The 70,814-nt window shown below is 35.2% G+C and overlaps 7 protein-coding genes across 33 annotated transcripts in view; 6 read left to right on the top strand and 1 right to left on the bottom strand.

Annotated features, from left to right (window-relative positions):
* Nucleotides 1–7,858, bottom strand: part of LOC133694227 (pentatricopeptide repeat-containing protein At5g66520-like) — a 7,909-nt gene extending 51 nt beyond the window's left edge. The window contains exons 1-7 of one of the 25 annotated variants that reach the window (XM_062115700.1): nt 5,712–7,858; nt 4,948–5,042; nt 2,697–4,870; nt 2,554–2,610; nt 1,758–2,220; nt 1,359–1,644; nt 1–368 (exon numbers count right to left, since the gene is read on the bottom strand). The exon at nt 1–368 is cut by the window's left edge and continues 51 nt beyond it. In XM_062115700.1, the coding sequence (XP_061971684.1) occupies nt 5,848–7,845 (1,998 nt within the window). In that variant the 5' untranslated portion in view covers nt 7,846–7,858 and the 3' untranslated portion in view covers nt 1–368; nt 1,359–1,644; nt 1,758–2,220; ... (2 more) ...; nt 4,948–5,042; nt 5,712–5,847. Of the gene's footprint in view, nt 661–1,358; nt 1,645–1,757; nt 4,871–4,947; nt 5,043–5,212; nt 5,495–5,711 lie in introns of those variants that run through there. The other 24 variants (XM_062115704.1, XM_062115703.1, XM_062115695.1 and 21 more) reach the window with 24 other exon arrangements.
* Nucleotides 7,859–9,158: 1,300 nt separating this feature from the next.
* Nucleotides 9,159–9,692, top strand: LOC133694919 (B3 domain-containing protein At5g26805). The gene has a single exon (XM_062116609.1). It carries the CDS (start codon nt 9,159–9,161, stop codon nt 9,690–9,692), a length of 534 nt encoding a protein of 177 aa, XP_061972593.1.
* Nucleotides 9,693–12,556: 2,864 nt separating this feature from the next.
* LOC133694918 (probable pectinesterase 55) lies at nt 12,557–14,368 on the top strand. The gene is made up of 5 exons (XM_062116608.1): nt 12,557–12,786; nt 12,998–13,157; nt 13,413–13,604; nt 13,866–14,098; nt 14,206–14,368. Exons 1-5 carry the CDS (start codon nt 12,557–12,559, stop codon nt 14,366–14,368), a joined length of 978 nt encoding a protein of 325 aa, XP_061972592.1.
* Nucleotides 14,369–22,422: 8,054 nt separating this feature from the next.
* On the top strand, nt 22,423–28,198 carry LOC133693098 (solute carrier family 40 member 3, chloroplastic). The gene is made up of 14 exons (XM_062114220.1): nt 22,423–22,945; nt 23,532–23,745; nt 23,867–23,930; nt 24,447–24,571; nt 24,654–24,743; nt 24,826–25,002; nt 25,108–25,182; nt 25,377–25,478; nt 25,555–25,672; nt 25,753–25,899; nt 26,337–26,443; nt 26,532–26,645; nt 26,910–27,249; nt 27,872–28,198. The coding sequence occupies exons 1-13, from the start codon at nt 22,797–22,799 to the stop codon at nt 27,201–27,203; spliced, it is 1,776 nt and encodes a 591-aa protein (XP_061970204.1). The 5' UTR covers nt 22,423–22,796; the 3' UTR covers nt 27,204–27,249; nt 27,872–28,198.
* A 4,271-nt stretch (nt 28,199–32,469) lies between these two features.
* LOC133694137 (uncharacterized) lies at nt 32,470–36,178 on the top strand. Of its 3 annotated transcripts, XM_062115590.1 has the most exons (10): nt 32,470–32,832; nt 33,352–33,879; nt 33,958–34,023; nt 34,209–34,375; nt 34,492–34,648; nt 34,744–34,831; nt 34,911–35,314; nt 35,433–35,537; nt 35,609–35,861; nt 35,999–36,178. In XM_062115590.1, the coding sequence occupies exons 1-10, from the start codon at nt 32,701–32,703 to the stop codon at nt 36,028–36,030; spliced, it is 1,932 nt and encodes a 643-aa protein (XP_061971574.1). In that variant the 5' UTR covers nt 32,470–32,700; the 3' UTR covers nt 36,031–36,178. The 3 variants fall into 3 exon arrangements, with proteins under 3 accessions (XP_061971574.1, XP_061971572.1, XP_061971573.1); XM_062115588.1 differs by having other exon boundaries at nt 32,471–32,832; nt 35,609–36,178; XM_062115589.1 differs by having other exon boundaries at nt 32,472–32,832; nt 34,747–34,831; nt 35,609–36,178.
* A 9,664-nt stretch (nt 36,179–45,842) lies between these two features.
* On the top strand, nt 45,843–50,739 carry LOC133694099 (cuscuta receptor 1-like). Its single transcript, XM_062115534.1, has 5 exons — nt 45,843–46,239; nt 46,388–46,546; nt 46,917–47,051; nt 47,128–47,274; nt 48,070–50,739. Exons 1-5 carry the CDS (start codon nt 45,867–45,869, stop codon nt 50,304–50,306), a joined length of 3,051 nt encoding a protein of 1,016 aa, XP_061971518.1. The 5' UTR covers nt 45,843–45,866; the 3' UTR covers nt 50,307–50,739.
* Nucleotides 50,740–66,437: 15,698 nt separating this feature from the next.
* On the top strand, nt 66,438–68,408 carry LOC133695327 (hyoscyamine 6-dioxygenase-like). The gene is made up of 4 exons (XM_062117262.1): nt 66,438–66,731; nt 66,986–67,242; nt 67,358–67,679; nt 67,959–68,408. The coding sequence occupies exons 1-4, from the start codon at nt 66,525–66,527 to the stop codon at nt 68,208–68,210; spliced, it is 1,038 nt and encodes a 345-aa protein (XP_061973246.1). The 5' UTR covers nt 66,438–66,524; the 3' UTR covers nt 68,211–68,408.
* Nucleotides 68,409–70,814: the final 2,406 nt, after the last annotated feature.

Raw genomic sequence — 70,814 nt, 5'->3', positions numbered from 1 at the left:
ACATCAATGTTCTCTCTTCCAAAATGTCAAACATTTACATGTGACAATCCATTGACATCTTCGAATCCAATGAAAATGTCATTTTCTTTGATTTACTGAGATAAACTGCTTCATCCAATCAACTTCCATGTTTCATGGAAAATATATCACAAAATTGTACCCAAAAAATCTTACAATGCATGTGCATGAGAATGCTGTCAGCTGGTAACTGGTAGCTGCAAGTTGTTCGGTGAAGATTTGGGCTTCACAAGATATGCAAGTGTGATTTCTGATGGGGTAGACCAGTAGAGTCTGAAACTTCTTCTTGGAAGGGTATCTCAGACAAGTGATTGATATAAGCAGACCTCATCTTACTTCCAATAGTGAGCCTGAAAAATGAATCAAACTGATTATTTCTTGGTGAAAAACTAACAGGAAATTGTAAGCTTAGCATGGAGTTTTTCTAAATGGAATTTCCTTAAAAATGTATCGTTGGAACACAAAATATATATCCGCTAACCTTTGTGTTTTGCTATCAAACTGAACTACACAGCAAAAAAATAAAGGCACACCCTGCAATTTATTCTTCCTATTGAAGAAGAGGCAGTGGATCTTCTGAAATCAAGGCTTGCAGTTCCTTCTGAACCTAGATAACTAACCTTCAAGAGGGATCGATCAGCACTGCATTTTTGGGTTCAGTTTCAACAACGAATTTATTGCGTGCTTCCAGCAGTTGAGTTCACAAAGGAGAAGATTATTGACATAGATGGAAACAACACAAGAACAACAACAGGTACAAGCAACATAGAATTCTACTAAATAGAGTTATTACACAAAAACTCTAATTCAATTTTTTTTTATTAAATAGGTTTATAACTCCTTAAATAAACCTACAAATATTAACCTAGACAAACTAAATAACCTGAAAATTAAAAAAAAAAAAAAAATCCTAAAAAAACTAAGAAATCTATAATAAAGAGGAAAAATAACAAAACTAGCTGGACAACACCTTCTAGGCCTAATTTGAGGATCATTTGTAACAAAAAACTGATCCCCTATAGAATTGGGCTAGTAGATTCTCCTGGTAAAATTTAAGCACGATTCAATTGTTAGATTGAAAGTTAGGGATCTTTTTTGTTAGGTTGATCACCCTACATGACCTAAGCTTTTTCCTTTTTCTTGGACTTAAACCTATCCCATCATTCCATAAACATCCCTGCATGGCTATCCACCAAGCCCAATTATGATGGATCCACAACTTACATCCACAACTTACTGATCGGAACCACATGCATCAATTATGATATGCAACAAAAGTGAAAAAATAAAGGATGAAACATGGTAAGGAACAATATTAACGAGGTTGGATCTTAGGAGACCTTTGAGAAATGGTACTCTTCAGGTAATGATATTTTGAGACACAGGTTGCCCTCACTGGATGAACCACCATCAACTTCAATTGTCTCTGTGTCAGCTGATGATTGATTCCTGTGACGCTTCAAGGATTCGGATTTACTCCTTTCAGCTCCAAAGTTTGAAGTAACCAAATAAAGTTTTCAAACCAAGTTAATTGAAAGGAAACTTCAAGATTTTTGATGCAGCCAGGAAAATGCAGGAGCTTGTTTCAAATTCTCAAAAGCATCAGTTGACACAATAGCATCAAACCTGATAAAAAAGATTTAACAAAATAATCAGAACAGAAAGCTTCCAATTCTTTATTCATAACAAGGGAATCGTCTCTCAATTAAAAGTAGACTTTTGGATTAACTGTCTATTACCCACTTATTTGTTAGGATCGATTTGATCTTTGCCCAGAGGCTGAATACAATATTTAAACTTGGTTTGGACACTTGCCTGCATCCACAGAGAAGCCAATATTATTAGGTATAGAGAAAGCTACAACTACACAACAACGGAGGAGAAAGAAACTCAACGCCACTCCCATCTCTCTCACTCAGCTTGCCACTACAAGCTGCTGCCAAGGCAGCTCTCTCTAGCTCCCTGTTTATCCTCTCAATTGGCTCTACTTTGCTCATACATATGGTGCCAATTTATAGTTGAAAATGGGGGAACACGCATCCCATTTTCATCCATGATTTCTCCCAAAAAATCACCACAAATCCTCCTTTGATTTGCAGCCATGATTTTAGCCCTTTGTTAACTCCTTTCTTCAAGCCTTGTCTCCATCCCATCAAAGCTAGGATTGTGTGAGTTTGTCTCCACACTCAACATTATACAATTCTGAAATGTAATTATTGTTCAACATTACATATTCCATGGTAAAGCACTGAGCATTTCAGTGACTATCAGCTAAATGTAAAAATGGAATTTGGAATTGTAAAACTATTCGAAGAGCTAGAGAAACGGGCAAATGGGACAAACAATAGGTAAGCCTACATTGATACTGGTAAGCCAGCAGCAGCTAAATTAGCATCCACTTTGATACGTGATCAGCATTAGATGCAACAGCAACTTTCAGGCCTTTGTTTTGACACTGTCATACAGGAGGCACTATGCTAATGTAGCCTCAACACAATCTCATTATTCAAATTCTGGATTGTTGCAGTTTCATACCTGAGTGATGAGTTCAAGGGCACCTGGAAATCCAATTCCGGGATTCGGTTTTGCATACTGCAATGTGTGAAAGGACTTTGGGCATCACAAAACAAACTCACACTGCATTACAAACTCGGATATATAATCCACACTAATCAAACCTTATCTAGATATATCTCACAGAACCTTTTCTTTTCCGCCTCGATCAGGACCGAATCCCTTTACACCCTTTACATTTGCAACACCTCGTAGGTAGTTTCCTTCACTAATACATTGAATAAACTCAGCAGTAAAACTACAGCTCCTTCCCATCAAATTTCCATCTCAAACAATCAAATTTCTGTCACTCAAACACCAAATTCCAGAAAATAAAAACAGAACCATTGACAACATTATAAAACAAGTCCTCTAAATATCAAATGACATCATTTGGATTCTTTTCAAGAAACAAAAAAGAATTGCTAACATTGAAATTCTCGCTAATTGAAACCAAATATCCAATCACTTATTATCTAACAAGAAATAATCACTGTATCAAAGCACAAAATCTCAAACTGAAGAACCAAATATATATTACCCGTGCCCATGAATGACACAAAATCCTCCACTGTAACTTCAACTCACATCTCAGCAAAAATATCAACACCTGCCATTCTTAAAGGCTCTTCACTATTGAACAACACTCCATCCATATCAAAAGGCACAGCAGATACCTTACCCCACTCAGTTCATTTTACTTCAGTTTCATTCTTATGCTCCACCTTCACACGTGCCTTCACTACCATTTTTCTATTAAAGACTAAATTTTTTGACCTCCATTGAAAAAGTTGGTAGAGTTTGAGATGGGTTCTGACCCTTTTGGATTAGAAGTGAAAAGGAAGAGAGCCCATCTGGGGTTTGATGCAGAAGAAGGGGATAGTAGTTTCATGGTCATGACTTGGCCTTCTCATTTTTATTTTTTAAAAAATATTTTTGGTAGTTAAACTGATCCTGATTTTGAGTGGCATGTACTCAGTGGTCTGTTTTAGTTTAATAGTTATACTGGATTTTGTTAGGACAAAATTGGTCCATAATATTGTATATAATGACAAATTGGTCATTTTTGGAGTTAATTATCGTGAAGGGAAATTTGGGGGCCAGAATGAGTTTTGGTTTAATGCTTTTGATTTTATTTTTTTTTGTTTATTTACGGGGCATTGAATAATGAGGTGCTTTTTGTATTATCGAAGTTTTTGTAATTACAATTAAAAAAATAGATTAATTTTAAAAAATAGATTTAAAAAATATATATGCTTAGTTAAAATTATTGTAAGATGAATATTTATATGCAAAATAAATAAATAAAAAACATGTCCCTATGAATAAAAAACAAGTTGAGTTAATTTTTACAAAACTAAAATTTAAAACACCATTTTATAAGAGACAGAGTGTAAACACATGCTATTTAACTAATCAAATAACTTTTTAAATATAATTAAAAAAATAAAAATTATCACCATACCAAACAAAAACTACACAATACTAGATAATCTCATTTTGTGACCACTCTGTTTTTATGGTATGGATTAAGGACTGATTAAGAGGTTCATGCTAGGGTTAGCCCAGTACTTATTTGGTGACTTGGGTTGTAGCCTAGGATGAGCACAGATAGCCCAAAACAGGTCCGTTTCAGTTTGAGAACCTGATTTCTCTACATTTACAGAAGCAAAGGTCAATTTTCAGCTCCATGTTACCCTTTAGATTACTTATCCTAGCAATCAGATCAACTTTATGACCCCATAATTACAATTTACCTAGAGCATGTGCAGGCTGCATGCTTTCATTTTTCAAATTCTTAATGATCTTAATGTTTTGCCATAAACCAATAATCATGCTACTGCTAGCTAGTAAATACACAGTTCAGTAAACTGTGTTTTTTGGTGCTGCACTTAATAGTAGAGCCCTACAATGCAAACTCCAATAAGGCCAGAATATTGTGAATTTGCAATCACTCCACTACTTCATTATACTTATAGTGCTCACATTTTAATCCTAGTTTCCCACTAATCATGATTATGCAAAAGCTGTTTTTCTTCTATATATTTGCTTCCTTGAAGCAATGTTAATCAACCAATGATCAAACTAGAAAGGAATACAAGGACCCGTCAGAAAGACCTTTTTTTAGTTAATTTCAGTTTAAAGTAAATTATTTTTTAATCTTAATACTTTGCATACTTAGATAATCACAGGTTGATGATGAAGTCGACTGTTGTCATATTTGTGCCAGGGCTGACATTCTTGCATCTTCAAGTTGATGCTAAGAGGCTTCTTTTGAAGGAGACCAATGCAGGAAAAACTGATAATCAGCATTTGTCAGTAGGGTGATGCTGGAACTGATATTAAGCCAAATAATCAACAAGGAAAAGCAAGCACCTATGGTTATCCTGTGACAGGCTCAGTGCCAGCGGTGGAGACCAAGAATGATAATGCAACTAGCAGTCCTTCTACTAGTAACAACAATGGCAGTCCTGATGATGAGACCAACAGCAGTTATGGAAACTATGGAGATCCCTCTGGATCATCTACTGAAACTCACCATGCCTTTACCAATGATTGTCTGCCTAAGAAAGGCTGTTGATCAATTATGAACCAAAGCAATGCAATTATAGCATATAGTGTGGATTAGGCACTCTGAAGATTAAGAAGCGCAGTCCACACAGCTAAGTACTTTTATGGTATTGAACTGCGAAGTGCTCATGTTACTCTTTCATTGTATTTACATGTCATGGTTGTCTTGCCTTTAGGCTGATGCTTTTGTGCTTAATACTATATTTGAATAAAAGCCATGACAAGTGTGCTTGGTGTGATATAGTTCAAGCTTTCAAGGATTGATAAAGAACAGCTTGAAAAAATGAAAATGCACCTAAGCACTTGGTCAAACCTGGAGGTTCAATAGGCCTCCTGCAAGCAAATTCCTGCACTATAACCAGTATACTAGATTTTAAATTATGCAGCAGTAACATTCATTCTCCTATACTTACTGACAAATTGAGAAGAAAATATTCTGGTTGTAGCAAGTTACTTTTCTATCAAAATGTGAGTGTTCAATGCAATCATCATATCCAAGAATGCTACTCAATATGTTAAAATTTGGTGGGCTTGATTAAAAAACTTGAGAATAGTAATCTTTTCTGAACCTGGATCGGGATTATGGAACTGCTACCTCCATTTACAACTATGACAGCTAACTTCCCTCTTTGGATCGCAACTTCTGTTCTGGACATGCTTCCTATCCTCATTGATGCTCTAAGAATGCTTCTGACATTTCATAACTCACCAAAAATCCTTGCATGAACATGTCCCAGTCTTGAAATGATGGTAGCGAGCGCGGTCCCTCACGATTATCTCCCGATCATAGACTTGAGAGATTAGCTTGAAGGCAGAATGACAGTCCTCACACATCCTTAAATTCTTCACTACATGGATAGTTGTTCCTGGTTTCGTGTTAATCAATCCGAAAGCAATTGCAAGTTTTTCACTGTGGTACTGCAGTTCAGCTTCCTTCTCTTCCTCTTCAATATCAAATAAAACTTGAGAGGTATTCGGTGAATAACCTTCCATCTTTAGCCTCTTAATCATATTTTTCAACATTAAATAGATATTCTTCATTTGCGGATGCGATCCATCTCCCATTTTGAATTCATGGACAACACCATCAAAGTCAATCATGCTAATTCCGGTGCTGGTCTTGACTCCTCTTTCCTTCATTCGTTTCCTCACATTTGCTACATCATCCCATCTCCCAGCCCTTGCATAGATGTTTGATAACAGAGCATATCTACCACTATTTTGAGGTTCCAATTCTAGCAAAATCTTCCCTACTCTCTCACCTAATTCTACATCTCCATGTTTCCTACAAGCCCCTAAAAGTGCTCCCCAAACAGCAGCACTGGGTTCCATTGGCATTGAATACATAACCTCCTCTGCCTCTCCTAAGAGCCCTGCTCTTCCTAGGAGATCAACTACACACCCATAATGCTCCATCCCAGGCTCTATACCATACACTTCCTCCATGGAATTAAAAATCCTTAAACCCTCATCTACCATTCCTGAATGAGCACAAGCACTTAGGACACCCAAAAGAGTTATCCCATTTGGCCTAAACTTCTGTTTTTGCATCTTAAAGAAAAGGTCAATTGCATCCTCTGCTCTACCATGCATACCTAGCCCACAAATCATAGCATTCCAAGTGAAAACCTCTTTCTTTTCCATCTTCTCAAAAACATCCCATGCCATATCAAGCCTCCCGCATTTCGCATACATATCCACCAAAGCAGTACCCAAAACAGCATCAAAGGAGTTTGAATTATTATTCACATAAGCATGAATCCATCTTCCTTGATCAAGAGCCCCCACATTTGCACAAGCAGCTAGCACACTAGACAAAACAAATTTCCTAGGCCTAATTTCCTCTCTTTGCATCACATTAAAAACCTCCAAAGCTTCCTTGTAATACCCTCCTTTGATATAACCATCAATCATAGCACTCCAAGAAATCTCATTCTTTTCTTTCATCTCATTAAACAACTCTCTTGCTTCTTCAATCATGCCACATTTTGCCATACCACTGACCATCACATTCCAAGAGCCCACATTCTTATCCTCCATGCTCCAAAACAACTCCTTAGCTGCTTCCACCTCTCCACACTTCAAGTACCCATCAATCATTGCGTTAAAGCAAATAACATCTGAGTTCCCATCCTCATCTAGCATTCTCCTTGCCCCCTCTACTTCACGAAAACTTCCATACATCTGGATCCCAGCACTTCTTATATGCACATCTCCACTAAGTCCTTGTTTGATCACATGAGCATGCACCTGCACCCCTTCTTCAGCTGCTTCTGCAGCCGTGCAAGCCTTAAACAATGTCGGATAAGTAAACTTATTAGGCCTTGCATGTGCAACCATCATCTTGTAATAACAACATATGGCCTTACATGGCTCATTGTTCTGCAAACAACCTTTGATGATAATGTTAAACACAAAAACATTAGGGTTCGGGACATACTCAAAGACCTTTAAGGCAAAATTCAAGTTGCTAAAATGAGGATTTGCATAACATTTCACTAAGGTACCAGATACATAGTGGTCTTGAAAATGGCCTGTCCTTAATGCCACAGCATGGACTTGCTTGAGATGATGAAGTGAAGTGCTGCTTTTGGTGTTCAAGAGATCTAAGATTGTTTTCTGGGAAAGTTGGGATGTGAATTTGTTTTCTGTTGAGAAGTCTTTGGGAGCAAGATGATAGGGAAGATTTGTGGTTGTGGACATAGTTTCTTTGCCATCTACGAGTGGCCTGGGGCAAAATATATAATATTATAAGACAGCGAGGCACAATAATTCAGTCATTTCAGCCCAGGCCTGAAAATTCACCAACAAAAGCCCAGGGCCTGAAAAATAAATAGTTGCTAAGGACAGTGGTAGTCCAGTGGGCTTAGTGGTCCTATCTGAAAAGGCTAATGGCCCTATATTTTCACAAAATAAGGTCCAATATACATTGTAAAATAATTGTCCTAAATAAAAAAAAATTAAATATATTAAAAAGATAGTTTGATAACGTTTAGGATATGATCCCGAGTTTACTCTACACATCATCAAACGGAGCAAGTCATTTATTAATTTGTTGTAAGGAATTAATCTTTAATTTAACTGAATAATTACTCTATAATTAAAGATAGATAAAATAATAATAATAATAATAATTTTATTTTCGAGTCTAGATAAAAATATTTTTATCATCTTGAATATGATGTTTTTGCTTTGTATTGTTTATTTATGAAATAACCAGAGATATTTACTCTAAAAATAATATAAATTTTTTTCTTAGTTTAATTTGGATGATAAATGTGTTTATTTCACACGTTATTATTCAAGATTTGAATCTAATAAATATTTATAAATAAATATTTATGGTAAGTTTATTAATTCTACTATGAATAGTTTATTTAAAACAATATTAAATACGAACTCGCAAACAATTTAGTTAATTCTACTTCTCTTTCTCCAAAACATTGATTTAGTTTCATTAATAAAATTCAAATTAATTAAGATGTGCATAAATATTTTTATATTTCATATTTCATATTTCAGAACCATTTGTTTTTTCTTAAAAAAAATATTATTTAAGACACAATAAATAGACTTCTTTTATGCAACAAATTACATAGTCCAACTACAAAATATATAGAACTCTTAATAAAATAAAATACACGTAATATTTGGTAAGTAGTTTACCATAATTAATGCTAGGAGCAAGAAATTGTGGATTCCGGATCCTAAAAATTAAGAGCTTGCCAATTACGTAATTATCTTAATCTTCACACATTAAAGAGAAAGACTTTAGAGTTCCCGTCCTAGTATACCACTATTACCTACAATACGTCTTTGATTATGATTTGAACATCAATATTAATGTCCCACAAGATCACTAATTCATCAATATTAATCATAACAACACAAGTACCCAAATACTATAAATAAATAAGAAAATCCATTGCAAGCCTCAAAAACTAGGGCTTCCCTTTATTTTTAAAGAGATAAAAATACTTGTCCCCTCGCAGAGACATACTCGATTATTTTTTGCAATGGAAAGAACAAGGTATTACCACTTCCTCCTCACAAAATCCGAAGAGGAGGAGCGACAAAAGGTACATGGCGATGGTCCTTGGCCCCTGAATTTTGATGTGGTAGAAATAAGGAAAAATAGCTGTGGTGATCATCATCCCCTTGAAACCTTGCCGCTTTTTCCATGGAAGCTCAAAGTCGAATTACCACTCAATCAAATAGGAGGCTATGGTCCTATTGAGCTAAGTGCTGGACAGGTTTTTGACCATGTTCTTAAGTATTGGGATGCAGGAACTGTGTCCCAATTGATTAGTCATGAACAAGAACAAATCCCTATCGTTGTGCAAGATTTGGATTCCGGCGTGAAGCATGATATATATCTGGTCAGGTCGAAGGAAGGCGGCGTTGGTGGTGAAGAAAAATACAAGATTCATCTTCACTGGAAGAAGAAGAATGTCAAGAAGCAAGGTGACAAGGATACTTTGTCAATTGGCATGTATTGGAATACTAGTTCTTCTTGTTTATGTTTATCTGTTTTGGATGGTCCATGTTGATGTCCATTATTAGGTTAATTAATTAGCTAATTAATTTCTGTAAGTAGGTCGAAAACCTACTCATGAATTTAAGATATGTACTTATTCCTAACTATAGGCTATGCCTCTCTTTCTTTTTTTTTTCTCTTTTTGTGTCGTGTCCATGTCTACAATTATAGTTGTTCTATGATATATTAGGGTTGTGTTTGATATGATTTTGGTAAATTTTTTTTTTTTAGCTTTTAAGTACTCATAGGGATAATTAATTCAAAATGTTACACATCTATATTGATTTATTTTTTTGTAATTAATTAACTGTTGGAGGGAGTGGTATACTGGTTTAATTCTGATCTCTACAAATCTGTCTTTTGTTTCAATGTTTTTAGGGTTCTTCGTTTTAGCAGTGTTGCTTGCGGTTTTTCCTTCTATATACTGCTCTATTATGCAGTTTGGCTCTTGTTTTTTCACGTTTTCTGATGGTTTATTAGAAGAATTAGTAAAAAAGTAATTACAATGTTGTTAGCTTAAAATATCGGGAGATGTGATATTGGCATATGATGTTATCAATTTCTCGGTGTATCTCGGCGTATCAGCAGGCAACCTCTGGATTCCACGCACGAATAATATCGATTTTTAAATTACACTCGAAGATCTAAATAATTCATATTTAGTTCTGCGTGATTTCAATAAATAATAAAAATTGGGTATTCTTCACATCTAAGGGCTTTTTATATTAAAAAAAACTATATAAGAGATTTAATTGAAAGATATAAGTAGAAATACAGTCCAATTCATATAATATAAATATTTTATCTTGAGGCAGATTGGTTTTTTTCCTTCTTAGTTTACGATTAGCAAGAAATATTAGTTAAGATCTTAATCTTCAACTTATAATACACTCTTTCATTTGATTTAAATAAAAAACAAATATATTGTAAGAAATTTTCACTCAATTTTTTTATTCTTTTTTTTTTAGAATGTATTAAGATCATCTTAATGCAATTTTCCATGTAATACACAAATAAAAAATAAATACGTGTCCTTTTTTGGAAAAAAAATCTTTATTAATATTGAAATATTTGTATACATATAACAATAAATGATTTGTTTTGTTATTACAAGTTGGGAAAAATAAAAATTGGCCGGTCCGTATTAAAAAATATGGATATAATAGATAGATAATAAGTTGTGCATCGTTTTAAGTGCCGTTGGGAGGATAAACTCATCCATATGATAGCGTGATTACCACTACAAAATAGAGTGTTAGTAACAATTGTTCGATATTTAATACTAATATTTTAAATAAAATGTCATTACAAGCACATATGTTAGCGAATAAGTCAACGTTAACATAGTTTTAAAAAGGAGTGAAGCTGGGAAGTCTATTGGTTAACATGACAGAAAGATCAGAAAAAAAAGGTCAAGCTAGGATGTTAGAAAATTATGGTTGTTTTTTAAAATAATTTTTATTTATAAATATATTAAAATATTTTTTTTATTTTTTAAAAATTATTTTTAATATTAAGATATTAAAATATCTAAAAATATTAAAAAATATTAATTAAAAATAAAAAAATAAAAAAAATTTAAATTTTTTAAAAATATTTTTAAAATATAAAAACAAACAAAATCGCAAAACCCAGAAGAGTGCATAGGCAGATCAGTATGGCTCATGGCTGTCCTTTTACTGGTTTGAAAGGGAAAGTGTTACAGGGTGAAATGCAAGACAAAACAATACACATTCAATCCAGTTAAAACCATTCCTTTTGAGGATTTTGCCTTGTTCTCACAAAATTATAAAGGCACTTCAACCCTTTTTTCGCAAGTCTGGTACCATGTTGTTGGACCTTTTTTGTTTCTTCTTCTGTTCTTTTTTTGTACTTTTTTATATAAAAACTGTATCTTGTCATGTGGCCATCCTCTAATTGACTAGCATGAGTTTTTTTAATAAATCTTTTGACATTTATTATAAAAAAAATAGAAGGATTAAAATCTTTCTTACCGGATGTTTACATCAAGATTTCTAGATTAATTAAGGATTTATGCAGCATTTCACACTGCATTATTATTTCAGATTTCTGGACCAGAAGCTTGATCATATCATGATTGGACACTAAAAATTTGTGTGTATCCATATTTGCCTCGTATTAAAAATTCCGAATTAAAGCCTGATTGGCTTTTTGAGAAAAGAGAGAACGTAATTGGTGTTTCATGAAAATTTTGAAGATGTGTATCAAGTTTTGTGGATACAAATGGATTAGTTCGATAAATTATATGATTTAAGTTTAATTGATATCTAATTTGTAATTTAAATATCTTGTACATCTGGTGCTCCCTGACTAGAAGAAAGCTTAACAGGTGGATTTAAAGATTTAGGTTCTGTTTGGAAACGTGAGTCAACTCGTGTTTTTAAAAAATTTAAAAAAATTATTTTTTAATGTTTTTGGATCGTTTTGATGTGCTGATTTCAAAAATAATTTTTAAAAAATAAAAAACTATCATTTTAATGTATTTTTAAATGAAAATATTTTAAACCGCAACTACAATTTTAAATAGATACTTAATCAACCTTTACTAGCTACAACTCAGAGACCCTCCTAGACATGAAAATTTGATTTAATTTGATTTAGAATTAGCGAGCAGTGTCTAAACCTACTTAATTAATTGACAATTTCCGAATTTTGGTAAAAAATAAGCAGAATATAATTATCGTCCACAGGTGATTTTCCTTTCTATAAAATGGCAACCTCATTTATTATTTTCAAATGGAAATCAAAGCGAGAATATAGCTATAATTATATGCTCATAATAGTCCCCTTATTCATCAATTTCAACTATATATATTCCACGAAGAATATAGCGCTCCTCATTCAATTTCACAAAAGATGGAGCATCCACTTTTTATCGTCCTTGTCACCTTGTTTATCATCACTTCTCGTGGGATCTCTCAAGTTAGAGACTGCAAGCCTGGGAATAATGGGTCAAAAGTTGCAATTACCATAGTTGTTGATCAATCCGGCATGGGAAATTTTAGAACGATTCAAGAAGCCATTGATTCCATCCCAGCAAACAATGATCAATGGATCAAAGTTCAAATTAATCCTGGCACCTACACGTAAAAAGCTCTTTCTCTGCAATCTTTTCTTAACTTCATTAGCATGTGCTAGCTCTTCTTCTTGAACCTTGCTTTCTTCATCCATGTTAACACACACACACACACACACTAGCAATATAATCAAGTGTATGTAGTTGGTTTTATTTTATTCCTTTTAATTTCTTCATGAGAAGAAAAATAATCTCATGGATTATGGTGTAATCATTTGCAGAGAACAAGTAGCCATTCCAATTGACAAGCCATGTATTTTTCTTGAAGGACAAGATAGCAGCCTCACAACGATTACTTATGATGCACATGAAAGAACTGATCTTAGCGCTACTTTTGCCTCTCGACCAACCAATATTGTTGCAAAGGGTATAACCTTCAAGGTAATAGTTTCAGCTTTTCCAATTCATCATACACTAGCAATATCGTTTTCACTAATTAATAATAAAATTTGTTTTTATGATTGATCTTTTATATATGGAAAAAATGAAGAAGATCGAATATGTGTTTATATGAGTTTTTATTTTTATTTTTATTTTTATTTTTATAAAGAGTATGTATGCATAGCATTACTCAGAAATTATACAAGCACAAATTGGATAACTGATGAAATCATTGCTTGTTTACCGACGAGGCAGAATTCATGTAACCTCAGTGCAGTTCCGGCGGTTTCAGCAGTAATTTATGGAGATAAGACTGCTTTCTATAATTGTGCTTTTCTAGGGTTTCAAGATACAATATGGGATGCCCTAGGCCGCCATTACTTCTCTAATTGCTACATTGAAGGAGCAGTAGATTTTATATTTGGTGTTGGCAAATCTTTTTATGAGGTAAGTTTTGCCAAGGAATAATCTTTATTTATGTATGGAATTTCATTTTTCCTTTTCGAGAAGGAATCTCAACAACAAAATCATCTCATTTATAGTTCAACCAATCCTTAAGTGCTCCTCTGCCGCATAACACAAGAAAATGTATCGAACTAAAATCATAAGTCACATAAATACTTCAAAAGGATATGTATATACTTGATTAGATATTGAAGAAAATAAATCGAACCATAAAATAATGTGTCTGATGGATGATTCATGCAGGGTTGCTCAATAAATGTCACTGGTGATGGTTTTATAACAGCTCAAGGTCGAGAATTTCCTTTTGAGACTAATGGTTTCGTATTTAGTAATTGCACAGTCACTGGAATTCAAGGTTTTCAAGCCTACCTTGGGAGAGCTTATAGACCATATGCAACAGTGATTTTTCAAAGCACGTTTTTATCTGAAGTGGTTCAGCCCCTTGGCTGGGATGCTTGGCAATATCCAGGACAGGAGTAAGTTTATTGATTTTGCACTTATTTAATGGTTAATCAATTAAGATTTCTAAAGAAGAATCCACATATGTATTTTCTGATTTGGCGTTACTGCTAATTTTTTCTAGGAGTAATTTCACCTTTGCGGAGATTGATTGTAAAGGAGCAGGATCAGATACTTCAAAGCGTGTTCCATGGGAAAAGAAACTTGATGGAAGTAGTCAGCTCGAGAAATTTTCAAAATCATCCTTCATCGACCGAGATGGATGGCTTGCCAAACTGCCATTATGATCATGAATACGTACGGGCCTATTGTTCTTGGCATTTGTCTTTCTAATTGAGCCCACCTTAATCTTCACACATCCATGTATCTAGCTTGCAAGAGAGAGCAAGCAACTTATTTATTTGATTAAATTATAATTTAATTAGTCCATGTATGTTTTATTTTACAAGTTAGTCCTTTTGTTTTTTAATTGAATGTTAATTCTTTTTGAAAATTTTAAACTTCGCCTTTTCAAATGTACTTCTATTTTTTTATTTATACTAGTTAAAATTAGAGATTTCTTTATAAATAAAAGATATTAAAAAAAAAACTTTTGATTTTTTTAGTTGTTGTGTGTGGTCCCGCACCATGTGATCGTGGGACCACCATATTAATTAGTAAGAGACAGCAAGGCAAGGCTGTCTCTTTGAATTAATAGAGGAGCTGCCACTGTAGAGGCAGTAGCAAAAACGGGAGAAAAACAAGAGAAAAGAGAAGAAGAGGCAGCAGAGCAGCCTGTGTTCGTTCTTCGATTTCCAGCTCGTTCACCGTTGGATCGGGCTGAGATTTTGATAGCAGCTTCTAGACACATTCCTCTTCATTCTGGACGGTTGGATCAAAGATTGGTGGTGTGGAAGCTGGCCGTTTTGACAGAAAACGAGGCTGTCAGTTTTGTGAGTTTTTCTCAAATAATTATCCTTTAATCTTGTTGTAATCCGAGAATAAGTAGTTCTTGATGATATATATGTTGTATCCCTTAGTTGAATCTGAGGAAGAACAGTTGTGAACCCATTATTTGTGATAGTGGAAGTTTTTAGGTGGACTCCGGTCCCGTGGTTTTTCCCGCATCGGGTTTTCCATGTAAAAATCTTGGTGTTAATTTGTGTGATTATTTGCATTATATTTGATCATTGTTTAAATCTGTTTTTTACTGCACAAAGAGAGAAAAAGGATTGGGACTTGTGAATTGTGAATGTATTCCGCTTAATTGATCCGGTTAGTTGTCCCGAGTTTTCCCAACAAAGTGGTATCAGAGCATTTGGTTGTGTAGATTGAGTTCTTGTGCAGTTAAAATGGAAAAGGAAGATTCGGGCATGATAAAGCTCACTTCCTCAAATTATTTTCTGTGGAAAACAATGATGGAGGATCACTTATATTGCAATGATTTGGCTTTGCCGATTGAATGTAAAGGAATAAAGCCTGATGACATGGATGATGCAAAATGGAATGGACTAAATAGAAAGGTTACCGCTAATGTTAGAAAATGGGTATCTTCTAAGTCCATTAATCATATTTCTCAAGAACATGACTGTTATACAGTGTGGAAGATGTTGGAAGAAACATTTGCCAAGGAGAGTGCACAAAACAAGGTTTTTGTAATTAGAGACCTTGTGAATTTGAAGTATAGAGATGGTGAAGATGCTTCAGTGCATATAAATATATTCCAAGGGTTCTTGAATCAGCTGTCATTGATGAACCTTGAGTTAGCCGATGAAATGCAAGCATTAATCCTATTGAGTTCATTGCCGGATAGTTGGGAGACTTTGGTAGTGTCACTTAGCAATTCTACTCCGAATGGAAAGCTCACTTTGAAAACAGTGAAGGATTGTATCCTCAATGAAGAGAAGAGGAGGAAAGGGACAAGCACTTCCGAGTCTCATGCACTTGTTACAGAAAGTCGAGGGAGAAGTCAAAGCAGGTTCTCTCACAGCAAGCAAGATGGAGAATCCAGCAATAGAAAAGGCAAATGGAAGCCAAGAGGAAGATCTCAGTCAAGGAAGGGTTTTAAGTGTTATTATTGTGACAAGCCTGGGCATATGCAAAAAGATTGCAGAAAGTATAAAAGAGATAAAAAGGGTAGAGATGAAGACAAGAATGAAGAGAATGGTACAGCTGCAGTTGTATCTGATGGTGATGTTGCCATTGTGTGTGATGATGGTTGTGTTAATCTTGCATGTCAAGATACCACCTGGGTTGCAGATTCAGCAGCTTCTTACCATGTTACACCCCGACGTGATTTTTACACATCCTACACTGCTGGTGACTTTGGTCAAGTTAGGATGGGAAATCAAGGGATGGCTAGTGTTGTGGGCATTGGAGATATTTGGTTGGAAACCAATACTGGGTGCAAGTTGCTACTCAAAGATGTTAGGCATGTGCCTGATATGCGCCTACATTTGATCTCTACTGGTACTCTTGATGAAGAAGGCTATCACAGTTACTTTGGAGATGGTAAATGGAAGCTCTCCAGAAATTCCCTAATTGTTGCTAAAGGGAAGAAGATGGGTCTCTACATGTCACAAGCCAAGGTGATCAAAGGGGAGGTAAATGCAATTGAAGATTGCTCTACTGATTTATGGCATAAGCGGCTTGGACATTTGAGTGAGAAAGGCCTTGGAATCCTTGCCAAGAAGAATTACCTTCCTTTAAAAGGTATGAACTTGAACACATGTACTCATTGTTTAGTTGGTAAACAACATAGAGTTGCATTTCAAAGATCACCTCCACATAGAAGATCGCATGTTCTTGATTTAGTTCATACTGATGTTTGCTCAATGATTGATAAGTCTCTTGGAGGTGCATTGTACTTTGTTAGTTTTATTGATGATCACTCCAGGAAGATTTGGGCTATTTGTTTGAAATCCAAAGATCAGGTGCTTGATGTCTTTAAGGATTTCCATGCCAGAGTTGAAAGAGAAACTGGTAGAAAGCTGAAATGTGTTCGAGCAGACAATGGTGGTGAATACAGGGGTCCTTTTGAGAAGTACTGCAGGGAACATGGCATCAAGTTAGAGAAGACAGTTCCTAAGACTCCACAGCAGAATGGAGTGGCTGAGAGAATGAACAGAACAATTGTTGAAAGAATAAGATGTATGCTCTCTCATGCAAAGCTGCCTAAGTCCTTTTGGGGTGAGGCAATGAAGACTGCAGTTGCCATGATCAACCTTTCTCCATCAGTTCCTCTTGAGTTTGATGTTCCAGATAGAGTTTGGAAAGGAAAGGATGTTTCCTATGCACACTTAAGAGTGTTTGGATGCAGAGCATTTGTACATGTTCCAAGGGATGAAAGGTCTAAGCTTGACAGCAAGACAAAGCAGTGTATTTTCTTGGGCTCTGAAGATGATGAGTTTGGTTATAGGTTGTGGGATCCAAAGGAGAAGAAAATTGTGAGAAGCAGAGATGTTATCTTCTTTGAAGATCAAACCATTGAAGACTTTGAACTGAAGGAGAAAACAAAGTCTACTACTTTTATTCCATCTAATTCAAATCCAGCACCTACTCCACAGTTACCTTTGATGCCTGCTAATCATGGGGGAGACTTGCAAAATGATGAAAATGGTGGTTTTCTTAATGAGCCATTAGTTGGTGATCCTGAATCAGCTAATGATGATATTGATGTTATTCCTGAACAGGTTATGCAGGAAGCTCCAGATGAGCCACAATTGAGGAGGTCAACTAGACCTCGCCAACCTTCCACCAAATACTCTCCTCATGAGTATGTGTTGGTTACTGACGGGGGAGAGCCAGAATGCTTTGATGAAGCTATGTTACATGAGAAGAAAAGTGAGTGGTTGAAAGCAATGCAAGAAGAGATGAAATCCTTGCATGAAAACCATACATTTGATTTAGTGAAGCTTCCTAAAGGTAAGAGAGCACTCAAGAACAAATAGGTGTTCAGGTTGAAGATTGATGAACATTGCTCACAGCCAAGGTACAAGGCAAGATTGGTTGTGAAAGGTTTCGGTTAGAAGAAGGGTATTGATTTTGAAGAAATCTTTTCACCAGTGGTCAAGATGTCTTCAATCCGAGTTGTGCTTGGCTTAGCTGCTAGTTTGAACCTTGAAGTTGAGCAACTTGATGTGAAAACTGCCTTTCTCCATGGTGATTTAGATGAGGAAATCTACATGGAGCAGCCTGAAGGGTTTGAAGCAAAAGGTAAAGAGCAGTTAGTTTGCAAGTTGAAAAGGAGCCTATATGGATTAAAGCAAGCTCCAAGACAATGGTACAAGAAGTTTGATTCTTTCATGGTGGATCATGGTTATGACAGGACCACTTCTGATCATTGTGTATTTATGAAAAGGTTTCCAGATGGAAACTTTATTGTTCTCCTGTTGTATGTGGATGATATGTTGATTGTTGGCCATGATGCTAAGAAGATTCAGATGTTAAAGGAAGAGTTAAGCAAGTCTTTTGCAATGAAAGACTTAGGACCGACAAAACAGATTCTTGGCATGAAGATCACACGTGACAGAAAGAAGGAGAAACTTTGGCTATCTCAAGAGAGATATGTCCAAAAGGTACTTGAGAGATTCAACATGAGCAACTCCAAACCGGTTTGTTCTCCACTTGCAAGCCACTTTAAATTAAGTTCTAAGCAGTGTCCTTCAAGTGATGAAGAAATAGATGAAATGGAAAAGGTTCCTTATGCATCCGCAGTTGGTAGCTTGATGTATGCCATGGTTTGCACAAGGCCGGATATAGCTCATGCAGTTGGTGTGGTTAGTCTGTTCCTCTCCAATCCTGGTAAAGAACACTGGTCAGCAGTGAAATGGATACTCAGGTATCTCAAAGGTACTTCTAGTTTCAGCTTATGTTTTGGTAATGATAAACCTGTGTTGGATGGATACACAGATGCAGATATGGCTGGTGATGTTGATTCTAGAAAGTCCACATCAGGATACTTGATGAAGTTTGCAGGGGGAGCAGTCTCATGGCAATCAAGGTTGCAAAAATGTGTGGCATTATCCACTACAGAGGCTGAATATATTGCTCTTACTGAAAGGGGCAAAGAGTTGTTATGGATGAAGAAGTTCTTACATGAACTTGGCCTAGTTCAAGAGAACTTTGTGTTGCATTGTGATAGTCAAAGTGCAATCCATCTCAGTAAGCATCCTACTTTTCACTCTCGGTCAAAGCACATTGAAGTTAGATATCAATGGATTCGAGATGCTATGGAGATGAAGTCATTTGTTGTTGAGAAGATCCATACTGATGACAACGTGTCAGATATGATGACCAAACCTCTACCGAGAGAGAAGTTTGAGTTTTGTAGAAGGGAAGCAGGCTTATCAGAGCCTCCTAAATTGAAGCTTACATGTTGATCGCCAGTATGGCGAATTCCTCACATGGTGCGTGAGGGGGAGATTTGTTGTGTGTGGTCCCGCACCATGTGATGGTGGGACCACCACATTAATTAGTAAGAGACAGCAAGGCAAGGCTGTCTCTTTGAATTAATAGAGGAGCTGCCACTGTAGAGGCAGTAGCAAAAACGGGAGAAAAACAAGAGAAAAGAGAAGAAGAGGCAGCAGAGCAGCCTGTGTTCGTTCTTCAATTTCCAGCTCGTTCACCGTTGGATCGGGCTGAGATTTTGATAGCAGCTTCTAGACACATTCCTCTTCATTCTGGACGGTTGGATCAAAGATTGGTGGTGTGGAAGCTGGCCGTTTTGACAGAAAACGGGGCTGTCAGTTTTGTGAGTTTTTCTCAAATAATTCTCCTTTAATCTTGTTGTAATCCGAGAATAAGTAGTTCTTGATGATATATATGTTGTATCCCTTAGTTGAATCTGAGGAAGAACAGTTGTGAACCCATTATTTGTGATAGTGGAAGTTTTTAGGTGGACTCCGGTCCCGTGGTTTTTCCCGCATCGGGTTTTCCACGTAAAAATCTTGGTGTTAATTTGTGTGATTATTTGCATTATATTTGATCATTGTTTGAATCTGTTTTTTACTGCACAAAGAGGGAAAAAGGATTGGGACTTGTGAATTGTGAATGTATTCCGCTTAATTGATCCGGTTAGTTGTCCCGAGTTTTCCCAACATTAGTTAAAAGGAAATTAAAGCTTGAGGTCTATTTTTAAGCTTGACTTACTGTGAATATACATATAGATGAGGTTATGGCTTGCATGGTTTTTGGCTCTCGTTGGAGAGGATGTATATGTCAATGCATTTTGAATGCTAAGGTTTCTACTCCCGTGAATGGCTTTCTTAGTGATGAATTTTTGGAAAGGGATCTGTGGCATTGTTGCCGAGGGACATAGGATCTGAAAGAAATAATGTTGTGATTTGAGGTTTTGTTTTTTAATTAATATTAATGTTTTGACTAATTTACGTATATTTCGATTATTTTTACGGATGTTTATGTTAATGTTGTGATTTGAGATTTCTTAAAGAAAAAAGAATGTATTTGTTTTAAATAAAAGAGATTTTTTTTTGGAAAATGTTTTCAAAATAAATATTGAAAGATTAGTAAATGGAAAAGATTTATATATATAAACCTCTCAATATTTTCTAATTTAAAGAAAAATCAAATATTTTAACACCGCCATTTTTAAAACACATTTCTTGAAGAAAAAACTATATATTATTATCTTTAACACCGCGCGCTTCCTTTATCTTAGTACCATTTACAATTAACAATAGAGAATACTATTCTTTTAAAAGAGAAAAAAACCTTAATAACATGTCTAAATAGTATAAAATAATTTATATGAAAATATAAATCACAAAACAAACACTTACCTAGAAAAACTATTAAATTAAATTTTGTTTCAAATTTTCTTCACCAAATAAACCTACCACAAAAGAAAGCCACTAATTCCTTATAGTAGGATTGAAAATAATCAGTAAAATGATCCTTCCTTAACCCCATCATCAGCTCAAAAGGATCACACTTTAATTTATCTAAAAAATCACGAAATATAATATATAGCCTTCTAATTAGTTGGATCAAGACCAGAGGAGCACATTAATGCATGCTCCTAAACATGGCTTAATCTACGTGAAGATTTTCAACAACATCCTTCTTCGACCAAATCTATTTTTAGTGAGACAAATCTTCAGTTATTTTTGCTCTCTTTTAGAGGGCAGGGCTCAGTATGCTACGGTCTTAGTGAGACAAGCTTTTACATATAGAACATGGTCCATATTTAATTACAACCCAATTGGGGAATAAAACACATTTTAATAAGATGACCTATATCAAAGATTCAAAATAGCCCATCTAACAACAGTATGTACGCATATGATTAGCGCTCCACAGTCAAAATTATAATTATAAAAGTCAATATTATAATTATAAAATCTGGGCCAACCTAGTTAATTTTAGACCTAAAATATCTTGGATTAAAGAAAAAATAAAAAATAAAAACCTATCTAACTTATTTAAAAACTAGGTTAATTTGATTAACTAAGTCTAACTTGGGTTTATTAGTTAAAATAATATTATTTGATTTTTCTTTAATAATTATTTGGGATTCAATTCTCTTAACTTTAACTCGGGTCTTATCTTTTTTTTTTGGAATCGAGGAATTCTCACTCTCCGGAAAATGCACTTTGTGGGCCCAGGTGAGCGAGTAAAATCCCGGCTGTCCCAGGCTCTTACAAGAGGTGCACGCCCTGACTCGAACTCGAGATTTACTGTGCAGATCTCAAGCTCTTTGTCATCACGCTACGCCTCTTGAGAACAACTCGGGTCTTATCCCTATCAAGTTTTATAACTATATACTCAAATTTAAAAAATTTCATAGTTGCCACTTTTTTTTCTTGTTAACATGCTATTTGTAACTTATTCTCCTCTATAATTGAATTTAATTATAAGTTTACATTTGAATTCAATTTATAAATAAATTGAATTTATATATTTAAAAAAGATAAATTGTAATTTATTTTATTTTATATATTACCTTTGTCATTTTCATTTTATTCTTTTAAAGGGTTTTTTTTTAAAGGTGAATATTTAAAATAATAATTAATTTTAATATTAATTTATCCTATTTAAATCATAAAGATAGACCTCTAGCTCATTTTTATATTATTTTTTAAAATTAAATTTTTAACCCATAATATAATCATAAATATAAAAATTCATTAAAACTTTTGGAATTAAATTCAATTCAACGAAGGTTGCTGTAATATTGCGATTTGGTCTTGATTCTCAAAGCCCTTAGTTTTTGTGAAACTTTGAATGGCAGCATGGCTAGTTCTAGTTGGCAGCTAAGAGCCCACCAAAACCTAGCCCACAGAAACTTCTAAAATAAAATAATAATAATAAAAAAAAACCCAAAAGCAATAGTGAGCGAGTCATCAAAACTAGTAGCCACACAAGCAAGCAAAGCAAGCAGCATGCAAACTCCCACTTGAAGTTGAACTGTCCGCCTGTATTACAAAACCAAGCCACCATAGTCCACATAGATAAGGTTGTTCTTTCACCTAATCCCATCAAAAAACCTTTCATCCTTAGGAATCCCATATAAAAAAGACCACATTTTTACTCTCTGATTATCAAAACTTGACACCTTTATTTCTCTCATGAAACCAAACCCAATAAAATTTAGCCAAAAGGGTCCTTGAATTTTGAATTTCTTCGAGGCTGCATGAGTATTCAAGACTTGTACAGTACTAATTGTTTTTTCTTCAAGTTTGTTAACTTGAATTTGTTAAAGTTGAAGTCTTTCTCATGGCTATGGTCACAGTTTCACAGTCTTTCAATTTTCATGGATTCTTTGTTAGAAAAGCCTCTTTATTGCCATCATCTGCTTCGAGAGTTCGCTATAGCATCAATGATCGAAGATGGTTGAATTTAGATTCAGCTTCAAGTTCTTGCAGGTAGTTTTGTTTATTAGATATTTGGATTTTGTTTGGTGTGCTTGGTTGTTGAGTAAGTGAAGGAAATGAGAGAATTTGGGTATATTGAGGATTAATTATTGATTCTTGGGAGTTTTGCTCATCTGGGTTTTGGAGATTTAGTCGGTTTTTGGCTTGTAATTTTTCCTGGAAATGGTGAAATTTGAAAGTTGTGTGGTGTTTGGTTGCTGATAAAATGCAAATGAGGAAAGGAAAATATTGGATATCAGTTTGTATATTGGTGTGCGTAATTCTGTTATTGATTTAACTTGAATTGAATTGTTACATTTTGAAACCGGAAGAACTTAACAATTGGGCTGCTTTAAGTTCTTTTTCTAAGCAATTGTTAAGAAAAAGTTTTCTTTCTTCTGGACCTATATTTAGCTGCTTATAACTTCTGGTTCTAAATTTTTATGCCTTTATATATATATATATATTCTCGATGTCTCTATAAGCCCAGCTGATAGGAATAATTCTGAGAATTTAGAAACCTGCACAAATTTTGCTTGAATCAGCTGGAAAATCAAGTGTTTGATGAATGTTCTAATAAGCAAATTAAATATTGCAGGTTCAGGAATTTAAATTCAAGGTGCTCAATAACAAATACTGACTTGCACTTGAGCAATGTTCTCACTGAGGATGAGGCACCACAAGATTTATCGGCTGCCGAGTGTGACTGTTCAACCCCCATTGTTCATCTCAAAACAGATATCCTTGAGAGTGAATCTCTTAGCTTACTAGCTGAGACAACTTATGTGGATAGTGTTTTGACAGCGTTGCCTGTATGTCTGTTGGCTTTTTTGTTCCTTTGTTATTTGATTCTTAAGTTGAGATCCCTCTCCATATTATGATTGTCAAGTATCAGCATATTATTCTCTCATTGCTCTGTTGTTTTTGTCCTAGGTTTTATCAGAGGAGGAGCAGAATGCCCTTGCAGCAACTCCAGCCCATCCAGTTGGATTGTATGGTAAGTTTAAGGTTCTTCTGCCTCTACATAACTAAGCACTGTTGTTAGCTTGAAAGATGTGAATGTGCTTAGAGTCAAACTATGTGTTACATTCTCCCTAATCATATTTGTGCCCTCAGTTTCCTGTGTCATGTGCCACTGGTGCTTTCTGAAATGATGTTGACGTGTTCCTTTGTGTCATGCAGATTGGAGATCCCAGTCTCTTAGGTTGAAATCAGATTTTGATCCTATAATTTTTTTTGTTTAAGAAAAATAAAAGTTTTTTTTTAATCAGCATCTAGGTGATTCTATATTGGAACCTAATGGTGGAAGACCATTAATTTGCCTGATATTGCAGCTTTACTGCTCAGAAGGTGTTTTGTTTCTCTGGTCTGCTCGTGTCCTTATAATAGTTCTTCACCTTTTATCAAAATCATTGGCTGTGTTTTGCATGATGATGCTTTTTTGTCCTGTTAAAATAGAAATACATCCAGTTAATGTAAGATCATCATAACATGAAAGACTTGTGTGTTGCAGCACTTTATGCTAGTTCTCTAGCTGGAAATTTAGTGGAACAGCTGTGGAATTTTGCTTGGCCTTCTGCTATTGCGTTGCTTCATCCTAGCCTTCTACCAGTGGCGGTCATGTGTTTCTTCAGTAAGGTTGTGATTTTGCAATACATTAAACTGGATTCCTTTATTTGTAGCTTCAGGAATACTTTCTAACTGGCAATGTGTTTAACAGCTCGCCATAATTGTTGGTGGCCCTTTGGTTGGCAAACTCATGGATTATTCTCCCAGAGTACCTGCATATATGGGTTTAAATGTTGTCCAGGTAATTTTTATAACACCATACATCCTAGCTGGATATAGACTATCTCTTGCAGTTCTTTTCTTTATTATTCTGTTTATGTCAGGCAGCTGCACAGTTGTTATCTGCAACAATGATAATTCATGCACATACTGTTTCTCCTACTTCTGTGTCATCTGTTCTTCTCCGTCCATGGTTTATCATACTTGTGTTAGCGGGGGCTGTCGAGAGGCTATGTGGAGTAGCTACAGGGGTTGCTGTGGAGCGTGATTGGGTCATACTGGTATTGTCTTTCTGTGCAGTCATTATTGCCAGATTCTTTAATGGTTATTGTTTCAATCTCCTGGAAACTTTAGCAATCTCTAATGCAGTGTCCTTGTGTGTACAGTTAGCAGGAATGAATAGGCCTATTGCACTCGCACAAGCAAATGCTGTTCTTAATCGAATTGATCTTATCTGTGAGGTGTGCACGGACTTGTATAAGTATGACAATAGTATAGTTTCTCAATACATATGCCATGAACTGCATGTACCTGTAAATCAGTTCACTTCCATTGTTACTTCAGACATATAACATAAAATCAATTTGAACTTTCATAATAGGTATCAATTATGGAAATTTACTACTAGTAGATCTCTCATTACACATGATTGCAGATAGCTGGAGCATCAGTATTTGGAATTCTTCTCTCCAAATATGAGCCAGTGACTTGCTTGAAGTTTGCTGCTGCTTCAATGATCTGGTCGTTACCAGTCATGGTAATCACTTTCCTGCTATCTTCCTAGTTTAAAGAGTGTTCTGCTGTCATTTCTGACACCTTAATCCATTTCTCAGATTGGTCTCACATGGTTAACCAACAAGCTAGCCACCGGGGTTCTTGACCGTCCAAGATCTTGTCAAACCTGCTGTGGAGAATCTTCTGAAGAAGCTGCGGTTGATGCTGGCAGTATAGGTAAAAGTTAATGCCATTGACATTCTCAAGTTAGGTCACTGTTCTAGCTAACTTCATGGATTTTTTTTCTGAATAACCAGTGGATAGAGGTCTGGAAACTATCAAGCTTGGGTGGAAGGAATACATGCAGCAGCCCGTTCTTCCTGCAAGCCTTGCCTACGTGCTCCTCTTCTTCAATGTTGTTCTTGCTCCAAGCAGTTTGATGACAGCATTTTTGACACAGCGTGGTACTTTACAAACTCTTTGCACAATTATTATGCAATTATCTTTATTATTAGAGAATTTTAGGCAAGTCTTAAAAGGGCTTTTTACAATTAGCATCACTGAGATTTTGTTGTGGTATACTTGATTTCTTAAATCACCATATGCAATCATCTTCTTTTTTCAAATGCACACGTGTATACATTGATTAGAAACTATAGTCATTGTATTGGATGGTTGTTTTTGCTTTATTTAATGAAGTTAGTCACTGCAAACTTTGCTATGTCAGCAGAAAGCAAAAGAAGTGATTTTCATGCACTGACACAATTTCATTTTTCTTTTGGTTTTGAAATGCTGATACTTGGAGATTCACTTCAAATTGTCTATGAGCTTTTCTGTATCAAACAATTTTCTGACTTATTTGAATTCCATGCTAACTCCAAGAAACCATATTGTTCAACAGGAGTTAATCCATCTGTAATAGGGGGCTTCAGTGGATTATGTGCTTTCATGGGTGTTGCAGCAACATTTCTGTCAGCCACCTTGGTCAAGCAACTTGGCATTTTAAAGGTTACATCCTCTGCTTGTTGTACTTGTTACAAGTCACCTAGTATTTGCTGCTCTGCTCTGGCTCTTATAGTTTTCTGTCTTCAACCAGGCTGGAGCAGCTGGACTTGTATTTCAGGCTTCTCTTCTCTCCTTAGCTGTTGCTGTGTATTGGAGTGGGTCTCTCTCTCAGCAGAGCCCTGTACTCTTCTTCTTGGGATTGATTGTAAGCATTTTCATTTATTTGTGTGTTTGTTTTCAATTCTAACTTCAGAATTGCTATCACACGTATACTTTTAAAATTTATCAAAATGGAAAACTTCTTATAAACTTATCAAGTAAATCAAGTCTTTTAGAATTCCTTAACAAACACATGCTGTTGATGCTGATAGATGATGCTCGTGTCCCTGCCCATAAATTCTTGCTTTTCATTAATACTAAGCTGTTAGTTCAGGTTTCTGAGAAAAAATTGATCAACCTCTATATGCAGGTATTATCAAGGCTGGGACACATGTCATATGATGTTGTGGGAGCACAGATTCTTCAAACTGGGATCCCAACATCCAAAGCAAATCTTATAGGCACAACAGAAGTTTCTGTTGCAAGTTTGGCAGAGTCTGTAATGTTGGGAGTTGCAATAATAGCAAATGATGCTTCACATTTTGGATTTTTGGCGATGCTATCTCTTTTATCAGTGGTTGGGGCAGCATGGATGTTCTGCCGATTGTTGTTGAATCCAACGGATGAACAGAGAAGTCTTTTTGCAGTAGAATCCAACACATGAACAAACGAACATCTTTACTCTTTTGAGCCTCACTTTAATTCTTAGTGTAAGTATTTATTTTTCCACACGTGCTATATTGATTAAGTTGATAGCGTAACTCTTAATGTTGCATGATGCATATTTTGTCTTTATCATCTTTTGATCATCTCCAATTCAAAAATTGGTGAGTCGTGACTATTAGGGAAGGTCTTCAATATAATTCTCCCATCAAACTTCCAAAATTTTATTATCCTAAGTAGGTCTTTTTTCAAGTTGGCATGAAATATAAAGTTTCCATTCACTTTTATTACCATGTGTTGTTCTCCAGTCTAGCAATTATCGCCCGAGTGCTGAAGGCTTCACACATTTGGCTAGATGTTATTAGAAACTGTTGAGAATGGCACATAGATATATACCAGTCCGTACACTGGAATGTCTTGTTTCCTGACAAGTTGGTAGACTTGAAATTAAACTAAATTTCCATAATAGATGACTATATAAACTTTTGTTTTCCTTTTTAAAAGAATGGTTTTGAGCTCGTTGATGGTGGTAGATATGCTGCTCTGAGGATATAGAGGGCTGGCTGGAAAAAAGAAAAAAAAAAAAATATTCCTTCATAGATTTTCAGTTGTTTTGCTGAACTGAAATATCACCTTATCTAACAATCTCTACTTCTGATTTGTGAACAGTTGCAGCCATTTGAGTTACAGAATGCAGAGGCTTTTTGACTTAAACAGGAGCTAGGATTTAGCTGTAATACCCTTCAGGGTTGCTATGAAAATTTTCCCAGAAGAAAGCTTGAGGTATATCTGTTTCAGTAGTCACTTCCTGCTCGTCATTGCTATAATGGTAATGTTTATTGTTTGGTCTATAGCATGCCTTCTGTATTATATTCTACGATGTACATGACAAGCTTCAAACAAAGTTCTATTCTCACTGGGCATATCCTACTTCACACGCACAAACATGTAAACCAACTTGTAAATCATTGATCAATCCAATTCTTTTACATGACATTATAGTCTGGTTCTGGTTTTCTTTAGCCTCTAATCAGTCTTCATGGAAGGACATGTTGCCCTAAACCAAATAGGGCTAACCTCAAAAAATGCCTCCCAACATCAATTTTGACTCCAAGTCGTGGATTGGACTTGCCAAGTCTACTGGTTTAGAGGCTGATTAGACAGTCATCAGATTGACTCGCCAAGCTGGCCAGGTTTAATAACACTTGTTGGGAGGGAAAGTCCTTGATTCAATAAAGCAGGGAAAGCCTTCCTTGAATATAATATAGCAGCTTAGTGTGCCGTTCTGTGTAGGATATTGGTTAATGTAGTTTCAGTCAACTGCACGTACCCGTCACGCTGGGGCATTCCTATTCATTGGAAACAGTCCCACAGTTATTGTGTTGCTTTCAATGCTGATTAATGTTAATGGCTAAGGTATTCTAGTACGATTTTTCGCACAATCAAATAGAACTTTAGATAGACCATACCATTTTCACTCAAAAGTATTATTAATGGGAGATTTCTCTTCTTATATCCAATTCATTAACCTCTTGACTCAACACTTCAAAGTTACTGCAATCAGCTTTTCCACATATCGAAGTGGGATGGTTTAAGTGCCCATTTATTGTAATGCCGTGTTTCAAACTGTGTTTTGCTTTTAAAAATATGTATATGTGCTTCTGTTCCTTGGATGTGTGTGGATTGAGAAATTGCAATGTTCCTTTCCTATGAGACTGTAGATTATAAAAGCTATTTAATTATTTTATGAAAACAGCAAGACCATCAAATAATTTTCCAACCATTCTCTTACTTGACAATAGTGAAAAACATCAGACACCTCTCCCTCCCTCCCACCCTCGATTGGATAGATGTCTTTCTTTTCTTTTCACTTCAAAAGGCCATTTCTTTTCATCTTTCAAGAAAAGCAGGAGAGAAGGAAAGAAAGTGAGGAAAGGAAGAAAGAGGATCGATTTTAATATTAAATGAAGAATTATAAATATTAATAGAACATTTCCTTTGAGTTCTTATCGGTGTCATCATATAGTTTTAGTTTTATTTTTAAACTTGGTTTGAAAAAACCTATACACGACTAAACTTACAGGAGGAGGAAAATAGCAAGACCCTCCCCAATAATTTCCTGCCATTCTTTACTTGACAACAGTGAAAAACATCAGAGGACACATCTGCCTCCCTCGATTGGATAGGTGTCATTCTTCTCTTTTCACTTCAAAAGTCCATTTCTTTTTTTCTTTCAAGAAAGCAAGAGAGAAAAGAAAAGAAAGCGAGGAAGAGAAGAAAGAAAAGGGTTTGATTTCAAGTTACAAAGCTTCTAGGGAGAGAGGGCCAGAGACATACACGAGAATCAAGACATGGCAAAGACAAAATGGGTCAGTCAGTAACACAAACACACACACACACACACACACACAGAGGGCCATTTTTAATCTTAAACTGAAGCTCTCCCGTGTTTATCGCTTGTATTTACGCCTTGTTATTTATTTCTTTCTTTCTTTCTTTTCTTCATCACAGCAACTTCACTGCCTCTGTCACTTGTCAACTCAACATGCATTTAACTGTTTCTGGGCCTGCTTGATTTCTTCTCATCGTATGTGATGACACAAAGATACTTTCATGATATAAATAAGTTCCCCCCCCCCCCCCCCGAAATAGCCCATCTGAAATTAAAAAAGAAAAGAAGCAAACTCCCACAGCTAGACAAAAATAAATAGTACACTTCAAGTAGTTGTGTTAACAGTACTAGGAATGGTGCAGTCCTTGGAATTGAAAAAAAAGATAGTGTAGGTTACGCTAATTAAATGTAATGCAACCTTAAAAAAAAATGAAAATTCCGTTAAATTTCTGTTATTGTTCCATGGAAAATGATTTTTTTGCTATTTAAATTTTTATATATTTATTTATTATTAGAAAAGTTGATTAATGTAAAATAGTTTCTGGTCAAAAGAAAATTCAACTTGTTTTTTAAAAAAGTATTTTATTTTTTATTTTAGGTAGAATTCAATTTACAAAAATTGTAAAAAAATTAAAAATATCTTGTTATTTGTTAATTATATTAAATTTAATCATTAATCTTTGATTTATATATATATATATAACATTAATATATCAAAACCATTGAAAAATATCAAATTGATATTATTTACATGGTTTCTTTATGATCTTCATGTATTGATATAAAAAATTAAAAACTTATATTATATATAAAATATTATTTTAATATATTTTTAATTAAAAAACACGATACTGAAACATTAATCACTTAAGATTTAAAATTTTCAATAGCCAAAAATAAAAATAAAAAAGAAATAAAGAAGATGGAATTCACGCGCTAAAACTCAAGTTCGTTCAACTTGAATAATCACATTGTAGAGACAGATTATTTTTAAAATTCATTTAATGTCAATTGTGTAATAATTGTTTTTCTATCTTGAATGGTGAGTATGATTAGCTAGAAAAGTCGTCCATCCTGAGCAAGATTAATCATTAGATTAAAATAGGAAGACAACTATAGCCTATGAATTATATGTCATTGTTTTTTTTTTTTTTTTGAGAAAAGAATAAGCAAAATCAATGGTTTTTCTTTACTTCTTTTCCCATGTGAAGGGGAGACAGCTAAAATCCTTAAATTTGACACCAGTTAAGACGTCAAGACTATATCAAAAAAGGAGAGAGGATAAATATACCCCTTAAAGTTTATATATTCTCAATTTGATTTCTCTCAAAGTATATTTTCCAATCAAACCCCCACGTTGTTCAAATTTAAATTGAATATTGAACATGAATTAATTAGACGGGGGTTTGAATTACACAACGTTTTGATCACTTCATAACTTAATTCAAGAAATTGTTACGTTGAGAGATTTATATTTTATTTGGTGTTGCTTCTCAACATGTTTTTTTTTTATATAATAAAAATTAATATAAAAAGGTATCAAAAGTGGGCTTAATAGAAAATGGGATAATAGTTGGAGGGTGAAATTCTCATGTAAAAGTAGTTTGGAGCTACGAAAACAGAAGATATTAAGGGGAAAAAAAGGGGAATCCCAGCAATAATATTTCACGAATGGCGAGGTGAATGGCTTCCATGTGCATGACTTGTCATATTATTTAGGATCATCGAGTTTTTAAAGAATTAATTTTTTTATATTTTTAAATAATTTTGATATATTTATCTCAAAAATAATTTTTTTAAAATAAAAAAATTATTTTAATATATTTCTAAATAAAAAATTCTTTAAATTATAATTATAATCACAATTCGAAACCGGCTATAAGCTCTAAGGTATATATCCACCCTACAGAGCTAGGTGAAACTTATTCTTCCTAGTAAAATAAGGGGAAGACTTTAATATTTATCACTAAAGTATTTTTTAATTCTTAACTTAAGCATTCTTGACATTTCTAATTCAGTCTTTAATCGGTTTTTTATTAATTTTCTCATCAATTTGATTTTCCAAATTGACATCTTTTTATAGCTCAAACTATCCAGTTTAGATGGGAAATATTCATAAACAGTGGAAACATGACCCAATTGAGAAATGTCTTAAGCATTTGGGACCTAATTGATAAAATATGTTGTCTTGGAACTCAATTGAGAATGGATATATACATCAGTGACTAACTCGAGATTCCCTTAAAATACTATACAAGGTTAAATTGCGTTGGGCTTAGTGCTTCTTTCATCTTTCAAGAACCTCCAAGCCTTTTGAGAGAAACAACACCATGCTCATTTCCCAAAACTAAAAAGAATTTGGACAACACAAAGCCCCCACACTTCTCCCAAAGATCCTTGAGAATTGACATTTCTTGATCCACATTGATAACCCACCTTGAAAATTAGGATGATGGAGGGAGAGAGAAAGAGGGTAAACTTCACTTCCATCAATCCCAATATCATACTCACAAAAGAGAGAAATAGCATGTGAGTTTAGCAGAATGGAAAACCAAGAAAAAAGCTCCTCAAACTTCTCACACTTCCTCCATCATTTCCCAGAACCATAGCCCCCACCCTCCATCATTTTCAGTTAGACAAAACTGTGAAAGTAAACAAACCAAAAAATAAAAAATCATTAAGAATGTAAAAAAATACACTCAAGAGTCATGTTTCCATGATTTACATCACTTTTGTAGTCTTATTATACATATAATATCTTTAAGCCTATACACTTATGTTATTTGATGGTTTACTATACGAACAATAAAGTGTAGAAATACTTTACATTTAAAGAAAATTTGTTTAAAATGGTATAGGGTTTATATGGCAAAAAAAAAAAAAGCTCCTTTCACCACTACCTTCTGTTGATGTTGGTTGCCACAGTTACCCATCTTTTCATGTCTATTGACACTGATAGTTGATATATCACTTGGTTTGTTCATGTTCACTTTTGACTCGCTTTATATTTCTCTCTTCAACTTTCTTTATCATCACCAAGCCTTGTGTTGAACTAGAAATAAATAAAGCCTTTCAGCTCAGGAGAAAAAAAGGGAGAAGACTAGTAATGGGGTCTTTGGGACATGAAGCTTCAAAGAAGATGGAAATGTGGCTCTATCCTAAGGTTTCAGGATTTAATCCTTCTGAAAGATGGGGTCACTCTGCTTGCTACTCTCATGGTGTTGTTTATGTCTTTGGGGTATGTCTAATCTTCTAACAACATCAACTTTATATTTCATAATGCATAGAGAAATTTCTCTTTGTTCAACTAGATGTAATTTTTGTGTGTGTTGGTGGCCACTATTTATAGTTTTTTCTCTGTCAAAACTTGTAGCTGTAAATCTTGTTTCCCTTTGTTCTTTATGTACAACATTAGGCAAAGTAGACATACTTTCTTCATGTATTTTAGTTTTTTGCTATTTTTTTTGTTCTTCTGCTCATTGTTGAAAATGTTGTCTGAAGTTTCTCTATTTAGTGTGGCAATTAGTATTTGGTAGGAAGATGATTACTATACATATCCTGCTTTCTAGATATAGATAAGTTTATTAAAAGCTGTGGCTGTTGCTTTCTTGGTGAAATATGGCTCTGTCTACTATTTAAGTAATGTGTTTTCTAGAAAGAAATATCTAATTGCTTTGTGAACTGCTAGCAAATTGATTATGCTGTTACTCAGTTTCAATTTCTTCACTGAATTGTGATATTTGTTTCATCATTTCAGGGATGTTGTGGGGGTCTTGATTTCAGTGATGTTCTAATGCTAAATCTCGATACAATGGTTTGGAACACTCTGGCAACCACAGGTCAAGGGCCTGGTCCAAGAGACAGCCACAGTGCTGTTCTTGTGGGGCGTCAAATGATTGTGTTTGGGGGCACTAATGGCTCTAAGAAGGTGAATGATCTTCATATATTGGATCTTGGGACCAAGGAGTGGATAAGCCCTGAATGCAAAGGGACTCCTCCTTTGCCTCGTGAAAGTCACACTGCAACTTTGATTGGTGATGATAGAATCATGGTGTTTGGGGGAAGTGGAGAAGGTGAAGCAAATTATTTAAATGATTTGCATGTTTTAGACCTCAAGTCCATGAGATGGACCTCTCCAGAGGTTAAGGGCAGTATTCCGGCTCCTAGGGATAGTCACAGTGCGGTTGAAATCGGTAATAAGCTTTTTGTGTACGGTGGTGATCGTGGTGATAGGTATCACGGTGATGTGGATGTGCTTGATACAGATACAATGACTTGGACAAAGGCATTAGCTTCACTTACTCTATTTTACTCTAGAATTTCGTGGACTTGAAGCAATGACAATGGTTTTTATTTTTAACAGCTTGTTGTGCAAGGATCTTCGCCAGGTGTTCGAGCAGGTCATGCTTCTGTGAATATTGGAACAAAGGCAAGTCATGGCACTAAAATAGATTTGAAAATTAGACTAGTTTTTCTTCGGAATGTTATACCCTATTCTGTTGTCTGTGCTATTGATGCTCACCTGTTTTTGCTTGAAGGCTTTGATTCTTCGATGCTCCTTTACCAATTATTGGCTTTCAAAAAGAGATTTAATGTGCTCTTCATGGTCTGCAGCTTTATGTCATTGGGGGTGTTGGGGACAAACATTACTACAATGATGTTTGGGTGCTTGATGTGAGTACTTGTTCATGGACTCAACTTGATATATCTGGCCAGCAACCTCAAGGGAGGTTTTCTCACACTGCGATTGTCACCGACTTGGATATTGTCATCTATGGAGGGTAATTGAAAGTTTTTGTTTTGCATCTGCAGCTTCTGTTCTCAACACTGCCTCCCATAATCTTCATGTGTCTCTTAATTCAATTCTGTATGTATGTATGCATGCATGTATGTGCAGGTGCAGAGAGGATGAGCGTCCTCTCAATCAGTTGTTGGTCTTGCAACTTGGAGCAGAACATCCCAATGGTCGATACAACATTTCCATGTGCAAGATCTTTGGACAACATTGGAATCAAGAAAAGAGAAGATTTCTCCCAGGATCAGAAGATATTTCGGTAACTAAACTATTTACTCTCAAAATGCAAACACTTGGCCTCCTGTTAAATATGCCTGTTCAAGTTGGGAGGGTTATTAATTTTTTTCTGTGAAGCAGTCAATGTTTCTGGGAAACAATGAAATAGACATGAAGGGCTCATATGAATCAGAAGAATCAAAGCAACCTTTTCAGTTCAGTTCAGGTAGTTTAATAACAAAAACCTTGTCCTGAGTAGCACGGATGAAGGCTTCGAACATAATTAACTCCAACGCTCCTTTCAGATACTCTGCATCATAAGAAGATAATTAGACCTACAAATTCAAAAGCATGGGAGATTGATTTAGAACAAGAAGAGCATTCTCTTTCACCCTCTCACCATTCATCTCCATCTCAGTCCGACCAAGAACAGATACCGGTTCAGAAATCAGTTGATTCCCTCACATCTTGCAAAGGACTTAATTTCTTTAGGCAGTTAAACAAAATTCCAAGAAATTACCAGGCTGATAGTGTTGCAAGTAATCAGAAACTACCTAGACTTGTGATTCAAAAAACCCGGCACAGGCTCCAAGTTTCAAGAGAGAATAAAAGAGTAGAACAATATGTTCATGCTGGGTTTGGCAGGCAAGGAACACCATTCCCAGCAGTGGAACATAGACCAATGGAGCCAGGGTGTATTCAAAACCTGGTAAATCATTAAGTTGATATGTGCAATGCAAAACATTGTCGATTACAATTTTTCTTGTCTTTGTTTTTCTTCCTGTTCTGCTAATACATGCTTTTCACTTTCTTCTCGTTCGCCATAGGTTGGTGCTGAGGTTCGAGGTAAAGTTGATGGAGCCTTCGACTCAGGCCTTCTAATGACTGCAACTGTCAATGGGAAGCTTTTCAGAGGGGTCTTGTTTTCACCTGTAAGCTCCTCATTACTTCCTCATTTGCAGTATATTTCGAACTCGTATTGAAACCTAATTTTATCTATCAGGCACCTGGTTTCGTATCGAGAGGGGCAATTCTAGCTCAAAATCATGCATCACCAGCAACTCAAATCCCCATTGTTCATCAATTTCCAAACTCCAATCATATTGATACCTTGAAGCCTTCTCATCATCCAACAACATTCTCAGGACAAGAATCCAGTCATAGTTCTCGACAAACTCAAGTGACCAGAACATATCCAGTAATCAGAGCTGCTCCATCATTAGCCAAAGAATCAAATCCAAGAAGTGATCTTCAAGGTGTGGTTCTAACACTAGGAGGACCTGCAAGTGGTCATGCATGACCAATCTGAAGTTCAAAATGTGTGGTAATTAATTCCATTTCGCCTTGTATATCTAAACTAATTTTCCCATTTTATGATGGTGATAAAATTCAGGCTTAAAGAGTTGGGCAATTTGGCTAGTCTGAACTCCAAGCCGGTCTTTTGTGCTAACCATCAGGGCAATTGTAAGTTTTCTGTAATATTAAGAGCTTAAGTGACACATTTTGATCCGATCTCAGTCTAGTTAGTGTTAACTAATGATTCAATGATATCTACAAATGTTGGAAGTTTGTATACACCTGCTTAATTAAATTGTTGATAAATTCTAAATGTTTTCAATAGCAAAGTACGTGATTGAACACTTAATTACGCAAACATGTTCGTTTAAGTTGAAGAATTTGGACCTACACCCTTCGCATAATTGAATTACCAGAACCAAATGCATGTTAAGCAGTTCATTAGACTGTGTTCACGTGGATTCAGCGATTGAGTGGACCATTGCCATGCAGACTAGACCCTGCATGGCTGTTGGGTGGTTCTTGGCTGTCATTCATGTCTACGCTCTTTCAGAATTTATGTTGTCCTTAAAAAAAAACCTGTTGATCATTTCATGGTGTAAAGGATTATTGTTGCAGACTGTTAAATTTCACTCAAGTTTTCATTCCGAACTTTTTTTTTTGTTTTTTTTAGGAGATTGATGTAGTTGATCCGGTTAAGAAAAAAGCAAGCTCAAAGAAAAACGTAATTCTATATATATATAAAAAAAGCTCTCCACAACTAGAGTTCTAATTTTTTTTTTACTGAAATTTAATCTTGATATGATATAGGTTTTTACAATATAAAATCCAAAATTAAACTAGAACCGTGAAAAGATTAAAAAAATAACAAATTGGCTCAAACAACTTCTTTCAAGCCTACACATACCTTTTATAGAATAAAACCATAGAATCTCCTAATTAAATATGAGAATGATTTCCATGAGGTGAAATTAAAATTTAAACTTTTTTAGCTAGACTAGTCATTTTGCACCAATTTGTTTTTTTTTCTTAAGTTAGCCCAGTTATATATGTTCATATTATGAGTTTATTGGGTTTTATATATATGATCTAATTGTGATAAATCTACAATTGACTATTAATAATTATCAAATTATTCAAACCTATCTGCATTAGATATTGTTACTTAATTCAGAATTTAGATTAAAAATTTTGATGAGTTTGTTTTAAAGGGTTGTAAAATCAATCAATTATGTGATTTCTTTTCATCTTATCATATAATTTGTTTATGTAATTAAACAAATTATATAAATTATATAAATATAAAATCTTTGTGTTTCTTTATGAAATTAGTTTCAAGCGATTTAAAATGAGATTTTTAGAGAATTCATTGGTTTTTTTTATACAAAAAAAACCGTATAAACTTCAAGTGATTACATAAACTTTTTGTTAACTAAAAATGAATAAAAATTATAATATTGCTATGATAGAGATGAGACTAGCTTGAGAGGAGCCTCGAAGTTTGAGGACTTTTATGAAATGTTTTTTTTTAAAAAATAGAGTCCCAGTGGATCCCAAGAAGTACAAGATTTTAATTGGTTTAATAAAGACATGGATCTCATACACACCTTGGAAATGTAAGAGCACAGCGCCCGCGCATCTCGCGCGATACTGTCCTAAAACCCCCCACAGGGAGAAAGAGAGGGTAAAAAGAGTCACAATCAACCGTCTGATCTGTCCCCACGTCATGATTTTTGATTGAGGATTATTTACGAAATTTTACTTATTGTCACTGCCTGTCTTATCATTTCGGAAATGACATCTATCCTCTCCTTGTGACTGCGTCATCCATGAAAAATTAAGGGTAAATTGCATTTTAAGCCCTATATATTCATTTAAATTACACTTTGGTCCCTATACTTTTCCATTTCACCTCTCACGCATGCCTCCAAAGAGTTCCAATACGGTCCTTGAAGAATGAAGACCCACCATCATTTTCTCTCACTTTTTTTCGTGTCCTTTCTTATCTATTGTCTTTTCTCTCAAATCCCCATGATATTTTCCCAGCAAAAAAGCTTTAAATATTAGGAGAAGATATTTAAATTAAAATATGGCCCGTTATTATGTTCTGTTTGATAGAGAAGAATGGATTTTACGTGGAAATAAAATCGAAAGGTTGTATGAATTCCATCGTTTGGGAAATAGGAGTGAAATTAAGGAAGAAAAATTCCCGTAAGGACCAACTAATCTTTGTCTCTACAAAACTACAGAAAATTGAGAGGAAATTGCAAGTGAAATTTAATGATAAGTTGTATCAATGTTATTACTCTAATTTTATTTATTATCTTTTTAATACATGCTATTCTTGATCTAAAAATCAACCTTTCATCCTCTATTTGATTTCATATTTGTTTTAACTCAATTCACACTTGTTTCTTTTAGAGTTGTTTCCTGAGTTTTGATTTGTGTTAACTATTTAATTTAGATTAAGCTGGGATTATCTTATCTATTTATTTTTCAGTAACTAAAATACTTGTTAAGCTAGGATATAAGTCTATATAAAAAAGCCAAAGGTGTAGGGAACATTCAAGAATTAAACAACAAGAAATTATCAAACACCTTTCAGAACTTTCTTAACCTATCAATCTATGCCTTCTCCTATTGCGTTTCGATTATAAATGGGCTGGGACTAATACATTGGCTGTGGAGTTTTGATGAAGTTGGCTTCAACTAGATTTTCGTGATGATAAATCTCTACAATGTTTGTTTCTGCTCCTTAAAATGGCTACTGCTATGGGCTAGAAAGTCAAAGACAGGTTCTGTTGATCTTGCTTATCAAACAAAGGACAAAATTCCTTTTAAATATTGGTTGAAGTTGGCTATAAAGTTTTCCGTTGAGGTAAGTTGTGATTGCCTATGCTGGATGGAAAAGAGAGTACTGGAGAAGGATGAGAACATATATCTTGGAGGGCAAAAAGCTAGGGTTCCACTCGAAGAAGATACAATAGAGAGAGGGTAAGGAGCTTTGATTTCTATGTTCAGTTTGTTGGAATATTGCCAATTATATGGCTGCCATTGTCAAAGAAGATGGCTGCAATAGTTTGGTAAGTTTGGCAGCCACCATTATTGACAAAAGAGTAAGAGGAGCTGCCATGGATGCCTATAAATAGAGGCATATGTTAGAGAGCAAAATAAGAGAGTTAAGAGAGAGTGTAGAGCCAAAGATGTGAGAAATGTAGGAGAGAGTGGGCTGCCAAGGCAGCCAGCAGTAGCTGCCATTACAGCACTGAAAAGAGAGAAATAGAGTGAGGTTGAGAGTTGCCAAAGAGGGGATGATTCCTCCTCCTCTATTGTTGTAAATCTTGTTCTCTCCCTATATAATGCAATGGCTTCTCCCGTGGATGTAGGCGGTTTGCCGAACCACGTTAAATATTGTGTCAGTGTGCTTAGCCTCCAATGGGCAAATATCAGAACATCACCGGTCGGAATTCCCTACAATTGGTATCAGAGCCTATGGTTTGAAGTGGTGTTTGATTTTTGCTCAAAAATAAAAGTTGTCAAAATTGTATTTTGACCATACCACTGTGTAGAGGAGGAAGAGACGAAGCCACTGGTGAAAACGGCGTCGAAATCGGACGTCGAAAACTTGCGCCACGCGTCTTCTTCACCCGGATGAGTTGACCCGACCCGAATACCAGTTGACCTGACCCATGTGACTGACCCGGATAAAGATGATGTCAGCATGTACAGTAGACATGCCAGGGATGATGTCATCCTGATGTAACTGTGACATCAGCATGTACAGTAGCATGCCATGTCAGCGCCCAGTCAACAGCCACGTCAGCACAGTGGAACCACCTGCCACGTCATCAGCCTCGAGCCGAGCTGAGTTGAGCCGAGCCGAATGGAGCCGAGCTGAGTTGGAGCCGAGCCACGAGCTGAGGGATAGGATCCAGCGTAGCTAATCCTATGTGCAACTGGATCTGAGATTGAATCTGAGCCGTTCATTAGGCCAGAATTGTTTTGATCAAATCTTAGCCGTCTGAAATGCGATTTGGACGATTTCAGACTTGTTTCCAGCTAATTTGATCGTTCCGGATGCAATGGTACGGTCCGATCATTGCGATTGAGACTGAAAATGGTGGTGGTGAATTATTGAAAGAGATTGCCCGATGAAGAGGCATTTGAAGGTCATCATGGTGGTCGATGGAGATGAAGAAGGAGAAAGTGCTCATGTTTGCCCAATTACATGTGCTGAACTACTAAGTGGGGAGAAAGTTTAATTGCCTTGAAGGAAGGCAAAATTGGGATGCTCTGGACACCCGATCATGTGGACGATTTGAGGTGGAGAGTGGAAATTGATGAAGACTAATCTTGACGAATCTAAGAACTGGCAGTCTCGCCAGATGTTGAGAAATCAGGTATAAAACCGAGATACCCCAGATCACTTGTAAAGGAAAGCCGCAATAAAGCTAGCAAATGGTTGTATATACGAAAAGGCAGTACGGTGGATAGATACGTTCTAAGAAGTTCTGTCTAGGAGATTGGGTTTTAAGCGGGACCAGTGTGACCCCTCCAAATCTTTCCTGGGAACTTGTTTAGTTGAAGGATCATCCACACAGTACTATTTTTGTATATGTAATAGTTTGTAATGAAACTGTTGAAGACTAGCAAGATGACGGCACAAAGGAACAGTTGGGTTCCGTATGTTCAAGGATCTGATGGAGTGGTGATTTCTCCAAAGAAGTTAGATTCGGTGACTGTAATTTCTCGAAGGGAGAATTAATGAAGACCCTGATAATGGAAGAGAAATACAACAAGGGATTAAGATTGGCACTCTATTTTGACTTGGATAAATGTTGTGACAGGATGAGCTGCTGTCAAACATAAAAGCAAGGAATAGGGAGAAATCTGGAGAACCGAAATTGCACGAGAGCACACGGAGATTGTGCAGGAGTACCCGTAGGATCCAACGAGGTACTGTAATGAGACGATAGGTGCAAGGAGAAGAAGAGTTCCTAGATGAAGCTCAGAGCAGAGACTGTGTGAAAAAGTTGTACAACAGGAAGTCTCTTGTGCTCTTGATAAAGGCAACAAGCGAGGACCTTTCCAATGCATGCAATGATGGAAAGATGAGCTATTGCAGAAGCACCTAATTAAGAGGGTGCGACCGCCGATGAAAGGCGAAGACACCAAAGAGAGTTGGTGTGGGTGGAGCTATCAAGCAGAAAGGCATAGAAGCTCCAAACATAGAAAATGAGATGGAAGATTGCGAAGAGTGCACCGCAACTCTTTCTTTCTGTGTGATCAGTGGCAGTGACCTCTCCCAAGTCCACATGGTGGTAGAGAATCTTAGAGTCACTGGAGACATCCCCGATGAAGGAGGATGTGACCGCTTCATGACGAACAGAGACACCTCAGGCAGAAGGTGTGTGGGCCATAAAATGAGCCCAAATACAAACCGCCGCATGACGATGAGCGGAGACACCTCAGGCAAGAAGGTGTGTGGGCCATAAATATGAGCCCAAGTAGAAACTGCCGCATGACGACAGGCGGAGACACCTCGGATGGAAGGTGTGAGGACCATGATATGAGTCCAAGTTCAGACCGTCTCATGACAACAGGCGGAGACGCCCCAGAGCCAATATGATGGCTGGATATAAGTGGACAAGTGTATAGCCAATGAAGAGGCTATGATGAGTATGGAGACAAATGCAGGATTGACTTTCATGGATATTGCCCCCATGCTAAAGATCAATGAACTAGAAGAAATTTGCCTTGGACAATAAGTGGATGACTTGTGGAGCATTAAGACGCGACTGCTATGAAGGAGCAGAGGGCATGCGCAGGTTCCGGGAACAAGTTGACTCTTGTCAAGGTGGTGAGCTCAGTAATGACATTGTAATACTCAGAGTATGAAGATAGAGATGGATCAACCTTTAATGGGCTGTCCCCATGGTTAAAGGTGAAGAGCTACCTAGACTCTTGAGACTAAGAGCGGAAGACTCACGGAGAAGTAAGGCGTGGTTCCTACGGTGGAACAGAGGGCAGACGCAACTCCAGGATGAGTAGACTCTTGGAAGAGTGGTGAGCTCGTGATCACATTGAAATACTCAATGACTGTCGCACTTGGAAATATCCGTTTGAGGGGGTGTTGTAAGCCTTGGTGTAAGGCTTGATAAATCATTCCGGGCCAAGCATGGTTGATATGCTTGAAGGGGGATGTTGTTCCAGAGACAAGCGTTAAACACTCTTCAGATGAGATATGATAAACCATCTGGTTGAAGTGATCCTTTGGAGTGAGCAAAGAGGTGCTTGGATGACTCTGGTGATTAAAAGGTTTGGCAAGTACCTGGAAACTTGGCCAAAGACACTCTCGGAATGGTAAGCTTGGAAGAGCTGCAGGATGCAAGCGTGTGCTGAAGAAGCAAGAGAACAATTGCCCACATAAATGGCAAAGGGGGTGATTGTTGGAATATTGCCAATTATATGGCTGCCATTGTCAAAGAAGATGGCTGCAATGGTGGGTTGTTGGTGGCAGCCAACAACCATTGTCTAATGTCAAAGTTTGGTAAGTTTGGCAGCTACCATTATTGACAAAAGAGTAAGAGGAGCTGCCATGGATGCCTATAAATAGAGGCATATGTTAGAGAGCAAAATGAGAGAGTTAAGAGAGAGTGTAGAGCCAAAGATGTGAGAAATGTAGGAGAGAGTGGGCTGCCAAGGCAGCCAGCAGTAGCTGCCATTGCAGCACTGAAAAGAGAGAAATAGAGTGAGGTTGAGAGTTGCCAAAGAGGGGATGATTCCTCCTCCTCTATTGTTGTAAATCTTGTTCTCTCCCTATATAATGCAATGGCTTCTCCCGTGGATGTAGGCGGTTTGCCGAACCACGTTAAATATTGTGTCAGTGTGCTTAACCTCCAATGGGCAAATATCAGAACATCACCGGTCGGAATTCCCTACACAGTTAGCTGGTTCTAGGCTTAGGAGCATCACGCTATCCATATCACGTAAAACTCCTCCTCTTCTTCTATCTATATATTCTCTTTAATATGGCATTAAGGATGCATATATATCTTGAATTTGTAGAATTCATTTCAGAAACTGCAATAAAATGAACTGAAGCTTGAAAAAAAGTATAGGTTTTATTAGTTCAAACTAAAAAATGGAATCGACCGCTTAATTGATTATTGTATAGATAGATATAGGATCATTGTGGTCGGTTGAAGCAAAGTGGAATCGACCCGGATAAACTATTCTAAAAGATAAAAACATTAAAGGATGTCAAACTTACAAAAAAAAAAAACTCTTGAAATCATAGTTGAAAATTGAATTTGATTTCTGATTTTTCTGAAAATCTCTATTTATTTGCTGGAAAGTAATTTCCTTTTGAAAAGTGAATTCCAGGAAAGTGAATTATTTTTTGATATTTGGTAGTGTAATGAAAAATAAATTGGAAAACAGTTTCTAGTGTTTGGTTATGTCATGGAAAATGAGCTGGAAAATAACTTATTAATGTTTTATTTTCTCAAGTTTATTAAAATAATGAGAAACAAATCTTACATATTAAAAAGCTGAATGAGGATGAAATTGAAAAAAAATATAATTTCATAAATTATCTCAAATAAAATAAATAATAATCAAAATAATAGAAATTAAATCTAAAAAATAAAATAAAAATAAAAGTAAAAGATGAAGAAATTAAAATAATAATAATTAACATTTCATAAATTATTTCAAATAAAATAAGTAATAATTAAAAGAATGAGGACCAAATTTGATAGATAAAAAATTTCAATAAGAAAATGATAAGGAAAAAACAAATAACAATTATAAAAATGAAGACCAAAATTAATATAAAAAATAAATTTTAAGAGATGAAATTGAAAAATAAATATTTAAAACAAAATATATATAGCAATTAAAAGTTTGAGTACCAAACTTTGGTTTTTTTAATTACCCAAAGTAGCCAAGCCCATTACGAAGGCTGTAACACAGCCCATGCAATTTTGGCAGAATAAACAGCCCATCAGCAGGGAGTTCCAAGTCTCTTCAACTACAATTTTGGCATCATTTATGATCTTTGGTTGAGCAGGTTTACTAGCTAGGATCACATTACAAATCTCACCGTCAGAAACGATTTTTTCCTGCTGGGCACTATTCGCTTGATGTTTCAAGACTTCATTTTCCTGATCTTTTCCGGCTTGAAATGACTTTGACAGAGGATTTCACTTTGGGAATTACATTTAGAGAAACTCCATTGTTGAGCATGTCCAAGCAAGCACTAGGATAACAGACTACTGAAAAATAATAATCCGTGACAGAGTAACAAGCAGCAGCAACCCGGAGCAAATAATAAAGATTGATCGCTGGAAAAGGAGTGCAATTCAGATTAAGACTATTGGGGTGTATTTCTGACAAATGGATGTGTAATCTTAATTGAAAACACAAACATTTTAATATTTCAAAAGAGATATTCTAAATATTTCACAAGAAATAAAAATCAGTAGGTGCAGTAAGAAGAAATTATTGATAATAGAAATCATTTTCTAATCTCTTCTGCCATGTATTTCATAAGATCAAATCAATTGTTCATAGCACCTGACTTCCCAAGTCTATGAAGAAAAGCAAAACAGTAAACAAGAAGTTGGAATATCCTTTAATCCAACACCACAAACCGAGCGATCTGTGCCGTGGTGCGGGCCCCTGGCTAGCACTGTCCGTGAAGACTCTCTCATTCAATGAACCCCAAGTCTCCCTTGGATAATTCAGCATAGAAAATTCAATGAGTTCCAAGTCTCTTTGACTACAATTTTGGCATCATTTATGATCTTTGGTTGAGCAGGTTTACTAGCTAGGATCACATTACAAATCTCACCGTCAGAAACGAATTTTTCCTGCGGGGCACTATTCGCTTGATGTTTCAAGACTGCATTTTCCTGATCTTTTCCGCCATGAAATGACTCTGACAGAAGATTTCACTGTGGGAATTACATTTAGAGAAACTCCATTGTTGAGCATGTCCAAGCAAGCACTAGGATAACTGACTAGTGAAAAAAAATAATCCGTGACAGAGTAACCAGCAGCAGCAACCCGGAGCAAATAATAAAGATTGATCTGTATTGATCGCTGGAAAAGGAGAGCAAAGTGCAATTCAGATTAAGACTATTGGGGTGTATTTCTGACAAATGGATGTGTTATCTTAATTGAAAACACAAACATGAAATCTCAAGTGACAACAGTTGAAGATTAAAGGATATTATTCTGTTGAGTTTAAGACAAAATTAATAGCTAAAATCATCTTATGAAGCTCGTAATTGATGTTTTTATTTATTTATTTTTAGTAAGCCATTGATAATATATATATATATTTTTTTCCATTTTTTCCTTTCTTCGATCAAATTCATTTTGATGATGTGGATTATAGGAATCTTGACTTCACAAGTCTATGAAGAAAAACAAATGAAAGTGGCTGATGAAATTAATAGCTGCGTCGGAAATCATTTCACTCCATTGACAAAAATTAAGGAAGTGGGGGTAGGCGATATTGATATTTCAAAAGAGATATTCTAAATATTTCACAAGAAATAAAAATCAGTAGGTGCAGAAAGAAGAAATTATTGATAATATAAATCATTTTCTAATCTCTTCTGCCATGTATTTCATAAGATCAAATCAATTGTTCATATATAGCACCTGACTTCCCAAGTCTATGAAGAAAAGTAAAGCAGTAAACAAGAAGTTGGAATATCCTTTAATCCAACACCACAAACCGAGCGATCTGTACCGTGGTGCAGGCCCCTGGCTAGCACTATCCGTGAAGACTCTCTCATTCAATGAAGCCCAAGTCTCCCTTGGATAATTCAGCATAGAAAATTCAATGATACAGATATTGTCACTGTCCGATCAAATGCATGAAGAGGACAAATTAAATTGTATATAAGAGACAGCTTGCCTTTGTATTTGGTCAAGTAGCTAGGAGCGTTATGAAGATGAGGCAAATGTGGGTGTGGATGCTGCTCATGGCACTGGCCTTCGTCAACGACCGGAGCCATTGTTGTTTGGAGGAAGAGAGAATTAGTCTCTTAGAGATAAAAGCTTGGTTCAATTATGCAGGTGCTGGGTACTATGATCTAGAAGGTTGGGATAAAGAGCATTTTAATTGCTGTAACTGGGATATGGTTGTGTGTGACATCGCCACAAACCGAGTGATCGAACTACATCTTTTAGATGTAAATTCTGATGATCTCAATGCAGTCGAAGACTTGGACTTCAATGCGTCTTTGTTTCTGCCTTTCAAAGAACTGGAGATTCTCGACTTAAGCTTCAACCAATTAGTTGGTGGCTTAAAGAACCAAGGTTCTATGCTTTCAATTTTCTTTTAGCTAACACATAAAGCTAATTATATTTCAAGTAACTTTACATTGAATCTTGATGGATATTGGGATGGTTTAAATATATATATATTTATATGTTAATTTCTTTGGTTATGACAATCTTCTTTCAGGTTTTCAAGTGCTAGCTTCAGGGTTGAGGAATTTGGAGAAACTTTATCTACATGGCAATAAATTAAACGACAGCATTTTATCATCTCTCAGTGGATTTTCAACTCTCAAATCTCTAGATCTGTCAAGCAATAGGTTCACAGGATCAACTGGTCTCAATGGTAAAGTTGTAAATCATTCCTATCTCGGATGGCATTCCCTACTGAGGTTTAATAATTACATGTGTATTAACCCATAAGTAATTGTTTGGATGAAGCCTTAAAAAGGCTTTATATAATTAATTCTTTAACGCATTTTTTAAGTGAAATAATTTGAAACTTACATATACATAGTACTATTAACTTTTGTTCAATTTTTTAATTTTAAAAAAATAAATGAAGGTGAATATCTAATTATTAGAATTTTAATATTATATTAAACAGTTATTTTAATTTAAAAACTTAAACTATGTCTTGTATATTAACTCTAACATTATAAATTATTGAATTATTGTAAATAATTATTATTGATTAATTGTTCTCTCTATCACAGGCTTAAGGAATTTAGAAACCTTGTATCTGAAATCATCTGACTTCAAGGAAAGCATTTTGATAGAGTCATTGGGAGCGTTGCCATCCCTCAGAACCTTACAAGCACGTTATAGTAAATTTAAACACTTTGGGAAAGGTCAGTGACAGTTTTGGTGCCTAAAACAATATGATATTTATAATATATTGATGGATTTATTTGGTCTGTTCCACAGGGTTGTGGAATTCGTCTAGCCTTGAAGAAGTGCTCCTCGATGATTCTTCTCTCCCAGCAAGCTTTTTTAGGAACATTGGACCCTTGTCTACTCTTAAAGTCCTATCCTTGAACGAAGTTGACTTCAATAGCACCCTACCTGCTCAAGGTAATTCTACAAAAGAACAATTATATATAAGAGTATTGAAATCCAAATAACAGTTGACTTCATTAGATATTAATTTGTGTTATATCTATGTTTTATTAAACTAGAAATTTACTCCTAATGTTACGTAAAGAAAAGGATAAAATCTAGAGTTTCTCAATCTCTAAAATTTCTCAGTCTTAAATTAAGGGTAGCTGGCAGATGCATGGAGTCAGTTAGAGTTAGTTAACAATATAATAAATCGTGTAATGATGCATGTGGGGAAGTGTATATATATATATAATGGTAGGAGGATTACGCACGCAAGAAATAACAGAATCATTCTCCTCTTAACAGCTTAATTAAGGCATACAACCATCCCTCAAGACCCTTTCTCTCAGGGATACTAATTTAAGTCAATATTGAAAGGAATGGCTGCTCTGTACCACCACTATTTTCATCGTATAGGCACAAAAATTTCTAGGCCTAATTAGAGAACAAAACCTAGCTATAGAACATTGTTAAAATATCAGTTTGATATAACCGATCGGATAAAAGATTATAACTATTTTCATCAAAATTATCTGATATTAAGAATGCACCATAACAACAAGTTTTCTACGAAATAATGGACACCTGCCTGCTCACAGAATTAATTTTGTCTCTGGAAAGCTAGTATATATGCTAAATGGCACCCTGCCTCCCCAAAGTAAATTAAATCACTAAAAAACTTGTATTGTTGAATAGATCTCTCAATATATAGTACATGATTGTTATATTCCTATTCCCTTAACATGAACATATGGATATATTCTGCAGGCTGGTGTGAACTGAAGAATCTTGAACAGCTATTTCTCTTCGGAAACAATCTAAAGGGCGTACTTCCTCCTTGTTTGGGAAATCTATCATCTCTACGATCCTTGGATTTATCTGACAACCAATTGGAGGGGAATATTGCCCTTAGTCACCTTTCTCATCTTCCGCAGCTTGAATACCTCTCAGTTTCATATAACCACTTTCAAGTTCCAATATCATTTGGTTCATTTATGAACCTCTCCAACCTCAAGTTCTTTGAATGCGATAACAATGAGCTAATAGCTGCACCCAGTTTTCAGCCTTCAGCTCCCAAGTTCCGGCTTCGTTTTTTTAGTGCTTCAAACTGTACTTCAAAACCACTCAAAGCTGGATTTCCAAACTTCCTGCGTAGCCAACATGATTTAGTGTTTGTTGATCTATCCCACAACAAATTCGTTGGAGAACCTTTCCCATCTTGGCTGTTTGAGAATAATAGAAAGTTAAATCGACTATATTTGAGAGACACCTCATTTATAGGTCCTTCGCAGCTGCCACAACATCCAACACCCAACCTTCAGACAGTAGATATGTCTGGCAACAACATACATGGTCAAGTTGCAAGAAACATATGTTCGATTTTTCCACGTTTGAAGAACTTCATGATGGCTAACAACAACCTTACAGGTTGTATTCCTCCTTGTTTTGGGAATATGAGCTCTCTTCAATACTTGGATCTTTCCAACAATCACATGTCTTGTGAACTGCTTGAGCATAATTTGCCAACAGTAGGCTCCTCGTTGTGGTTTTTAAAGCTGTCCAATAACAATTTCAAAGGGCGATTACCACTCTCTGTGCTCAACGTGGCTGACCTAAGTTACATCTTTCTCGATGGAAACAACTTTTCTGGACAAGTATCGGGTACCTTTGCATCATCATTTCGGTGGTTTGATATCAGTAACAATCTTTTGTCCGGCATGCTTCCAAGGGGAATTGGGAACTCTTCAATATCCTTGCAGGGAATTGACTTGTCCAGAAATCATTTTGAAGGTACCATTCCAATAGAATATTTCAATTCTTCTGGGCTTGAATTTTTAGATCTTTCTGAAAACAATCTGTCTGGGTCTTTGCCGTTGGGCTTCCTTGCACCATATTTACGCAATGTCCACCTATACGGAAATCAATTGACCGGTCCACTGCCAAATGCTTTTTATAATAGCTCTGATTTGGTGACATTTGATCTCGGCGATAACAACTTAACTGGGCCCATTCCAAATTGGATTGATAGCCTTTCGGAATTGAGCATTTTTGTTCTCAAATCTAATCAATTCAATGGGAAACTTCCTCAACAGTTATGCTTGTTAAGGAAATTAAGCATATTGGATCTTTCAGAAAATAACTTTTCTGGTCCGTTACCCTCATGTTTGAGCAATTTAAATTTTACGGCATCGGATGAAAAAACTTTGGTCTTCACTGGTTGGGAGTCAAGAGATGATGGAAGCCGGCAAGAAGTACTTGCATCCATAGGGGGAAGAGAATTGGGGAACGATGGTTTTTATCTTTATGAAAAAGGTTTGCGGCCAGAGATCAGTGGAAAAATATCCGTAGAGCTTACATCAAAGAAGAATTTCTACACTTACGAGGGCGATATCCTTCGTTACTTGTCTGCTATGGATCTTTCTTGTAACAGATTCACTGGAGAAATCCCGACAGAATGGGGAAAGTACTTAAGTGGGATATATTCTCTAAATCTGTCACAAAATAATCTCACTGGATTGATCCCTTCATCCTTCTCCAACCTAAAGCAGATAGAGAGCTTGGATCTTTCTCACAACAACTTGAATGGGAGAATTCCTGCACAACTCGTTGAACTGAACTTTCTAGCAGTTTTCAACGTGTCGTACAATAATTTGTCAGGAAGAACACCGGAGATGAAAAATCAATTTGCTACCTTCGATGAGAGCAGTTATAAAGGGAATCCTCTTCTTTATGGACCTCCATTGCAAAACAGTTGCGACAAAACAGAATCACCATCCGCGAGAGTGCCTAACGATTCCAATGGAGATGGTGGCTTCATAGACATGTACAGTTTCTATGCCAGCTTTGGTGTGTGTTACATAATTATGGTCTTGACAATTGCAGCAGTACTGCGCATAAATCCGCATTGGCGACGCAGGTGGTTTTACTTCATTGAAGAATGCATCGACACTTGCTGCTGCTTTTTGGCTATTAACTTTCCCAAGTTGTCCAGATTCAGAAGGTGATTGGATCTTATCAGGAGCGTGTGGTCTGCTTTCTGAATTTGTTGTAATCCTCTGTGGAGAAGCAGTCGCATTCCAAATCAATGGTTGCTCACTGCATGTTTAGCAATTTGCCTGTAAGAAGTGTTCTGTGGAAGTGTTCTTTGGAAGTGTTCTTGTTGCTGAATTGTGCTTCAGCACTTTTAACTTTAAAAATGTAATGTCATATCAAGATTTGAAGGAGACCAAACAATTAATTCAGGTTAGGTTTATCTTTAGATGAACTGCATCATAAAGCCGCCACCGTTTTTCCCCTTTGAAATTCCTCTGCATTGGTCTTCGTTGGGGGTCAATCGGTTATCTTTCCTCTAGTTTTTTCTTCCACGATTTCAATCAGCCATGACAAGTGTATTTTACATTTTCTGTAACTGAATTCCATAGATATACACTTTACTTGTTTTTTCGTAACAAAAAAAAAAGAAAGAAAAAGAAAAGAAGAGGTAACCGTGACTTGAAGTCATTGTACCGATCACCGTTTCCACTGAGTTGGGTGCCATGATTGATTACTGCTGTTGCAATGTGAGAGTAATCCATCTGGAAAAAACTCTTCTCGATCGATAGCAAGTATGCAATGATTGCATTCAGATAATAATGAGCTTAGAGCTGACATAGTTTGGCAGCACAAAAGCCTAAGAAGGCCTGCTAAGGAGACAAGCTCATCCAGCCTTAAGTGTATATATTGAAATATTCAAGTCTAGCCCAGATTAAATTAACTCAGGAGGCCAGGAAATTCAAACCCCATGAAAGGCTTAGATGGCCGTGTAGCAAATTGTCAATATTTTTTTCTCAACAACCCTCAACCACCCTCTCCTTTCCAACCACCCTCTCCTTTTCAGCCATTATAATGATGCTTCCCCTTCTCAAGAAGATACAAGAGAAAAACAAGAAAGAAGACCTTCTCAAGAAGATACAAGAGAAAAACAAGAAAGAAGAGAGAGTGCAGTGTGTGTGCAGAGGAAGAAGAGAGAGTGCAACTGTGTGAGAGAGAGAGAAATACTGAGAAAAGAGTGAAACACTGGGTTTGAGGGATTGTACTGGGTTGAGTAGAGTGTTTGTATCATTCCTCCATTAATATACAATCTGCTGCCTCCGTGGACGTACCCGGTTTTGGGGAACCACGTAAATTTGCTTGTTTTGTGTTATTTTTGTGTTTGCTTTCGATCCAGTATGCACAACAGGCCGAACCTTATATGCAAAACAAGGAGGCCAGGAAAAGCAGAAGAGACCATCAATTTCTGCTCTCTCTTCATATTTCTGTCTTCCACCAAATCTGGGTTTGGTCACAATCCGTTCGACAATGTTAGATTTATTTCTGAAATCTTAAGATTTTCTTGTTTAATTTTGCGTTTCCTCTTAGTTTAATAAAAATGTACATGGTTTTATTACTATAATGATGAGAATCAATAGAGTCTTGCATTTGAAATTAGACCCTACAATCTAACCTCGTAATTAGCTTGTTGAGATTGTTAAATAACAAAATAGAACAATCCCCTGTTTCATGATGTTCTTGGATCCTTTCTCCTCTAAATTAGCATGCTTTTATTCAAGTTGAATTTGAACTCTTGGATTGTTAGGGTGGCATCGTTTTCCAACATGCCATAATTTCTTCCGCAAGGAAATCATTAGGAAAGTACTGGTTGGTGCTATGCAAACGCATCAGTTCCACCATCGTCACCATACAATTCAGGCGTTCACGACGTTCACGTTTCAACTCAACAATTCTGTATTCTTCTTTTCATCATGACTATCAATTTTCTGAAACGGCATTGTTGAAATCACGACATCCCACTTTTGACTATTTTATAAATTCATTGTTTGCACTCAATGGAGCTTAATGGCAATGGTGAGTTCATTAACATTCTAATTTTGATTTGATGATGAAGTGGCAGCTAATCTCTTTAATTAACTCCCAATCAATAAGGCGTACTTAAATTGACTTGGAGTGAAAAACTTTTTGCTTAAGAACACAGTCCGGCCCCTAGTTACCTTGACTCCAATGTCAAGGTCTCATTAATTAATTTAAATTTTATATATAATGTATTCAGTTCTTGTTTTAGATATAACTAGTTGCGTGTCCGCGGTACGCGGCGGGCTTATATTTTATTTTCATAAAAAATACTATAAAAATTTATAATATAAAAAATAATGTTTTTTCAATATTAATAATACTTTTTTAAAAAATTATTAATTATTTTATTAATCATATTAATTATAATAAAACTAATAATATTAATAACACAGATAATAATATTTTTAATTATAACATTATTAATTATAATAAAATTAATAATAGTTTTAATACAAATAATAATATTTTTATATGAATATTTAGAATTATAATTAAAAAAAAATATTATTATTTTTATTATAATTCAAAGTACGGGGTTGCAGGTTGGGTCTCTGGCCGGACCCAAGGGCGAGAACCCAAAGGGATTGGGGGTTGGGTCGGGCGGGGACCCAAGGGGCTGGGTTGGGGGTTGGGTCGGGCGGGGACTCAAGGGGGTTGGGGGTTAGGTCCATGTCTGGACCCAAGGGGGTTGGTTCCGTAGGGGAACCTAAGGTGGTTAGGGTTTGGGTTAGAGTCTAAATCCAAAAGGTTTGGGGGCTTGAGTTTGTGCCCGGACCCAAGAGGGTTGGGTCTGTGTCCCGACCCAAAGTGGTTGGGGTTTGGGTTGTGGCCGGACCCAAGGGGGTTGGGTTTTGAGACGTGTACGGATCCAGGGGGGTTGGGGGATGGGTCCATTTCTGAACCCAAGGGGGTTGGGTCAGGGTCTAGACCCAAATTGGTTGGGGTTTGGGTCCTTCAGTGTCCAGACCCAAGGGGTTTGTTTGGGTTTGGGTCCTTCGGTGGCCTAACCCAAGGGGTTTGGGTCCTTTCGTGTCCAGACCTAAAGGGGTTGTGTCTGTCCGTGTCCATACTAAGGGGGGTTGGGTCCTTGTCCAGACCCAATAGGGTTGGTGTTTGGGTCCTTTAGAGTACGGACGCATGGGGGGTTGGGTTCGCATCAAGACCAAAGGAGGTTGGGGGTGGGGTGGGGACCCAAGGGGGTTGGTTGATGGGTTCATGTCTTGACCAAAGGGGGTTGGGTCCGTGTCCGGATCCAATCGGGTTGGGGTTTGCGTTCGTGGTTGGACCCAAGAGCATTGGGGATGGGGCCATGTTTGAACCCTAAAGGGTATGGGATTGGACCTTGGATAGAACCAAGGGGGTTAAGGGCTCGACCCGTGTCTAGATCCAAGTGATTTGGGTGAGGACGCATGACCCAATAGAAGGGGGTCCATGTTCGGACCTAGTGTGTAGGTCAGCAGACTTACGAATCTGGCCCTAACACTAGGTGTCCACAACCTAGGGCTTAACCTCTCCCCCCTGCAGCCTTGGAACTCTTTGTGGCTGGGCATGAATGCCCTTGCGCAAGGTGTTTGTGTGTGGGGTTGCAGCACACCATGCAACCATCAAATGTGCAATCTACAATGCTATAAGTCTTGATGAAAATAACCTTTCCCATATGATTTAGCTTTATGTATATAATATAATAATAATAACATTCAAAGAAAAATCATATAGTTGCTTTGAAGGATAAAATTAAAAATTATTATTATTATTATTATTATTATTTGTGCCATAAATATTATTATTTTTATTATAATTGAAGGTATTAATATTTAAAATACTATTATTTGTGTTATAACTATTAATATTTATATTATAATTCAAAGCATTAATATAACACATCAAACGTGTCTAAAACAATCATAATTTTATATTCGACTATTGAACTGTACTCTAGATTGTACTCTAGATGACTCTATATCCACGACATAAATCTTTTTAAATTAGGCCTCGAAGATTCTATTTTTGTAGTTTTAATTATTTTTTTAATTAATTTTAGATTTTAATTATTTTTCTCACTTAGTTTTTAATTCTTTTGATTAGGTCAGTTTTAAACTTCTATATCAACAAAGGGAGTATTGTTTTAAGATTAGATTATTGAATTACTAAGTTTTCAATAAAAATATCAGAATTTTCTCTCAATTCCTATATAATTTTAAAACTATAACTTTAGAATTTGAGAAACTTCAATTTGGCCAGGAGTGATATAAGGAAACGAGAAGGTTGTTACACACAAATAATGAAGAAAGTGGGATATCACACTTCTGACACCTTAATTTATACACCAAATGCAATGCCGTTTGAATTTAGTTATTACACATGCCGTGGGATATCTTTCTATTTGGGCAATCTTATTTTCAAGAAAAATCCCCAGAAAGCATGCTAATCACAATTTATTTCAATTATATTAAATTTTTTTATGTTAATATGTTAAAGAATTTATGTTGAAAAATAATTTTTAACATTAAAAATAAGTGGGGTTTGTTTTTTATTTGACTTTAAATATGTCACTTGATCATGTTTTAAATAATTTTTTCATCAAATAATTCAATATTACAGGATTAAGTTTAGTTAATCAAGTAATTTAACATAAATTTAACAGGGGGTCTTATTTTATACTCCCTTTATGATGGTTCAAGCAATAATTGCAGCCTTTATCATGGGGAGATCTTATTTTTTACTCCCAGAGACCAATACAGGCCTGCATTGCTTTTCTTGGATCTGTCCTTGTAAATTTAACATTATTGTGGCTCATCGACTAGCATCAAAACACAGCACTATCAAGGATCAAGTTCAGTTTGATGATGTGGATTATGGGAATCTTGACTTCACAAGTCTATGAAGAAAAACAAGTGAAAGTGGGTGATGAAATTAAGAGTATGTTAAAAAAAGTGGGGTGATCAAATTTCTTAAAAAGATGACAGTCATTTCCTGATACGGGTTGAATCCTAGCTTGAATCATGCTCCAACAAGAGTGTATTTGAAATTAAAAAAGGTCGCAAGGAGACCACCAGTTTCTACAAGGAAATCACCAAGAAATTACTGCTTGCTGGTGTTTTAAAATCAAAATGGCCGACCGCAAGTCAAGCATATTCGTACAAATGGCTGCCCCATTCAAGGTTTCTTTAGATAATTGATCACAAACAAAAGGTGAAAAATCATTAATATCAAATTAAATCAAACCAAAAAATTCTTGTAATTATGCAGGAAACTGTTTCTCTAAGATTTGCTTATAAAAATCCATATTGAGATTAAACTGGGTCCTGCATGCGTTCTCGAAAGCTGACAATATTGTATGTGGAGTATTTTTATTTTTCTTTTATAATAATCAAGTGGATATATCATTAAAGCTAGTGCCAGTAGGAAGATGGCAAGCTACAAATGAGAAGCAGATTTCTCTGAAAAAAGATCGCGAGGAGACCACCGATGTCCATTAGGAAATCACCAGGAAATTACTACTTCCGCGAATGGCACGTCTGCGTACAACACATTTTATGCTTTAGAAGAAGTGGAATATCCTTCTTCTGGTCAATGCAAATTGTTTAGTGAAGTTTTAAATTGAACAAAAGCAATTATTTTCTTATCTCTTGTGTAATATCTTCCACAGATCAGATCAATTGAGAGACAATGTGGTTTGTTAAACTAAAAACACCCAAAAATAAATACAGTAAAATTATATAAAAACAATTTACAAAGTCTGCGAAGTTATCACTGGAAAATCAATTGAGGACAGTGTGAAAGCATATTTTAAGGTGGTAAACGCAATAGTAGCCAAGGAAGACATAAGACATGTGATTAAATGAAGCGAAATCCATAAAAACACAATAAAATTAGATAATATTAAATATATATATATATATATATATATATATATATATATATCAAGAAACACGTTGACCTGTGCCATGGTGCAGGCCCTGGCTAGTTAACATTAACAGTCAGTACCGTCCGTTGATCAAATGCATGAAGAGGAGAAAATTGTATATAAGAAACAGCTTGCTTGCTTTTGTATGTGGTCAAGTAGGAGCGTTATTAAGATGAGGCAAATGTGGGTGTGGATGCTGCTCATGGTGTTGGCAACTAAAAGTGTAAGCTGTTAGGGTGATGTCCTAAAATATGATAACTCTTTGGGCTTGAAACTTGCATAGACCCACATTACCTCGTGTTTAATTTTTATCAAATAAATAAGGATGATGAGATTCAAACTCTTGACCGCTTAGTCATCAAAACTTTAATACCATATCAAATAACCAATTCAACCCAATAGCTTAAACTAATATCAAAGAACCATCTCAACCCAATAGCTTAAGCTATTAGGTGAGGTCTCAAGATATAATTTATATTATTCTCTAACACATTCCCTTAAGTGAAAACTCTTTGAATTTGAAACTTGCACAAACTCACATTACCTTTTGCTTAAATTTAATTAAATAAATAAGGATGATGAGATTTGAACTCATAACCGCTTGGTCATCAAGATTTTGATATCATATTAAAAAACAAATTCAACCCAAAAACTTAAGATTTTAAGTGAGATTTTAGGATATGATTTATATTATTCTTTATTAATTTCATAGAAGAAAGAATTAGTCTCTTAGAGATAAAACCTTGGTTCGATCATGCAGGTGCTGGGTCCTATAAGCTAGAAGGTTGGGATAAAGAGCATTTTAATTGTTGGTTTTGTCTTGGTTGCATTGAACCAATGACAACCTTTCCATATTGTTGTCAATATGATAAACACAATTATTAATGTACTTCACAATTTTGACCAGTCTCTTGCTCCACACATTATGACGTTTTCTCCTTTGAATATGCATTCCTTTCACGTTAAAAACACACATCTTTCACATTTACCTTTCATTAGTTTCTGGGAATGCAACTGTTTAGCATGATGCAAAACCACATGATTCTTTTACAATGTCATGTATGTCACATTCATTTATGACTCAATCTTTTGCATTCACCTCTTTTTTATTGACAGCTGCCACTAATCACATTTTAATCATCTCTACTATATTCCACTTAATTACTTACATCTTTATTTAACTACACCAGGTTATGCTATGAAACTGCTCCACCACCTTTTTCCAAGGGCTCAAGACAACTTGTTGTTTCTTTTCTGCGTTTCTTCTATGTGGTTGCTGCTTCACAACATCATCATTTATGGCATCATTGCCATGACTGTTTGTTTACGCGGCTGTGGTTGCTTTTAAAAAAAATTGCGCTTTTTAAACGTTTGGTAACAAAGAACCATAATTTACTATTCATGTGGGGCCAGCTAAAATTGGTTAAAACTGCAGGTTTACGGAAAGCAGCGGAGAGTTTTCACTCTTTACTATCACGTGAACAGTGGAGTCACCCTCCACTGTTCACGTGATAGTAGAGTCACTCTCCACCGTTCTTGTTACTGTTCCGGACCGACCAGGTCTGGTCCAAAGCTAATTATATTGAACCAGGTCTGACCAGGTTAAAAAAAATTAATTTTTATTTTTTTAATTGTGTTTTATTCAAAAAATTAGAAGTAGATCGCTTGATGACATAATATTTACAGAATTTGATTGCAATCTCAATTTTGTTCTTGATGATATTTTTACCTGATGTTGTTGCGCGCTTATGAAACCATGAAAAATATAGTCCTTGTTGGATATATTTTGCACGTGATGAAATTGCACGTAGTTTAATGAAATAATAAAAAATATTTGATATCAATATTATTTATTTCATGATGTAATAACAGTAGTTAAATCTACAATATTTAAATTAAAAACCATCAATATATATATATATTAACTCAATTTCAACCGCAGTTTTAACCAAACACATATTTTTCCAAACCAATCCAACTAAAAGTACTTTTTATAAAATATTTTTTTTTCAAACCACAACCACAACAGTTACCATAATACCAAACACACGCTATCCAAGCATAGCTCCTTAATTCAACATATAACTACTTGCTTTTTGTTTATTCTAAGAATGTCAAACTAGCTCTTCCATGTAGTTTTTGGAACTGTAATCAAACCATTTTCGTAGAACAACCATTTCGCTTGCTATTCCATTAAGTTTATGTTTGATAATCACTCATTTCTTTCCTTCTAACAATTCCCCTCCAAGAAAAAAATTAGTTAATGAAAAAAAAATGTTTGATTACCCTATTTGGCTTGTAATCTTTTTGTTAAAGAGTTTTTTGGTTTAAGGGTATGTTTGACAAACACCTCCATAGGCCTGTTTTTGCAGTTTTATTTCAAGAAATAATGAGTTTTTGTCAAACAAAGCCTAAGAAAATAATAAAAATAATATTTTTTTTCTTTCATATAGCCAAAAATTCTAAAATTATTTGAGCATTTCTTTCTTTTCTTTTTTTAAAAAATATAAGATACCTTGGCATGTTTTAAAAAAGATATTGCATGGATTTTACAACAAGTTTGTAAAATTCCAAGGGATTTTGACCTATATTTTAAAAATATTAAAAAATTATTTTTGACAAGAAAATATTATTCACTTTAATATAAGAATAAAAAATCTAAAAAGGTTAATATCCAAAATATTATTAGGAATTATTACTTACTTTAATATAAAGATAAAAAACATGTGTGAGGTTAATATCCAAACTATTATTGAAAATAATACAACTCATTCACTTCTAATATAAGGATACAAACCACAATGAATTTTATCTGAAATATTATTTGAAATGACACAGTAGCAAAAATTTTAATTTACCAAAAAAAGCCTTAATAATAATTAAGGACAAACTTACATAATCCTTGTCATTGTTTATTTTCAAAAACAAAAAAAATGATGGATTTTGACTCTTTTGTTTTTTGGTATATAGGCTCAATGACCATTTTATTTGGTATTATATAATGTATCTATATAGAAAATATTATATATATACTATATAGGAAATATTATAGTTATAGTTTTGTGTTGTAATCTCCACCATTACTATTGTATATTGCCCTACACATATATATAGAAAGTGTTGGCTAACCAATAAATAATTAAGCCTCCCAATTATTCTCAACTTTTGGACTAAGCTTTTAATGAACTTGATAAACTTATTATCTAGCCCAAAAATACATGCAAATAAAAACATATATATTGTTTTATTCCAATGCCAAAAACACAAATATATTTTTTAATGTTAAAACATGCAAAATGATTTTTTATGCTAAATATAATATTTAAAAAAAGAAAAAATAAATTATGCGAAAGATACATTTTTTTAGGATTTTGTTTTGCTTTGCCATAATGCAAATTTTAAAAAATGATTAATAGAAATGTTTTATGATATATTTTTTTTGTTTTTCATGTTATTGTTCTACCTAATTCTAAAAACTAAAATCCATGCAGCACACACCACTTTTATAGATGGAATTAGAGCATGTGTGTTTAGAAAGGTAGAAACTCCAAGAGAGAGTGGATGGATAAGTGACATTCAAAGAAGAAAGAAAAAAACAGGAAGGTGCAAGATAATAGAGTCCAATAAGAAAATTAGGACTTTACATCACACATGATATATATGGTCAAAGAGCCATGATGAAGAATGCAACTATAAATTAGCCTTATAGTTTACAAACTTGTGCAGAAATCCATGCAATACCTTTTTATGATGTGTTCTAGATGTTTTTGGATCCTTTGTCCTCTTAATTAGCCTTCTCTGATATTTTTATTGAAGATGAATTTTAACTCTTGGATTGTTAGAATAGGTTCCGAGCTGTGAAAACAGAGTGAGGAGCACTAGAGTCCTCAAGGAAATCATTAGGAAATTACTGGTTGGTGCTAAGCAACCGCATTAGTTCCACCATCATCATTCATCACCAAATATAAAAATTAGAATGTCACTACACAATTCAGGCGTCCATGACGTTCACGTTTCAACTCAACAATTCTATTTTCCTCTTTTCATCATGACTATCAATTTTCTGAAACGGCAATGGTGAAATTACTACGTCCCACTTTTGACTATTTTATAAACTCATTGTTTACACTCAATGGAGCTTAATGGCAATGGTGAAGACATTAACATTTTAATTTTGAATTGATTCCCAGTACTCGTCTTTTGTGCAAGAAATTCCGGGAAGGCGCAGTCCCACCAATTTACTTGACTCCAATTTCCATGTCTCCTTAATTAATTCCATTTTTTTAATGAGAAAGCAGAAAAGCAAACAGCCAATTAGAGGACCCAAGGGGGTTGGGGAATGAGTCCATGTCCGGACTAAGGGGGTTGAGTCCATATCCAGACCAAATTGGTTGGGGTTTGGATCCTTCGATGTCAAGATCTAAAGAGTTTGGGGTTTGGATCTTTCAATGTCCGGAACCAAGAGGGTTGAGGGATCAATCCATGTCTGGACCCAAAAGAGTTGAGTGATCAGATTCAAGGGGTTTGGGTCGTTCCGTATCTTGAGCTAAATGGGTTGTTACCAATTTTTTTTTTTTTTGAGAAACTTCAATTTGGCCAGTAGTGATATAAGGAAACGAAAAGGTTGTTACAAACTAATAATGAAGAAAGTGGGATATCACACTTCTGACACCTTTATAGTTTATACACCAAATGCAATGCCGTATGATTTTAGTTATTACACTAGATGCTGAAGAAAGGGGGTCAAGTCAAATTTTTTAATATCAATATATTAAAATAATTTGAAAACAAAACAATTTAATTTAAAATAATATAATAAATGAACTTCAGTACAAATACATTCCCAAATAGAACCGATGTTTACTTGACCACTTGATCTACAAACAAAAAATCTTCTTAAGGAGTTTGAAAATAATGCTTGGCAACGGAAGATAGAAAGAAAGATGTGATTTTGCAGTTTTTTAAGTGTGCGGTGACGACTTTTTTTCAAAAAGAACAAAAATTACACGATCGATCACGCAAGACACAGATGATTTTATTCCATGATTTAGATCTGAAATTCCGTGAGCTATCCTGTTTATCACGTCCCATTGTATTTTCTGTTTTTTGTTTTTTATAAGTATCCTGTTTGTGAGCAATGATATAATACAAGGATTATTCCAAAAAAAGTGACATGATGAAGCGTGTGCACTATTTTTTTTTTTATTATTATTATTATAAGATATGTCTTTAGTGCTCCACTTGACAGGAGTACTTAGTTTATTTGGTTCGTGGGGCAAATTGCTCCACTAATAATCCCGTGACTTTACCCCTCACACAGGGCTGTGTGCAGGGAATTTGCGGGGTTTTTTCTGGGGGGACAAAGGGGCTGGAATTATTTGATAGTGATGGGGGCATTTTAAAGGACGGGGAAATTTAAGGAGGGGCCGGGGAGAAGAGTCTTGTCTTGGCTCTAAATATCACCCTAGTGATATTTTTACAAAAACATATTAATTCACAACTCAAAAATATATTCTGCAATTTTCATCTTTTTTACCTGTTTATATTTTTCTCTATGCTTTTATTAACTCAAATAGTTAAAGTTTTTATGAATAGTTAAGGTGTTTGGTCCATACCATGTGTGGATGGATGGTTCGTACCAAGTTTTTGTAATGGTTCTTGGTGTTGAAACTTTATGTGCGGATATTTATCGTTGTTTATTGTGAAAATGAATAAAGACTTTTCAACTAATTTTATTTTACTAAATAAATAGTAAGTTTATTTTCATATATATATATATATATATGGGGAGTACTGTTGCGGACGTATGGGCTTGACTTTAATCATTTAATTATATCACATATGAAGAGAATTGCAATTAAATAGTATTGGCGCGGATGCACATTCCAAACCAAATAGCTACACAAGGGAAAAGGGAACAACAAATCAATTAATAAAGGTATCCATCTGATAAACGCGGATATTAATATTAATAATACATGCTATTAATTTATTCATCATTCAACATTGATGACCTGCTTGCAAACTTTGGACACTGTATATTATATAATATGGAAAATGTGAAAATACAAGATTCTAAATTTATCATTTTTAATAACTAATAGTCTTGTTTTTGTTCCATGTATGTTAATAAGTAATCTGCTAATACTTTACAAACATTAATAGTAACCAAATAAATATAAGTACGAAAAACTTAAATAAACAAATTATTTGGTTATGAAGAGAAAATATTTTAAAGAACTTTTCAAAAGATATATAGAAAAAACCATATGGGGCAGCCAAACCCAAGATATACAAATTTTACTAGTATAGAAGATTACAAGAGGAGTATTTTTCACTACCAATCCTTTGCATCTATATTACCTTACTTGTCAAGACAAACACTCTGTTTTTGTCTTCTACTGCAATAGCTTGCCAGAACAAATAACAATCTTCAAATTTTTCTCATCCTAACTGAAACATCTAGTTGCTAATAGTTAACATAGAAACTTCCTCTAGAAGTATGCAAGCTCTTCAACTCTTCTGAGAACAATTCTCCTTGAGAAATTTCTTCACACTCTACTTGTATGCCAAGAATATACTGCTGTGAAACTTTGTGTAACTCTTTAGCTGGTTGATCACTCTTTCTCCATTTCCAATGCAACCCTCAAATGCTTCTAATTGTCCTTCCTTATATACACATCTATGTGAAAAGGATAAGAATCTTTAATAAACATTATCTTTAAGCTTACTAGTTTGTTGCATTCTTAATAAACTGCTAACAAGTTTCACAAAAACACTTCTCTGATTGTTATCTTCGGATAACTTGTATTTATCTTTTTTTTATAAAACTTATCTGAATTTCCTATATAATTTATCCATAGATAATTACATAAATAATCATGCTATATCCTATGAGATAAATTTAACTAATTCATTATCTAATTTGAATAAAGTATAAACCTAAACAAAATGATTTTCAACAACGCAAATAATCTTTCACTAATCAAAACCAAACATTTTGACATTTACAATCTCCCTCTTTAGTTGATTTGTGACCAAACATCATGAGGATGAATTAGCTTGTAAGAAGTTCAGATAGTTCAATCATAAACAAATGCTTCATTAATGTATACCTGCAAGCACAACTGAAATAGTGTTATGTAGCGTGATAATAGTTAATAATATTTATGCGACAACTTCCTAATAGTTCCTAATATGTTTCATGCAAACAGTTCATAACATATATATTCGGAGAACACTTCATGCAACATGTTACATCATAACAGTTCATAATATGTGATGAGAACGCCAAATGTCATATTTTTATTCCATAATTTTTAGTTTTTTATACTTTTTTGGTGCCTACATGCACTCGTTATTTTTATATTTTGATTTAGGATGCAAATGGAGGCATTAAGAGCAAAACAAAGCTAATTAAACAATTCTAGATAGTTTTTGACACAGCTTTGTGATCTTGGCATAACTCTCTATTTTCAATTTCATTCTTTTCCTTCCCTCTCCTTCTTTTTGTGTTTTTTCAGTTCTCTCGTCCCCTGTTCTTTGTCTATTTTTTCCTTCTGCTCTGTTTCTACTCTTCAAATCCCTTTGCTTTTCCTTTTCTCTTCCTTTTGTTTTCTTTCTATTTTTTCTCTCTCTCTCTCTCTCTCTTATTCTTCTCTTCTTTCTTTTTATGTTCTTTCCTCTCTGTCTTTTTGTTCTCTCATTTTTTTAACTCCCCTAGTTCTCAAACAATGTCCATCTGTTTTTCATTCCCCCCTTTCTCTGTGTTTTTTTTTTCAAAATCTTTCTCTCTCTCAACACCTCTCACCAAAATCTTTCTCTCCCAAAACCCCCGACCGTTTCTCTCTTTTCATCTGGTATTTATAAGCAAGAGGAGAGGGAGCCACCCTGCCCTGTCCAATCATGGCTCAAGGTGTAGCATAGGGTGACCTCTGTGCAGTAGCCCAAGAGCTGCTCGCAGGGCATGGCTCCCCTCTCTTTTCTTCATCATAATGGCAGGGCATGTGGGGGTATGGGTTATGCCAGGGTTTGGGCAAGTGGGGAGGGAGGGCAAGAAGGGGGGAAAGCGGGGGAAAAAACTTCTTCTTCCCCTGCTATGTGTCTAGGGAAGAAGAAGTGTAGTGTCGTTCAAAATGGCACCGTTTTGTGCTTCTGTCTTCTTTTATAAAAAAAAATAAAGAGTGAATGAAACAACATTGTTTTGACCAAAATGCATCATTTCATTTAAAAGAAAATTGTGCCAAAATATTTTAAATTCCAAATCAATCCTCAATTTATGATTTCTTCAATCAAGTCCTCAATTGCAATTTTGATTTTAAAAACTAATTCAATTGCATCCCTACCAAATTCCAACGTTGACCCTGATGTTGGCCGCCTTTTTTACTTTAGTCCTCGGTTTTGAATTTGTGTATTTTGACACTCAATTGATCAATAAATTTTCAATTTCTTCAATTTAACCTCTGATTCAGTCAATTCTAGCCCCTCTATTTACGCGTCTTTTCTTATTTGGTCCTTGATTTCAGATTTCTTCAATCAAATCCCTAATTGGCCATCAAACTTCAATATTTATGCAATTAAACCCCTGATTGACCAAATCAACTCTTAAAAATGATAATTTGATCCCTAAACTTTAGTTTCTTCAAAGTAAAGCCTAAATTGACTTAAAAATCATTTTTTGTTGCAATCAAACTCTCCATATATTCAATTAAACCTTCAATGAAATTTAATTGAGTCCATAAACATCTTATTTTGGACTTTTCTTCCTAAAATTGAATTTTCTTTGTCAATAAGGCTCTCATGAGTCAAAAATATACTGTCAAATTTTAATTTTTGTATTTTTAAACCTTTGCAACCAATTTTTGATCATTTTCTGGGCGCTCCGACATCCTTTTTCCACTGCTATTATTTTTTAGCTTTCTTCTGAATATTTTTTTTATTTTCTTCTTTTTTGTGTGGGGACCCAAAAATGAGTAACGATAATTGTCCTATGTAGCTAACTTTTTATTTGGTAAAAGAAAATGGAAACCTCAAAATCAATAAGACTATGAGATCTAATTTTTTTTTATTGTTCAGTTTATGCCTTGAGTGTTAAATGTTCTTCGGTGTCTATTTTCATGATTGTCCCGTTTAATTACTAGAAGGCCTACTAGTTTATTATTCATTGCAATCTACTTTTGGGTTAGATATCAAATTCATAATTGTTTAATCTCTAATTTGTGAAGCAAGTAAAGTTTAATGATTTGTTGTGTCAAAAATTAATAAATCTAAGGAAGAATATTCAACTAATTTCATAATGATTTATTAAATGTAACCATTCTAGAAGAAACACACTCAGGGATCTATGAAGCACATCAATCGGGTCCTAAACTTCACTTTCAAATCAAAAGAATGGGATATTGTTGGCCTATAAGGGTGAAAGACTGCATTATCAATCAAATGAATATAGTTTTTTTTAATTCAAATGCTATTAATATGATATCGATAGAGGAATTAAGGTAGATCATCATTATGGTTTGGTCGAAATCAATAAAAGAGATAGACTTAGCAACATCAATGATGTTTTCATATTTGCCAAACAATGCCAAAAAGTATATTACTCATACACTCATTCCTTTAAAAATGATCATAATAGAGTTGATTGGTTATTCGTTGTGAAAATCAGACCTAAAAGTCATGTCCAAGTTGTTAAATATAAGTAACAATGAAGTAATTGGGGAGAACATGTATTTCAACTAAATGAGTTAGTTGATCCATATTGAATTGCTCTATTTGCTGAGTTAGAAGAAGATTTAAATTTTTATGTTGCAAAGAATACTTATGTTCATGTTGATATTGACGAGTTAAATGATATATTGAGTATCAATAAAAATACATCAATTGATGAAGATGAGGATGAAAGAATTGAATAACTTCAATTCAATAAAAAAGATGATGAACAAGAAGATGATGAAAATGAAGATGATGAGGATTTAGATTCAAAAGTGGGTCTAAACTAATTTTAGGTGTAAAATATCATTATGCAACTAACACATTTATTGTCATTTTATAATGCATTGTACTTTGTACATTTATCAATCGTTAATTATTGTTAGATAAGATATGAATGCACCCATTGCTACTGCTTAATTAGACTTGCTAGGGATTATATCTAACATAAAAAAAAAATTACAATTAATTTTCTGGTGTTGCGTGTCTAAATATATGATTCTTTTTTTTTTCCCACGTTAATTTGTTTTCTATTGTTATGGTTCAAATTGTCCGTCAAGCTTAACAGCATCCAATAACTTAGCAATCCAATTGAGTCCACACATGCACAAGTATATATATAAGACACATTGGTTTGGAATTGAGACAGCAATAATTGTCCACAAGCTTATTGTAGCTAAATAGCTAATTAATAGAAATTTGGCATCATAGCTAGGTAATGGAGAAGCTCGTTTCAAGCTGGAATAATGTCCAAACCGTGCCTGAGAAGTACATTTTTCCACCGGAAAAGCGACCAGGGAATGTCACTTTCAATGCAAGCAAGTCCATACCAGTTATAGATCTTGCAGCAATAGCCATTAGTCAAGATAGAGATGCTACTATACAAAAAATTCTGAAAGCTGGTCAAGATTATGGATTTTTTCAGGTTCACAACTTCAAATATTATGAGCTTTGATATTTACACGGTCCATGACTATATGAGCTAGAACTGTATGATAAAATCGCATGATATCGTTTTATATTATTCCTCTTTTAACAGTAACATGCTCGAATGTGATTTAGCTTTAGTATGTGCAATCATTTACCACTTTGATTTAAAATTAATGGTCATCATATGCCTATTAGATGATCAAGGTAGAGAATTATATAAGTAATGATAAATTCACAAATTAAGTGCAGGTGATCAATCATGGCGTCGCTGAAGATTTGATGAATGACACAATGAGTGTCTTCAAGGAATTCTTTGAGTTGCCTGAAGAGGACAAGACAAGCTTCTACTGCGAGGATGCAATGAGAAACAATCATTGCATTTTGTATACAAGTAGTTTACTTTATGCTACTGAAGATGTTCACTTATGGCGAGATAATTTAAGGAACTCTTGTCATCCTCTAGAGGAATGCATTCAACACTGGCCCGAAAAACCAACAAGATACCGGTAAATTGAGCTTGCAAATTTGTATATATGGACTGACAATCATTCTCGATACCTTAATTTCTCTAAAAATTGTAGTTTTTCCAGACTTTACATATATTTCCGTTATTTTTTACAGACAAGTTGTCGGGGCTTATGCTACTGAAGTAAAAAAACTGGCTGCAACAATCTTGGAGTTACTTTGTGAAGGACTGGGGCTGGAGTCTGGGCATTTTGGGGGTAAGCTCAGTGAAATCCCAAGTTTGTTAGTCAATCATTATCCACCATGCCCAGATCCAAGTTTGACCCTCGGAGTCTCCGAACACTGTGATCCTAATCTCATAACCATTTTACAACAAGATAGTGATGTGTTTGGGCTTCAAGTCTTAAAGAATGGTGAATGGATTGGTGTTGAGCCAATTTCTAATGCATTTGTGGTTAACATGGGATACCAAATGCAGGTAAACTCCCGCTTATCTTTTTTATTTTTTGTTCACGGCTCTGAATCGGTAAAGAGACAGATTATTTGTACACAATTAGAAAAATCGTGAGAGTTTTACCGATAATATTGAGTTTAAATCCTAAAAGGACAAGAACGGAGCACACACCGGCCTTAATCAACCATTAGACAAACTCTTAGGTTCCGTTTATATTTCATTATATTTTATGTCACTAATATATCCTTGATGAGATTATATATATTGAGCTTTAAGCTCACAAAATGGCTGGTCTATGTTTAGATTGTCAGTAACAACAAGCTGAGAAGCGTCGAACATCGAGCAGTGACAAATTCAGAGAAAGCTCGGACAAGTGTTGCCATGTTTTTCATTCCTAATGGTGACAGCATTGTAGAGCCTGCCAAAGCTCTTGTTGATCCACGCAATCCTGCAATCTATAAATCCTTTCAGTATAAAGAGTTCATGTCCCATTTCTTGAAAAAGACTGGTGGCACTGATGTCGCCTTGGAGGCTTTTAAGCTGCAGGCTAATTAGCCGGCTATTGTTTCAATGACGGTCAAATACCCCAAGATTACCGGCCTCTTGCCCTATACTGTATCATGCTTTCGGGACTTCTTCTTTATGTTATGTCTTTATTGCGTTGGCATGTAAAATAAAACTTAATAAGTTATTCTGTAATGATGAACTGTTGTGTTGTGTTACGAATAAAATAGTAAACTATTGTGTGCTCTACCATCGGACTATTTGGATTATTTATATTGAGAATAAGAACTTCAGCCTTTTACAAGATTTTGATGGCTAAATTTAATATAAAAAAGCTATACGTTACAAGATTTGATCAGCTAATTAACAAAAACTAAATTATTGAAATCATATTTTTTAGATGAATTGCTTATTAATCTACAATGTATATATAAAAATCAAAGACAAAACAGTGAATAGTAGACAATTGATCAACTTCAAAATACTACATATCATTAACTCCAATCAACAAAAACAGTGATTAGTAGACAATTACTTATTGCCTTGGTGCAGCTCACTTGCTGATAATACATAAAATATCATACCCAAAATAAAATAATAATAATAATATCAAATATTATAGGTGTTTAGAGCTCCACTTGACAGGAGCACTTAGTTTATTTGGTTAGTGGAGCAAATTGCTTCAATAATAATCCCGTGACTTTACCCCTCACACAGGGCTAGCTGTGTGCAGGGAATTTGCGGGGGTTTTTTGGGGGGAACAAAGGGGCTGGAATTATTTGATATGAATGGGGGCATTTTAAAAGACGGGGAAATTTAAGGAGGGGCCGGGGAGAAGAGTCTTGTCTTGGCTCTAAATATCACCCTAGTGATATTTTTACAAAAACATATTCACAACTCAAAAATATATTCTGCAATTTTCATCCTTTTTACCTGTTTATATTTTTCTCTATGCTTTTATTAACTTAAATAGTTAAAGTGTTTATGAATAGTTAAGGTGTTTGGTCCATACCATGTGTGGATGCATGGTTCGTACCAAGTTTTTGTAATGGTTCTTGGTGTTGAAACTTTATGTGTGGATATTTATCATTGTTTATTGTGAAAATGAATAAAGACTTTTCAACTAATTTTTATTTTACTAAATAAATAGTAAGTTTATTTTCATATATATATATATAGACACACACAAACAAGATCTGATAGCAGCATTGACAGGTATAAGGCGCGTCTAGTTGCTAGAGATTTCACTCAGCAAGAAGGCATTGATACTCTGAAACCTTTAGTCTTGTTATCAAACAAGTGACCGTCAGATTAGTCTTCTCCATTGTCATTTCGTGTGATTGGAAAATTCATCAGTTTGATATCCATAATGTCTTTCTCAATGGTATTCTTGATGAGAAGGTTTACATTAAACAACCTTCAGGTTTTGTTGACTTTGCTCTCCCCTCTCATGTGTGTTGATTGCATAAGTCTCTATATAGTTTAAAACAGGCCCCACGGGCTTGGTACACTTGTTTGAATGGCTTCCTGTTATCTATTGGTTTCCATGCCTCTAAATTGGATACCTCATTATTTATCTTCTTTGTTGGTGCTGATATTTGTTATCTTCTGGTCTATGTTAATGATATTCTGCTTACGAGTAGTAACTCTCTTCTGCTTCAATGCCTCATCCAGCTACTGCGCTCAGAATTTAAGCTTTGCGACTTGGATATTGTTCATTATTTTTTTGGTATTGAGGTTATGCCTACTGGTTTGAGTCTTATGCTCTAACAACATAAATATACACTTGACATTCTCACTCGAGCTGGTATGTTATCTTGCAAACCTGTTGATACTCCTATCTCTCGACATCCAAAGCTATCATACTGCCAGATCCTTTGTTTTCTTATGCTACATGCTTTCGTTAAATTGTGGGTGCTCTTTAATATCTCACTTTTACAAGACCAAATATTTGCTTTGCTGTTAACAAAGTCTGTGAGTTTATGCATTCTTCCACATATTCTCATTAGGCTGCCATTAAACGTATCTTGTGTTATCTTAAAGGTATGACAACACATGGCCTCCATATTACTCGTAGTTCTTCTTTTGCCTTACATGGCTTTACAGATGCAGATTGGGCAGGTAGTGTTGATAATAGAAAATCTACGGGTGGTTATCTTGTGTTCTTTGGTCAGACGCTAATTTCATGGTAAATCAAGTAGGCAACATACAGTTGCTCGCTCTTCTACTGAAGCTAAGTACAAAACCTTAGCCGATGGCACTGCTGAGGATATTTGGCTTCAATATTTATTAACAGATCTTCATATTTCATCTATTTCTGCTCCTATCATTTGGTGTGATAACCTTGGTGCCACTTATTTGTCTACGAATCCTATTTTTCATGCTCGCACAAAACAAGTTAAGGTTGATTATTATTTTGTCCGAGATAGAGTTGTGAAGAAGAAGAATTAGATTCATTTTATTTTCTCTTAGGATCAACTTGCAGATGTCTTTACTAAGCTACTTCCTACTGCTTCGTTTACTGCTTTTCCTTTCAAGCTTTAGGCTGATCCTCCACCCTCAGTTTGAGGGGGCATATTAATGTATCTATATAGGAAATATTGTCGTCATACCCTTGTGTTATAACCTTCACCATTACTATTGTATATTGCCCTA

This window comes from Populus nigra, chromosome 5 (assembly GCF_951802175.1).
Source record: "Populus nigra chromosome 5, ddPopNigr1.1, whole genome shotgun sequence".
Lineage (NCBI taxonomy): Eukaryota > Viridiplantae > Streptophyta > Magnoliopsida > Malpighiales > Salicaceae > Populus > Populus nigra.
This window is presented reverse-complemented; position numbering and strand designations above follow the sequence as displayed.

Bases quoted from the DNA above. Each gene is read 5' to 3' on its own strand.
- LOC133694919 (XM_062116609.1), top strand. From the start codon at position 9,159: ATGGAAAGAACAAGGTATTACCACTTCCTCCTCACAAAATCCGAAGAG.
- LOC133694918 (XM_062116608.1), top strand. From the start codon at position 12,557: ATGGAGCATCCACTTTTTATCGTCCTTGTCACCTTGTTTATCATCACT. The intron at 13,158-13,412 runs GTAATAGTTTCA...CCGACGAGGCAG, and splicing joins CAAAGGGTATAACCTTCAAG to AATTCATGTAACCTCAGTGC. The intron at 14,099-14,205 runs GTAAGTTTATTG...AATTTTTTCTAG, and splicing joins TGGCAATATCCAGGACAGGA to GAGTAATTTCACCTTTGCGG.
- LOC133693098 (XM_062114220.1), top strand. From the start codon at position 22,797: ATGGCTATGGTCACAGTTTCACAGTCTTTCAATTTTCATGGATTCTTT. The intron at 25,479-25,554 runs GTAATCACTTTC...TCCATTTCTCAG, and splicing joins TCTGGTCGTTACCAGTCATG to ATTGGTCTCACATGGTTAAC. The intron at 26,646-26,909 runs GTAAGCATTTTC...CTCTATATGCAG, and splicing joins TCTTCTTCTTGGGATTGATT to GTATTATCAAGGCTGGGACA.
- LOC133694137 (XM_062115588.1), top strand. From the start codon at position 32,701: ATGGGGTCTTTGGGACATGAAGCTTCAAAGAAGATGGAAATGTGGCTC. The intron at 34,832-34,910 runs GTAGTTTAATAA...CGCTCCTTTCAG, and splicing joins ACCTTTTCAGTTCAGTTCAG to ATACTCTGCATCATAAGAAG. The intron at 35,538-35,608 runs GTAAGCTCCTCA...TTTATCTATCAG, and splicing joins GAGGGGTCTTGTTTTCACCT to GCACCTGGTTTCGTATCGAG.
- LOC133694099 (XM_062115534.1), top strand. From the start codon at position 45,867: ATGAAGATGAGGCAAATGTGGGTGTGGATGCTGCTCATGGCACTGGCC. The intron at 47,052-47,127 runs GTCAGTGACAGT...TCTGTTCCACAG, and splicing joins ATTTAAACACTTTGGGAAAG to GGTTGTGGAATTCGTCTAGC. The intron at 47,275-48,069 runs GTAATTCTACAA...TATATTCTGCAG, and splicing joins TAGCACCCTACCTGCTCAAG to GCTGGTGTGAACTGAAGAAT.
- LOC133695327 (XM_062117262.1), top strand. From the start codon at position 66,525: ATGGAGAAGCTCGTTTCAAGCTGGAATAATGTCCAAACCGTGCCTGAG. The intron at 66,732-66,985 runs GTTCACAACTTC...AATTAAGTGCAG, and splicing joins AAGATTATGGATTTTTTCAG to GTGATCAATCATGGCGTCGC. The intron at 67,680-67,958 runs GTAAACTCCCGC...GTCTATGTTTAG, and splicing joins ACATGGGATACCAAATGCAG to ATTGTCAGTAACAACAAGCT.